We start from the raw sequence: 72,089 nt of genomic DNA on the forward strand, positions 1-72,089 counted from the left end.
AAGTAGGTGTGCTCTAGGAAAAATAGAAACAGATGGAAGCATAGGAGGCTATTTCCATTTTCTTCCCTCAATGCAAGACGAAACATTCATTAAAGGAATTTCCATTAAATTATGTGGATAATTGTGTGATATGTGAACGAATTCATTCCACTAGTAATTTATCATCTCTTCCTCGATCATACGTAGTCTTTTAGGGGAAAATGAAGAAGGAGATCAACTTTATTTTATGGGATCAAGGAAACCATGGAAACCATGATCGTCGACCATGAATCAATGTATGCCTCAAGGTATCAGTATTTTAATAATATGAATTTTGGTTAGCAGTATGTACCTTTTTCACCTTCTTAGCTACAGTCTTACCAATATCTAATGCCCTAGCATCCTTGGTACCCTTAATCTTGTCCAAATTCTTTATGGTTCGAGAATTTGCATGGACCTCCTCCTCCTCCTTCAAGACAATTTTTCCAACCTATACCACAATAGCAGCTACAGCTACCTGCTAATTCACCCACTCGTATTCCTCATCTTCATCCTCAATTGCGTGTACAACCCAATCCAAATCCAAATAATAGAGGGGCTCAAGAGGATGAGACACTCAACCTCCATGCATATAATATTGGCACCATGGAATGGAATGAATTAAATCTTTGATCTTGCCTGGTGGTCAATACTCAGACTTCACCAGTAAATGTTGAACATAACGATGACGAAGTCTCATAACTAGAACATAGAACAATAGGGGATGAGCCAGCATAGATACCAAGAGAGAAGCAAATATCTTCATCAACTATTCTTACTAGAGGATGTTAGACTATTCCACCCTATCTAGAAATATTATCTTTCAGCCAACAAAGTCCTGATCCTAAATTCGAGTTTTTGGGGGAACTGCAGAATTTATTTTTCAAATTCTGTTACTTCAGGCTATGAAGTACATACTGATTTACACCAAGATAATTAAAGAATATTGTTCTAAGAAATATAGTTGAAAACTAAAGGACCCACTTACTATTCATTTCATGGGTAAACTATTAGATATCATGCTAGGGAAATCTATACCTATCAAATACAGTGATCCTAGGAATCTGATTCTGACATTATAGATTAATCAAGTGGATATCCCAAATTTGCTGGTAGATTTGGGGGAAGTGATTAATTTTATAACCTTTGCAACCATGATTACCTTGGGTCTGTGGAACCTTAAACCGACTCCCATTGTCCAAGAGTTGGTAGATCATTCTACTATAAAGCCAGTAGGGGAGCTAGAAGACATTACTATTTCAGTAGACTCATGGCACTGCCCGTTGACCTTCACACTCAATCCAAATTTAGTTGAAATCCTTTGATTTTAGGGAGACCTTGACTTGCAACCACAAATGCCTACATTGGGTGTTAGTCTGGAAACATGGTAATATCCAATGGGGAAATTATAAAGAATCTTATCATTTACCCCCTTACAGAACCAAGTTCATCAAATAAACTCATATTTACCTTAATACAAAAGTCTCTATCTACCTAAGAGAGTGAATTTGAGAATGAAATAGTTAGACCCATCCTTACCATCAGGGAGGCTCATGGTTTTCTGGATGAAATGAAGGATGATGCAATTAGCACTTTCCTCACCAGTCTCGACTCCGTTTCTAATTCAACCTGTCTGTTGTTAGAAATTGTCATGAGTTTCAATGTTCAAGAAGATATTGAACCAGAAATAGTAGTATAAACCCGAAATTGTACCTCTTAATAGTGTTCCTTTAGAAATTGAACGAGGGAAAACATTGAATATTAATCCTCACCTTTCACACTCCTAATTTGAACAGTTATTTAAATTCCTTCAGGAACATAAAGAAGCCTTTCCTTGGGAGTATACATACATGAAAGGAACATGTGTTGATTTATTGGCCTTCTACTTTTCATGATGCTAGAGGGTGTGATAGTTTCCAGCAGATGGGTTAGCCGAGTCAGGCAGATGAAATTTTGTTACATCGTTAACTAGCTCTTGATCCCTTTGAAAAATGGGATACCGATTTCTTTGGCCCATTTAATCCACCCTCACATTAGAAAGTTCATATTCTAGTTTGCAATGGAACATGTTGTCTTAGAATTTTTATTTGAAGAAAATCTTCCATGGTATGAAGCTCCTACAGAGATAGTTTCAGATGGAGGGCCACAATTTACATCACCTATGATAGCAGGACTTCTGAAAAAATATGGAACCAATCATAGCACCTTCCTCCATCTCAAACTTTCACCAGATTTCTTTGTGCAATATTATATATAAGATCATATCTAAAGTCATGATGGATAACATCAAGGGAACACTCTCACTCCACATTGCAAGGGAGAATTTTGGATTTCCCCTAATATTTGTCGGGGTTATGGTTGGTATCACTCAAAATATTAATTTGGATAGGATCATGGGGATGTTTAGGGGGTCTAAAATTACAGAGGAGGTTAGCGTTACTCAACTTTTTTTTGTAGATGATATTCTGACATTTCTAATGACACCCTAAGGCTTTACACCACATCTTTCACCATTTCAGTGAGTCTTTTGGACTTATTATAAATGGAAAAAAGTCTATTCTTATTTTCTCACATGAGAACCCTTCATATATAAGTCACATTGCTAAGACATTTAGGGTCTCCACCAAGCCCCTTCATGAAGGCTTTACCTATTTGGGATGTAGGTTGAAGCCTAACAAGTACAGTTTGGGGGACTATACATGGCTACTCTCTCAATTTTGGAAGAATATCGAATGTTGGATTCACCCTTTGGCTCTCGCTTGGTGAGAGGTTCAATTTGATTCAATCTATCCTTGAACAATTGGCAATATATTGGATGCATCTATTTTCCCTTTCTACACGCATTATTTATAAGATCCACTTAGTTTTAGTGAGCTTCCTATGCTCCCGCACACATTGGAATCACAAATTTCATACTACCCTTTCCATGACTAGACATGGATACTCTCTAAATATCGGAAGAAGCTCAAATTTTTGACTCACCATTGGGCAAGAGGTTCACATTGATTTAATCCAACCTTCAACAGTTCATAATATATTGGATGCATATATTGTCCCTTCTCACACACATTATTTCTCATATCCCCTTAGCTTTAGTGAGCTTCCTATGGTTCGAGACTCATGGGAATCTAAAATATTATCTCATTGAGTGGAGCTCTATTTCCATCCCAAGAGTACTAGGTGGATGGGGTATTCTAAATACAAAGTTATTTGGTTAGTCCTTATTAATGAAGTCCCTTAGGTTGGAAGTATTTGGTGAAGCCATTTGGAAGGAGGTTATATGAGCAAAATAAAGAAAGGGATCTTTGAAATGGCTCAGTTTTCAAATTATAAAACTTTGGTTCTTGAAGTTGATTAAATGGGAATTTGGGAAGGGAAATATGATTATCATCACATAGGACAGGACTGTGGGATTGCTAGTTAACACTTGGTTCACTTAAGACAATATTATATATAAGCTCATATCAAAAGTCATTATGGAGAGCATCAAGGGAACACTCTCGCTCCACATTGCAAGGGAGAAGTTTTGATTTCCCCTAATATTTTTGGTGGTTATGGATGGTATTGCTCGAAATATTAATTTCGCTATGGCCATTGATATTTTTTGGGGATTTAAAATGATAGAGGAGCTTAGTATCACTCACCTTTTTTAAGATGATATTATGACATTTCTAATGACATTGGGAAGCTTTAAGCCACATCTTTCACTGTTTAAGTGAGGCTTCTCGACTTATTGTAAATGGAAAAATGTGTATTCTTATTTTCTCACATGGGAACCATTTAGATCTAAATCACATTGCTGAGACATTTAGGGTCTCCACTAAGCCCCTTCGTGAAGGATTCACCTATTTTAGATGTAGGTTGAAGCATAACAAGTACAGTTTGGGGGATTAGACATGGCTACTCTCTAAATTTTGGAAGAATCTCAAATGTTGGACTCACCCTTTGGCTCTCACTAGGTGGGAGGTTCACTTTGATTCAATATGTCCTTCAGAAATTGAAAATATATTCAATGCATCTATTTTCCTAGCCCACACACATTACTTCTAAGATCTTGTTAGTTTTAGACAGCTTCCTATGTTGCGAGACAGATGGGAATCACAAATTTCATACTATCATTTAGGTGACTAGAGATTGTTACTCTCTAAATTTTGGAAAGAGCTAAAATGTTGGACTCACCATCGGGGAGGTGGTTCACTTTGATTCAATATGTCCTACAACAGTTTAATATATATTGGATTCATCTATTTTCCCTTCTCGTACACATTGTTTCTTAGATCCCCTTAGTTTTAGCGAGCTTCCGATGGTCTGGGACTCATGGGAATCTAAAATTTTATCTCGTTGAGTGGAGCTCTATTTGCATACCAATAGTACTAGTTGGATGGGGTATTCTAAATACAAAGGTATTTGGTTAGTCATTATTAATGAAGTCACTTAGGTTGGAACTATTTGGTGAAGCCATTTGGAAGGAGATTATATGAGCAAAATACCTTAAGAGAAGACCTATCACAAACTGGATTACGGTAGTGGAGATCACGATAAGAAAGGGATATTTCATATGGCTGAGTTTTCAAAAGATAAAACTTTGGTTCTTAAAGCTATTAAATGGGCATTTGGGAAGGGCAATATGATTAACATCACACACAGCAAGATTGTGGGATGTTCGCTTAACACTTGGCTCACATAAGGCACCATTATATATAACATCTTATCGAAAGTTATTTTGGAGAGCATCAAGGGCACACTCTCTCTCCACGTTGCAAGGGAGAGTTTGGGATCTCGCCTAATATTTATTAGCGTTATGGATGGTATCACTCAAAATATTAATTTGGCTAGGGGCGTGGGGATGTTTGGGGGATATAAAATGACCAAGGAGATTAGTATCATGCATACTCCTTTTGTATATGATATTCTAACATTTCCAATGACACTCGAAGGATTTACACCACATCTTTCACCATTTCGATGAGGCTTATGTACTTATTGTAAATGGACAAAATTCTATTCTCATTTTCTCACATAGGAACCCTTCATATATAAAATCACATTGTTGAGACATTTGGGGTCTCCATTAAGCCCTTCATGAACGCTTTACCTATTTTGGATGTAGGTTGATGCCTAACAAGTACAGTTTGAGGGACTAAACATGGCTACTCTCTCAATTTTGGAAGAATCTCAAATGTTGGACTCACCCTTTGGTTCTCACTTGGTGAGAGGTTCACTTTGATTCAATCTATCCTTCAATAATTTACAATATAACAGATGTGCTTATTTTCCCTCCCCACACATTATTTCTAAGATCCGCTTAGTTTTAGTGAGATTCCTATGCTGTCACATAGATGGGAATCAAAAATTTCATTCTACCCTTTCAGTGACTAGACATGGCTACTCTCTAAATGTCAAAAGAAGCTCAAATTTTGGACTCACCATTGGAAAGAGGTTCACGTTGATTCAATCTTTCCTTCAACAATTGAAAATATATTGGATGCATCTATTGTCCCTTCTCACACACATTATTTCTCAGATCCGCTCACTTTTAGCGAGCTTCCTATGGTCCTAGACTCATGTCAATCTAAAATTTTATCTAGTTAAGTGAACCTATATTTCTAGCCCAAGAGTACTAAGTGGGTGGGGTATTCTAAATACAAAGGTATTTTGTTATTCATTATTAGTGAAGTCCCTTAGGTTGGAAGTATTTGGTCAAGCCATTACAAAGGAGATTATATCATAAAGATACCTTAAGATAAGACCTATCACAATCATGATTAGGGTAGGTGAGATGGGAATAAAAAACTGATATTTCATATGGCTGAGTTTTCAAAAGATAAAACTTTGGTTCTTGAAGGTGATTAAAATGGAATTTGGGAAGGGAAATATGATTGTCATCACACACAACTGGATTGTGGGATTGTCAATTAATAGTTGGATGACATACGACATTATCATATATAAGATCATATAGAAATTCATTATGGAGAGGATCAAGGGAACACTCTAGCTCCATATTGCAAGGGATAAGTTTGAATTTCCCTAATATATATTGTGTTTATGGATGGTATGACTCAAAATATTAATTTGGCTAGGACCATGGGGACTTTTAATGCATTTAAAATGATAAAGGAAGTTAGTATAACTCAAAAAAATTTGTAGTTCATAATATGCCTTTTAGAATGACATGGGACGGCTTATACCACATCTTTCATTGTTTCACTGAGGACTGTGGAATTATTGTAAACGGACATAAATCTATTCTTATTTTATCACATGGGAACCATTAAGATATAAATCACATTGTCGATACATTTGGGGTCTCCACCAATCCCCTTCATGAAGGATTTACCTATTTGGGATGTAGGTTGAAGGCTAACAACTATAGTTTGGGGAAATAGATAAGGTTGCTCTCTAAATTTTGGAAAAACCTCAAATGTTGGAGTTACCCTTTGGCTCTCACTCGGTTGGAGGTTCGCTTTGATTCAACTTATCCTTCAACAATTGAAAATATATTGGATGCATCTATTTTCCCTTCCCATGGTCATTATTTCTAATATCCTCTCCGGTTAAGACAATTACCTATGCTTCCACAAAGATGGGAGTCACAAATTTCATACTACCCTTTAGGTGACTAGACATGGCTACTATCTAAATTTTGGAAGAAGCTCAAATGTTGGACTTACCATTGGGAAGGAGGTTCAATTTGATTCAATATGTCCTTCGACAGTTAACAATATATTTCTAGACCAAGAGTACTAGGTGGATGGGGTATTCTAAATACAAAGGCATTTGGTTAGTCATTATCAATGAAGCCCCTTAGGTTGGAAGTATTTGGTGAAGACGTTTGGAAGGAGATTCTATCATAAAAATACCTTAAAAGAAGACCTATGACAAACATGATTAGGGTAGGGGAGATGGGCATAAGAAAGGGATCTTTCATATGGTTGAGTTTTCAAAAGATAAAATTTTGGATCTTGAAGCTAATTAAAATGGCATTTGGGAAGGGCAATATGATTGTTATCACACACGATTGGATTGTGGGATTGTCAATTAACACATGGATGACATAAGGCACTATTATATATAAGCTCTTATAGAAAGTTATTTTGGAGAGGATCAAGGGAACACTCTTGCTCCACATTGCAAGGGAGAAGTCTGCATTTCCCCTAATATTTATATTGGTTATGGATGCTATTACTCAAAATATTAATTTGGCTAGGGCCATGGGGATGTTCAGAGGATTTAAAATGATAGAGGAAGTTAGTATCACTAAACTTTTTTTTGTAGATGATATTCTGACATTTGGAATGACATGGGAGGGTTTACACCACATATTTCATTGTTTCAATGAGGCTTGTGGACTTATTGTAAATGGAAAAAAGTAAATTCTTACTTTCTCCCATGTGAACCCTTCAGATATAAATCACATTGCCGAGGCATTCGAGGTCTCCACGAATCCCCTTCATGAAGGCTTTATGTATTTGGGATGTTGGTTGAAGTCTAACAACTATAGTTTGGGGAACTAGACAAGGCTACTCTCTAAATTTTGAAAAAATATCAAATGTTGGACTCACCCTTTGGCTCTCACTTGGTGGGAGGTTCGCTTTGATTCAGTTTATCCTTCAACAATTGAAAATATATTGGATCCATCTATTTTCCCTTCCCACACTAATTATTTCTAAGATCCACTTAGTTTTAGCGAGCTACCTATCCTACGAGAATGATGGGAGTCACAAATTTCATACCACCCTTTAGGTGACTAGACATGGCTACTCTCTAAATTTATGAAGAAGCTCAAATGTTGGGCTCGCCATTGGGAAGGAGGTTAAAATTGATTCAGTTTGTCCTTCAACAGTTAACAATATATTGGATGCATCTATTTTTCCTTCACTCATACATTATTTTTCAGATCCCCTGAGTTTTAGCAAGCTTCTTATGGTAGTAAATGCATGGCAATCTAAAAAAAATTCTTGTTAAGTGGAGCTCTATTTCTAGCCCAAGAGTACTAGGTGGATGGGGTATTCTAAATACAAAGGTATTTTGTTAGTCATTATTAATGAAGTCTCTTAGGTCGGAACTATTTGGTGAAGCCATTTGGAAGGAGATTTTATGCGCAAACTACCTTAAGACAAGACATATCACAAATTGGATTAGGGTCTGGGAGATAGGCATAAGAGAGGGATCTCTAATATGGCCGATTTTTCAAAATAGAAAACTTTGGTTCTTGAAGCTGATTAAGTGGGAATTTGGGAAGGGCAAGATAATTATCATCACACAAGACGTGATTTTTGGATTGTGAGTTAACACTTGGCTCACATAAGGCACTATTATATACAAACTAATATCAAAATTCATTATGGAGACCATCAAGGGAACACTCTCACTCCACATTACAAGGGAGAAGTTTGGATTTCCCCTAAGATTTATGGTGGTTATGGATGGTATCACTGAAATTATTAATTTGGCTAGGGCCATGGGGATGTTTAGGGGATTTAAAATGGTAGAGGAGGTTACTATCACTCACCTCTTTTTTGTAGATGATATTTTGACATTTCTAATGACACTAGGAGGCTTTACACCACATATTTCACTGTTTCAGTGAGGCTTCTAGACTTATTATAAATGGACAAAAGTGTATTCTTATTTCGACATCGGAACCCTTGAGATATAAATCACATTGCTAAGACATTTTGGGTCTCCATGTTATAGACATTTTTGTGCCTTACAGCTATAAGCATGAAATGTCCATAATCTAAGGGATCCAAAGTCCCTAAACATGTTGTTCGTACCCCTAGAGGAACAAGGCTAACAAAACACAGCAATTCACAGAAGTTCTCCACTAGAAACTGCTCAAAAACAAGTCAATTCAGGATCAATTCAGTGGCTCCACTAGCTGTCTGCGCTGAAATGCAAAGTCAACACTGGCTACCTGCACTGCAACGCAGGTAGAAGCACTACCAGGGTGCGTTGAGCGAGAGTTGACAAATGGCAAGTTCATTCCAAGAGGTGTCAAGACCCAGGAAGCTTCCAGAATCTTCCTCAATGACACTTGCCTCAGTGAATTCGACTAGTGATGAGTAAGAGGTTCCCAATCTCCAAGTGGAAGCAAGAACCTCCAAGTGGAATCAAGAACTGACAGAGGGAGAGGACACTAGTCAGATCTCAAGCTGACTCATCCTATCTCCAAACATCTATATATGGATCTCTCCTCCATGAGATCTAGAGGCTGGAATTTTGTTATTGCAAAGAATTGCTGTTGGTTTGAGATTGGAATCATTGGGTGCTTAATGCTTTGAAGGAAGGGGAAGATAGGAATTTCATTTGCTTGGAAGGAGATGCTGGATTGGAGCCCTCTGGGTTGTATCTCTTCCTGAACCTTGTTATTCATAAATAAAGCTATCTTGGTTTCTCCTATATACTGGTGTATCTTTGATGTATGATTGCATTAGTATGTTTAGTTTATTTCTAATCCTGAACTAGTTATGAATATGAATCTATGTCTTTGTGTAGTGTTCTCTTCTTGTGATCTTTCAGAAGCCTCTTGAAGTTGGGCGAGCGAGAAGGCAAGTATCTGGGAACTCCCAAAGAGAAGAGAAACCGGATCGAGGGACAAACGGAAGACACCGGTTAGTCCATCCATCTCTCTTCATTCTTAATTCATAAAGAAAGAATACTAGAATAGTTGTTTCTGTTTGTTGCTAAGGCACTGTCACACCTTAGGTGGATAGGATCGTCCTGCATAGGCATTTTTCCCCACAACAAATTGGCGACTCCACTGGGGAGATCTGTTTATTCATTTTATTTGTGTCTCTATCATTGTTTGTTTCATAGACTCAAGAGCAGCAATCGAACTGCATCTGCTATTCTCAGATGCAAAGTAGACAACTGCTGCTTTGATCCAATCACTGGATTTGTCTATGATCTGAAAATGGACTCAAAAATGATTTGATGATCCTCTGTGATAGATCTTAGCCCTTCCTCAAAGCATCCCTTTGATTGTACCTTGCTTGTTGCTTTGATTTGGTCTGAAACCGTAGATTAATCAGCAAACTGTGACCCAAAACCCAGTGAGGAACTCTCGTTTCTCCTTCAGCGCAGACCCTATGAAGAGGTTCTGCATTTCAACGCAGGTCCCGTGAAGGCTACCTGCGCTGAATGTCAAAACCTCTGTGTTGAGGGTGCGTTGATCCAACTTAGGCCTTGTGCAGCTGGGGTTCTCTGCTCTGTTTTGCCTTGTTTTGATCTCTGATTTCTACAGCCTGTAACCAGCATAGGTACCTGTCTGATAACTCCTTTTCTCTGCTTAAATTCCACCTCCTTTTGTACAAAAAAACTGTGAGTGTTTTTATGTGTTTGTGGTGTCATTTACAGTTTTCCTTTGCAAGAGTGAAATAGTCATCCTGTAGCCCTTGATTCAGATCTGTTTATTGTGATCTTAGGAGAGAGTTCATTGGTTGTTTACAGTTGATTATACATTTACTTTTGCTTTTGGTTTGAGTTTGTCTCTTTTAAGTGTCGAAACAAGTGTTCATTTCGAAAGTCGTAAAGTGTTGTATTCTCTTCTACCCTTTTTGATTTCGAAAAAGTAAACTTGTTTGTATTTATCATTTAAAAGCAAATTCAAAGTTGTACAAAAAGCTTTCTTTTTAGGCATCAATATTAAGAGAGCGGAAAACAAACACCTGCATTGTGCATTTGCATCTTGATAGTTTGCATGTTTGATTTAGGAAAAGTGCATTTAGAGTGTGCTGATTGCTCTTTGAGAAAAGATGGTGTCTTTCTTTTCCCTTTGTAGCTAGGATTTTCATTGTTGAAAAGATATAAAAGCTTGCTTATCATCTTTAGACTGCATTTAGGAATTGTATCATACATCTCGTGGTGATCCAAAAAGGCAAACTTCTAATAAAGATCAACCTAAAATAAATTGAATGAACTTAACAACACTTTGTAACTTAACGCACAACATAGAGGTCTAGGCTAGAGACGTGTTCCGGCGTCGTAAAGCCTGGTGACTGTCGATCTCGCTGATGGTGGGTGATTCCTCCTGAGGGACGATAGCGCCAGTACATATTGTGCTCCCATGTACCGTCGAGTATATATTGGGAGACCCCTATAGGCATAAAACCTTTATCCTTAGGAAGCCGTGTCGGCCGCCCTACTGATCGCAATGCACTGAACACAGCATTCAGGAAGATTGACCGCCCAAACCTTAAAAAGTATTCTGCGGTTTTGCGAAAAGTTTGGCACACCCTCTACCTAGAACTCCAGAGCAGTTCCTTTTGGCCTTTTTCAGACTCTATAACGGAAAACGTCCATTCGAGCATTTGTCACTTCGGGCTCGTTAAAACATCGAAGGAGACTAGAGTCATCTTTAGCTTTTTCTCGACTCTTTAAAATTGAAAAAGCAAGTTGTGTCCAAGCGTCGTTAAAATTTATTTTAAACGGAATAATCATCACCATTCCCTCGTTGATCTTCGAAGTTAGTCTCTTTTCATCGTAAGTTCTTGTAGAATCGCTAGAAAATCTTTTGGATAGACTAAATATGTCTGAAAAACCGTCGACATCCAGGACTGTGTCATCCGACGCAGCAGCGGCAGAGCCTCCTGCTGCTACTCCAACGATGTTCGCTGGTATACCATCTGTCCCGGCAAATTGTCAACAACAAGTTGGAGTCCAACCAGAGACTGTTTCGACGACATGGTTAGTTCCTATTTCTTCATCTGGATTATCATCTGGTATTTCTTATGTTGAAACTCAACAAATTGATCCAATGTGTCTTCAAAGGCCAATCTACCCTCTAAGTACTGGATTGCCACCATATGGAAGGCAGTATGCCTTTTCATTGTTCCCTCCCGGAGAACAACCATATGGGAGTTTACAACAAAGTTCAGGTCAAACTGGAATGACATCCAGCGGTTGGGTACCAATACTGCCTCAGCAACCAAGGGTTGTATATTCAATGCAACCAGTCCACCCTGTGTCGAATATTCCCACTATACTTGCTATGGTGACTGCGTCGCAAGTACAAGCGCTACCTGTTGTATGTCAACCCCAACAGCCTCAGGTTGCGATACAACAGCCTCTTGTCTCAACGACTCAATCACAACCTCAGGTTAGTGCCTCCTTATCTGGAGCGACTCAGGATCAAACAAGTATTGTGACTCCTCATCTTGGTCAATCATCCAGTATTGGTCAACAGCAAATGGTTCAACAACCAGAGCTGGTTCAAACTCAACAACCCCCATTCCAGCAATCATATCAAGGACCTGAGCAACAAGTCTTTGTAAGTAATGGGCAATCGCATTTCCAAAGTGGTTATCAACAACCATATTATAATGGTTATGCCCATCAACCTTGTCAAAGTTGCCAGCATCAAATACATTATGTTGGTATGCAAAGACCCATTGCTCAGGCGATTCAATCTTATCCTGGGTATGCTTCGCCTAACCTGAATCAACAGTTGCCCTTTGTAGCAACTCTAGAATTACCAGATCTAAACCGGCTGACGAATGATCCAATTGCTTATGCCCCTTGGTGGCCAGCGATTCCGCATAAACTTCCATCAGATATTCCTAAATTTAATGGAAATCCAGGTGAAGATCCGTTGAATCATGTGATGACATTTCATCTGTGGTGTTCATCAAACACCCTAAACGATGATTCGATTAGGCTTCGCCTTTTTCAGAGGACGTTAACTGGTCCAGCGGCAAAATGGTATATTGAATTGCTTAGAGCTTCGTTCGGCAATTTCAGTACCTGAGCCACGACTTTTTTAACCCATTTCAATTGCCGATAAGGTATGAAACGGGAACGGAAATCTTAACCAACTTCAAACAGACAACGGCCACTCACATATTGATCATATACATGAGTGGCGACGTTGTCGTAGGATGGTAAAAACGTACGTTCCCGATCAGCTATTAGCTGAATGGTTTATCAAGTCGTTACTTCCTGCTATAACGGAAGATGTGGAAAAGGGGGAAGTCGTAACGAAAGAGCAATTTATCGCTCATGCGCAATATCTGGACTTGGTCTATACTCAGTCTGGCACGCTCTACGACAAAATACCTGACACCCCTAGACCAGAATTCTCAATTCCTCCTCCTCCTAAATCGAACAATGACTCTCATGCTGGCAATGGCGTGATTGGCAAAACAGACACGAAATCGACAAAGGCTACATCTAAAAAGGCCCGTAAGATTTCTACTCAAAATGCAAATGAGGAACTTCTTGCCTCGGAAGTAAATGCCGTGTCGACCGACAAGGGCAAACAACTGAAGCAACCAGGGGGCAAGAAGAAAAAGAAAGGGAGAAAAAGGAAACCCCCTGTGGGGTGTCATATATGCGATGAGGATCATTGGACGAGAGATTGTCCACATATAGCTGAAGTTAAGAAACTCTTTAAGAGTTCAAAAACCCCAGCAGTATTGATTGATCCGTTTCCAAGCCCGGGAACCAAACTGGTTGCTAATCAAAATGCTTCCCGATCCCAAGTGCTTATGTTGTCTATCTCAAAGCATCAAAATGATGCTTTGACAAGGAATAAAGATTACGGAATCCACAGGTGTCGAATAACAAGGCTAATGAATGACCTAGTAGTTCGACAACAACTTTGACCAAAGTTGTGCCACCCATCATTCCTGAACAAATGATAAAGTCGCCAAAGGGAGTAGTACACAAGTTGACATTTAATCCTCGTGCAAAAATAGCACATAATTATAATATAATAGAGGATCTGGCCCAATCGTCGTCCGCTATGTCGACGCTTGAGGTACCACAAAATTGCCTCTCCCAAGAGCAAGCTTTATTATCAGCAATAGGTGGGATTGACCCAATGGATTCCAATGTTGTGGCCTTTGGTCATAAAGGATATGACCCTCAGTTACCAGCTCAACTAGCTTTCCTTATTCAAGTGAAAGCCCTCAACAAAACTGTTCATCGAACAATTATTGATGAGGGGGCATCTACATGCATTATGTCGATGAGTTGCTGGAAAACTTTAGGATCTCCAACCTTGTCGCAATCTTCGACGACATTAAAAGCATTTGATGGACGGACATATACCCCATATGGTATTCTAAATAGCTTGAAAGTTGAACTAGGAGGGAAAACAGTAGAAATAGATGTTGAAGTCATAGATGGGAATCTTCATTACAACATCCTACTAGGACGACCATGGATATATGCCATGGCAGCTGTTGTGTCGACCTATTTTAGAAAGATTGCATTTCCCTTTCAAGGAGGGATTACAATCGTCGATCAACAAAACTTCCTCCTCAATGGTTCTCAATTTACTAGAAGCATTCCCATGATCCATGGAAGTAATCATTCGCTCCAAAATATCAGAGTAGGTCTCCTAAAAGACCCTGCCTTAATGGGTACTTTTGCCCTACCGCCTCCGAGTAATCTGGCGGAAGTGGCCACAGTGGAATATGAAACCTTCTATATCTGATGGATTCGGACTCCGAGGACGGTTCTTATCTCGTGTCAACCTCGTTAAAAAATGAAACAAGGAGTCTTGAGGATGTTCTTTTACCGTGTCAACCTCATTAAAAAATGAAACAATCCCCTTTCCAAATCTCAAAGGTAAACCTTCATTCCAACCACCGAGTTGAATGCAATGAAGCTTGGGGGGCATGCACCTCGATTTGCATTGTTATGCTGGGGGCATGCAAACTTATCACGAGCAGTGTTACTGCAGGGTTCAAGCTCGTTAAAAAATAAACCTGCATCGAGCAGTTTTAGCACATAGTTCATGCTCATTAAAAAATAAAACATAAGATCACGCAGTTTTTTTCCGTGTTTAAGCTCGTTAAAAAATGAACTATGCTCCGGTAAATAACCACCGTGAATGTAACATTATCAGCCATTAAAGCCTTGGTCCTGTTTGCACCGTCACCTCCACTTTTCCATTGGCCGATCGTTCACCTCCATATGATTGTTTACCCATTTTGAGGAACAGCTGCGAAGAGTGATTTCACTAGCCATCCTTATGACACTGCCGTGATTGGAAAATTCCAACCCGTACCTGGAATCAACTGCTAACCCTTTTATCACTCGTTCCTCAAAAGACGAGTCTTCTTTAAGCTCTTTTCATCTGACTCGTAAAATATGAAAAGATTGCCGGGTTTTGGCCTTCCAGCTCGATAAAGCGACCGGAAGAGCTATCCCTCCTCTAGATTTTAATCTTTTTGGACCTGAGGGATTATTGCACAAAAATATCGAGCGCTTGTTTTGTTCGGCTCGTTAAAACTATCGAAAACTCATCCCTTCTGTATTGTTTTATACCTTTTCGGAGTTAAGGGATTAGATGATGAAAAAGGACTTTCGGAGTTGACTTTACGTACCTTTTCAGACTCTCTAAAAATGAAAAGGACCGAGTTATCTTTGTCGTTAGACTCGTTAAAAGCATTAAATAGCGACAAACTTGTCTTTAGATGAGAACGAGTTTCACTATCGCTAGGCTCGTTAAAGCATAGCGATGGGCTTGCCCGAAGGGCAAGTTATAGAACAAGCATATGTTATCCTCCTCAAGCTTGACAAAAATAAAGAGGTACTGGTCAGCAATGACTGGGGAAAAATTGGGAGAAATTCAAGAAAACTTTGATGGTAGCAAGTCGCTCTTGAGCATGACACTTCCACTCCGTGCCTGAGTCGGTTGGGTTGTTTCATTCACCGGTCACATCACCATGGTCTCGCCATACCATCCATATTTGGGGTAATGCTACCGATCCATCGCATCAGTGTCGCCATATGTTCAAGAGAAGTCGTTCAGAAAAGTCAACCGTGTCCCATCCAATGTCGTACATTATCCTTCATCCTTTCATGACTGCCACCCTGAATCATATGTCACAGATCGTTTTCACCTCCATCAAAATCATTAGCTCCGTTCCATGTCATTGATGTGGGATTCATTAAGGCCCTCCTTTGACAGATCGCTTCTTGTCGACATCAGCTCATTATCCAAGAAGTTGATCTAGGAACAACCCCTTCAGTACTTTGAAGCTTGCATGCCTCAATGGCAAGTTTCTCACTTCTGGCGACAGGTATACATCAATGACCTTCGACCGAAAGATTTTGCGTGGTGTTCGACGCCAAGTCCTTTATTCACACCACGTGAATTGTACTGCAGTACCTTGAGGGTCATTATCATTATCGGTGATTCCTCTCGCGCTTGTTAATGGTTTACCTCATTAACCGGTAATCAAGCGATGTCTTTCCATGTTTGACTTCAGAACATTTCTCACATGGATCGACTTGTACTTAGAGTGAAGATCGAACGAGTTTGAATACCCCGGATCTAGTTTCATCCATCCGGGCTGCGATATATATTCAGGAAAGATAAAGACATTGACATGTACATCATTGCAGCAGATAATAATCCTACCCAAAGGATGATAATTTCATCAAAATTATCAGTCTACCATCAGACGATTGTCTGTTCTATGTACAGAAAAATGAATTTATAAAGCTGAGCATGGGAATGCCCGCCTCAGCTAGATCATGAAAGCAGTATGAAAAATAATGTATTGTATTGTATTGTATTACAGGTCTCCTCCTAGCAATGAATGAACTTCGGATCCTCCTGATAAATCATTTCACCCGATAAATGGCCTCATACTTTAGGGGGCAACTGTTATAGACATTTTTGTGCCTTACAGCTATAAGCATGAAATATCCATAATCTAAGGGATCCAAAGTCCCTAAACATGTTGTTCCTACCCCTAGAGGAACAAGGCTAACAAACCACAGCAATTCACAGAAGTTCTCCACCAGAAACTGCTCAAAAAACAAGTCAATTCAGGATCAATTCAGTGGCTCCACTAGCTGTCTGCGCTGAAATGCAAAGTCAACACTGGCTACCTGCACTGCAACGTAGGTAGAAGCACTACCAGGGTGCACTGAGCGAGAGTTGACAAATGGCAAGTTCATTCCAAGAGGTGTCAAGACCCAAGAAGCTTCCAGAATCTTCCTCAATGACACTTGCCTCAGTGAATTCGACTAGTGATGAGTAAGAGGTTCCCAATCTCCAAGTGGAAGCAAGAATCTCCAAGTGGAATCAAGAACTGACAGAGGGAGAGGACACTAGTCAGATCTCAAGCTGACTCATCCTCTCTCCAAACATCTATATATGGATCTCTCCTCCATGAGATCTAGAGGCTGGAATTTTGTTATTGCAAAGAATTGCTGTTGGTTTGAGATTGGAATCATTGGGTGCTTAATGCTTTGAAGGAAGGGGAATATAGGAATTTCATTTGCTGGGAAGGAGATGCTGGATTGGAGCCCTCTGGGTTGTATCTCTTCCTGAACCTTGTTATTCATCAATAAAGCTATCTTGGTTTCTCCTATATACTGGTGTATCTTTGATGTATGATTGCATTAGTATGTTTAGTTTATTTCTAATCCTGAACTAGTTATGAATATGAATCTATGTCTTTGTGTAGTGTTCTCTTCTTGTGATCTTGCAGAAACCTCTTGAAGCTGGGCGAGCGAGAAGGCAAGTAGCTGGGAGCTCGCAAAGAGACAGAGAAACGGATCGAGGGACAAACAGAAGACATGGTTAGTCCATTCATCCTCTCTTCATTCTAATTAATGAAGTCCTCAGTTAGGTGGATGGTGTATTCTAAATTTTTGGTCATTATTAATGAAGTCCCTCATTTGGAAGGAAGATTATATTAGCAAAATACCTTAAGAGAAGACCTATCACAAACTTGATTAGGGTAGTGGAGATTAGTTAAGAAAGGGATCTTTCATATGGCTGAGTTTTCAAAAGATAAAACTTTGGTTCTTGAAGTTGATTAAATGGGCATTTGGAAAGGGCAATATGATTATCATCACACACCAAGGGATTGTGAGATTGTCACTTACTTTCATACTACCCTTTAGGTGACTAGACATGGCTACTCTCTAAATTTCGGAAGAAGCTCAAATGTTGGACTCTCCATTGGGAAGGAGGTTCACTTTAATTCAATCTCTCCTTCAAAAATTGATAATATATTGGATGCATCTATTTCACCTTCTCTCACACATTATTTCTCAAATCCCGTGATTTTTAGTGAGCTTCCTATGGTAGCAGACTCATGGCAATCTAAAATTGTATCATGTTAAGTGGGGCTCTATTTCTAGCCCAAGAGTATTATGTGGATGGAGTATTCTAAATACAAAGGTATTTCATTAGTCATTATTAATGAAGTCCCTTAGGTCAGAACTATTTGGTGAAGCCATTTGGCAAGACATTATATGAGGAAAATACCTTAAGAGAAGACCTATCACAAATAGGATTAGCATATGGAAGATAAGCATGAGAAAGTGATCTTTCATATGCTTGATTTTTCAAAAGATAAATATTTGGTTCTTGAAGCTGATTAAATGGGAATTTTGGAAGGGAAATATGCTTATCATGACACACGACTGATTGTGGGATTGTGAGTTAACACTTGGCTCACAAAGGCACTATTATATATAAGTTCATATCGAAATTCATTATGGATAGCATAGGGAACACTCTTGCTCCACATTACAAGGGAGAAATTTGGATTTCCCCTCATATTTATGGTGGTTATGGATGGTATCACTCAAATTATTAATTTGGCTAAGGCCATGGGGATGTTTAGGGGATTTAAAATGATAGAGGAGGTTAGTATCACTCACCTTTTGTTTGAAGATGATATTTTGACATTTCTAATGACATTGGGAGGCTTTACACCACATATTTCACAGTTTCATTGAGGCTTCTAGACTTATTGTAAATGGAAAAAAGTCTATTCTTATTTCTGACATGGGAACCCTTGAGATATAAATCACATTTTTAAGACATTTGGGGTCTCCACCAAGCCACTTCATGAAGTATTTACCTATTTTGGATGTATATGAAAGCCTAACAACTACAATCTGGGGGACTAGACATGGCTACTCTCTAAATTTTGGAAAAATCTCAAACTTTAGATTCACACTTTGGCTCCCACTAGGTGGGGGGTTCACTCTGATTAAATATATCCTTCAACAATTGACAATATATTAGATGCATCTATTTTCCCTTCCCTCTAATTATTTCTACGATTCTCTTTGTTTTAGCAAGTTTCCTATGGTGCTAGACACATGGGAATCACAAATTTCATACAACCCTTTCTGTGACTAGACATGGCTACTCTCTAAATTTTGGAAGAAGCACAAATGTTGGACTCACCATTAGGTAGGAGGTTCACTTTGATTCAATTTCTCCTTCAACAATTGACAATATATTGGATGCATCTATTTTCCCTTCTCGCGCACATTATTTCTTAGATCCCCTCTAGCGAGCTTCTTATGCTCCTAGACTCATGACAATCTAAAATTTTATCTTGTTAAGTGGAGCTCTATTTCCAGCCCAAGAGTACTGAATGGGTGAAGCCATTTGGAAGGAGATTATATCAGCAAAATACCTTAAGAGAAGACCTATCAAAAACTTGATTAGGGTAGTGGAGATCGATATAAGAAAGGGATCTTTTATATGGTTCGGTTTTCAAAAGATAAAACTTTGGTTCTTGAGGCTAATTAAATGGGCATTTGGGAAGGGAAATATGATTCTCATCACACACGAAGGGATTGTGGGATTCTCACATAACACTTTGCTCATAAGGCACTATTATATATAAGCTAATATAGAAATTCATTATGGAGAGCATCAAGAGAACACTCTAGATCCACATTTCAAGGGAGAATTTTGGATATCCCCTAATATCTATCTCAATTTTATGGATGTTATCAATCAAAATATTAATTTGGCTAGGGAAATGGGGGTGTTTAGGGGATTTAAAATGATAAAGGAGGTTAGTATCACTCACATCTTTTTTCTAGATGATATTTTGACATTTCAGATGACACTCGGAGGCTTTACACCACATCTTTCATTGTTTCATTGAGGTTTGTGGATTTATTGTAAATGGACAAAAGTCTATTCTTATCTTCTCACATGGGAACCCTTAAGATATAAATCACATTGCTCAAACATTTTGGGTCTCTGCAATGCCCTTTCATGAAGGCTTTACCTATTTGGGATGTAGGTTGAAGCCTAACAACTAGAGTTTTTGGGACTAGACATGGTTACTCTCTAAATTTTGGAAAAATCTCAAATTTTGGAGTCACCCTTTGGCTCTAACTCGGTGGGAGGTTCACTTTGATTCAATCTGTCCTTCAAAAATTGACAATATATTGGATGCACCTATTTTCTCTTCCCACACTCATTATTTCTAATATCATCTTAGTTTTAGCCAACTTCCTATGTTTCCAGACAAATGGGAATCACAAATTTCATACTACCCTTCCCCTGACTGGACATGGCTTCTCTCTAAATTTCAGAAGAAGCTCCAATGTTCGACTCACCTTTGGGTAGGAGGTTCAATTTGATTCAATTTGTCCTTCAATAGTTAACAATATATTGGATGCATCTATTTTCCCTTCTAGCACACACTATTTCTAGATCCCCTCGGGTTTAGCGAGTTTCCTATCATCCAAACTCATCAGAATCTAAAATTTTATCTAGTTAAGTGGAGCTCTATTTCTAGCCCAAGAGTAATGGGTGGATGGGGTATTCTAAATACAAAGGTACATGGTTAGTCATTATTAATGGAGTCCCTTAGGTTGGAACTATTTGGTGAAGCCATTTGGAAGAAGATTATATCAGCAAAATACCTTAAGGGAGGAACTGTCACAAACTCGATTAGGGTAGCTGAGATTGGTATAAGAAAGGGATCTTTCATATTGCTGAGTTTTCAAAAGATAAAACTTTGGTTCTTCAAGTTGATTAAATGGACGTTTGGGAAGGGAAATATGATTATCATCACAGAGGAAGGAGTTATGGGATTGTCACTTAACACATGGCTCACATAAGGTACTATGGAGAGCATCAAGGGAACACTCTAGCTCTACATTTCAAGGGAGAAGTTTGGATATCCCCTAATATTTATCTCATGCTTATGGATGCTATCACTCAAAATATTAATTTGGCTAGGGTAATGGGGATGTTTAGGGAATTTAAAATGACAGAGGAGGACTCACATTTTTCTTGTAAATGATATACATTTCAAATGACACTTAGAGGCTTCACACCACATATTTCAGTGTTTGAGTGAGGTTTGTGGATTTATTGTAAATGAACAAACGTCTATTCTTATTTTCTCACCTATGAACCCTTAAGATATAAATCACATTGCTCAGGCATTTGGGGTCTCCAACATCCCCCTTCATGAAGGCTTTATGTATTTGGGATGTAGGTTGAATCCTAACAACTAGAGTTTTGGGGACTAGACATGGTTACTCTCTAAATTTTGGAAGAATGTCAAATGTTGGACTCACCCTTTGGTTGTCACTGGGTGGGAGGTTCACTTTGATTCAATCTATCCTTCTAAGAGCCCCTTAGTTTTAGCCAGCTTCGTATGCTGCCAGAAAAATGGGAATCACAAATTTCATACTACCGTTTCAGTGACTAGACATGGCTACTCTCTAAATTTAGGAAGAAGCTCAAATGTTGGACTCACCATTGGACAGGAGGTTCACTTTGATTCAATATTTCCTTCAACAGTTGACAATATATTGGATGCATTTATTTTCCCTTCAAGCACACATTATTTCTAAGATCCCCTCAGTTTTAGCAAGTTTCCTATGGTCCCATACTGAAGGGAATCTAAAATTTTATTTGCTCAAGTGAAGCTCTGTAGCCCAAGAGTACTAGGTGATGGGGTATTCTAAATAATAAAAACTATTATCTATATAAAAAAACTGAATAAAAATATAGTTGGTTTTTATTCTTTTTTATTAAAACACTAGTGAAAAAATTAAAAAAAAAAAAACTAGTGAAACATTAAAAAAACTCATAAATTTTTATTGAAACTAGTAAAGATTAGAAAAATTCCATCTACCTAAAAATACCTAACACTTGGATATTTCATACCAGATGTTGGGAAGAAAAGTGTGCCTTGGGATTCATGTTAAAAAGAAAAGTTCCAAGGACTAACTAGTATGATAGGTTGAAGGTATAGAAAAAGAAATACAAATATTATTTTCAATAAAATATTAAGACTCATGTTAAAAAAAAGTTTCAGAGAATTAACTCTATCCTAGTATGATAGGTGGAAAGTATTAAAAAAATAGATATATTATTTTCCATTTTGTTAGATTTTTATATTGGATTATAAGTTTTATGTAGTTAACTAAAATAAAATTAATTATTAATTTTGCAAATACCTTTTAAAATTATGAAATAACTTTATTCCATACCATTGAATACGAGAATCTGTAACCTTACCATTAAATAAGAAATCTGTACTCAGCTTACGGTTACGGCAATCAATTTCCTTACACGGTACAAAAAATTAAAACAATTCATTGACTCAGTTTCCCAGGTTGGACTAAGTATTTCAACGGTGCCATAAAGTTTCATTAATGGTAAAAAAGTTTGAAACAACGTCTGGTAACAAACCTGCTCTGAGACAATGACCCAGAAAAACACATATTGTTTGACACTACAGAGGTACGAATCGAAAAACAGTAAAGACAAATCTAAAAAAGACACTATTTTAAATCTTATATGCCCTAAACCACGTGGCCCTTTCTGTGCTCGGGCGGAAGGTTAGACCGGTTGTTTCCCAAAAGTGAGTGGATCTCCGACATCATATCCGGCTGGAAAAATCCACGTGGCTGAACCTGTGCAGGCTGGACGTTCGGCAGCTCCTCGTGGATATCGGCGGTTGCGCCCGCCATGACAAAGACGCGTCCGAACGCTAGCAGGCTCCCCATCACGCTCCCTGCCAATATGTCACCAGATTGCACGTCTATCAGACTGACCGTGATTCCTGTAGCTTCCTGGTTCTCGCTGGCGCGAGGAAAAGCTCCGGTGATGGATACAATATGAAACGGTCCTCGATACGTCACCACTCTCGTTGGAACCGCCGGATTGCGCAGGGTGACATTCCTTACCATTCCGTTGCCGCTGAGAATGAAGAGTCCCAGCTGCCGTCTGCGTGCGAATGTCTCCAAAGTCGTCCTCATGTCTTCCCCACTTGGGATCTCGAATGCGAGACACTTCAGCGTGTTTGGCGACTCACGGGTTCCAGGCAGAAGAGCCTTTGGCTTATTCTTGGAGCCCTTAGGCCTGCCGCGGCGGCTTGGCGTCGTCACTTCCCCTCCCTTTCCCGCGCGTTCGGCATTGCCGTTATTGTCCTCGGCCAACTTTCGCCTCTCGGATCCGCTGCTCTGGCCATTTATTTGGGACCCAATATTCAGCTTTTCAGATTGAAGAACATGGCCAGAACTAATGCCTGGGAATTGCCCTGGATGAACTCCGGACATCATTATTTCACGGTCCCGGCTCATATTCCTGACCTGCTATGTAATACAGAAAGGCCCTCCAAGCTTCACTCACTAGGTCTAAATATCACTTCTAGTTACAGTTACTGCATTGGGAAACTGTGGCTTGCTCAAATTCTCCCGCATGTCTAGCATGATTAGTTTTTTGTAGTATTCTCTCGATGCTTGGGATCTAATAAACTAGGTATTCTAGATCATAGGCAAATCTATTCCATTGACAATCCAGTATATATATTTTCTGATGGGGTTATCGAGGCATGGTGTCCCTCTTTCACTATCAGGATCTACCCGTGGAGGTAAATCTGTGAGAGATTATATTCGTCAGTTTTGTAGAGATGGATCTCAGCCAAATAGAAATGGAAATATCAATATCCAGGATGTCACTGATCGTCCCTTGAGGACCATTTTATTTTCCTTTGCTAGGTTGGCTGGTAGCATGGCTCTTCATTTGGAAAATACATCTTACATGCAGTACACCTGGAATGCCTGGAACCAAAGGTGTTCAACTAGTGTGAGGTGGTACTTCCTGTCATAAAATAACAACTCTCCAAGGTAAAGAATGGAAGATCCAAGAATTTTGGCTACCGTTCCATATTGACTACTTTTGACTTAGAGAGGATTCCACTGATGCAGCCTTAGAACATTTCACTTGGATTACCATTACCGAGGGACCCACAGATGCAGAGATGGGTTGATCTCATGGCAAGACATACTCGTCAATCATATATTTCCTTATCCAATGCCTTTTTTTAGTGGTTTGACCGTCAGGAGATGGTCTGTGTGGAGTTTCAATACGTCGGGATGGATTTCTGAGGCGACCCGGATTTGGCGTTACCAACTGGTGAGCATTGGAGTGCTCTAGGTAAAATGATTTGACCATATTTTTGTTTATCAGCTTTTTAATGTTTTTTGTGTTTTTAAATGTTATCAAGACTAATCAAACTCATGCGTGTGTACAGATATTGGGCCAGTGCGACCAGCGGCATGCCCATGGGCGGTAGCTGGTGCTCTAGTAAGAGAGGTTGTAGGGAGGGTTGTCCTTCGTGATCTCGACATAGCGGATACCTTGGCAATGCTGCAGGATTAGATAAAGGGTCTCACTCTCAGTATTCAAGATGTTAGGACCGATGAGTTACCTCTGAGGTTACAGTGCCACACTACTGCCGTGCCGAGTCGATGGACTGGGCTCTTGTGCATTATTGCACAAGCGGTGACATGTTATCACCAACATCATTAGTCTAGGATGCTTTTCTACATTCATTTTTGAGCTTCTGTGTCATATGACCAATTTTGTCTTGGACACAAAACATTTTGTAAAACTATAAACAATTATATATTTTTGATCTTCGGAGTTTTTATTTCGGTTGAGTTATGCAATCCTCATGCAAATGTTAATGTGAAATGCTTTCTTTACAAATGCTGCAAATGTCTATCCAACACAGTTTGCTAATGAATCAATTAATGTGCTTAAGTTTCTAGAAATGTGCTGATATTGAATGGAATCAAACTGTCTTTCCAAAATCCTGACTCTTAGGAACATACGATAAATCACTGGGTTCCGAACAGAATAAATGCTAGTAAGCTGTAGGATGATGAGTTGCGAGTCTAGCCTGATAATGAGTCGGCATATGCCATGCAAAATAGTATCAGACAGAAGTTCAATCAACCTCCTAAAACTCACTAACTCACCGCTTCGAGCAAAAATGGCCCAGGCCACAAAAGATAGGTTCCCCGTACTACGACTAGCTTTGTCACTATACTCAACAAATGGTTCCAAAATGTCTACCATCTACATCAAAAGAGAAGCGAATTACCTAACCAAAATGACAACTCTAAAGGAAAAAAAAAATGTAACAAAATAAAGAGATTACTATACTTAATCAAGCATAGTAACGTTTAAGATACAACCTGTTTAAGGGTTGCGACAGTGAAATCCCATCATAATTGACCATCTCGTAGGCTCATTTTGTCAAAACTCATTTGAAAATGTAGGGGCCCATCCATAATGGTTTGAACTTACCTGATCCCAATTTACCAAAGTCCTGATTGTAAAGCAAGACTAGGTCACCTTCTGAGAAGACATAAAGCTTGACATTTTTGTCAAATTGTGCCTTGACACATTTCTTATGAGCTTCGTTAGTGAATGCAACGTCATGATGGGTTTCATCCAAATGGATTAGTTCCAAGAAATGAGTCTCTTCCTTTGAAGTTTCGGGAAGCAGATCAATGGTGAGCTTGAGAGACGAAATTTCGCATTGGATTGGTAAGACAGCTTCCAGACCATACGCCAACTAGAAAGGCATAAATCCAGTCTAATTTCTCACTGAAGTCCTATATGTCCACAGAGCTGAGTACATGATTAAATGCCAATTCCATTTGTGGACTCCAATTATTCTCTGCAGCATGCGCTTAAGGACTTCGTTGATTGCTTCAACCTGTCTGTTAGCCTAGAGATAATATGGAGTATAACTATCGTGGGATAGTCCTAATTTGGCTGTCAATTCAACCATCATGTAATTGCGAAAATGCAATTCATGATCTGTGACTATAGCCTGTGGAACACCAAATCTAGAGACTACATGATTAAAAAAGAAAAGAGCAGTTGTTTTGCTACTATTATTTAATATAGGCATCACCTTGACCCATTTTGTAAAATAGTTGACAAAAACTATAATATACCCATGCCCCTCGGCCGAGGTGGGGTTACATATCATGGAATCTATGCCCCATTTAGCGAATGGCCAAACAACAACTACTAGATGCAATGATGCAGGTGGTGATCTGGTTTTACGATTAAAAATCTAACAAGCATGGCAACTTCTGACTGCAATTATGCAAACTTTGAATATAGTGGGCCATAAGTAACCAACTCGTAAGATATTTTGTGTAGTAGCGTAACTAGATAGATGCCCACCACATGCACTTGAATGGTAGTCATTCAGGGCATTTTCGGCCTCCTCATGTGTGAGGCAGCTTCGTAGAACTGTATCAACACCACAGATCACTTGACAATATTAGAAATAGCGTCTCATCCACGATTGATGCTTTAGATGTTAAATCGTTGGACGACAATGGGAGGTCACAAAGTAACTTTGCAAAGACAAGTGATTTATTTGATTTGGATTTGGTGAATTCCATATCAAACTCTTGCAAAATGGCTATCCATTTGGAATATTTGCCACCTAGTAATTGACGAGACAGAATGTAGGTCATAGGGTTGCAATCTAACATAATGGTAGTTTTCCAAAAGAGAATATAGTGTCGAAATCTCTGTACTACTTGAACATCTGCTAAAGCCATCTTTTCGACATAGGAGCACCTGCGTTTTGTATCATTTAGGTTGCGGCTTAAATAATGTACAGGATGTTCTATTCCATTTCCTTCTTGCACTAAAACCATGTCAATGGTTGTATCTATAGCAGCGAGATACAAGTTAAAATCTTTTTGATAGTCAGGAGCGTACATTAATGATGGTTTTACTAGGGAACCTTTTAAAGCATCAAAGGAAGCTTGCGCAACCTGATCCTAGTGGAAGGGTACTCCCTTTTTCAAAAAGCCGCATATAACCTTTAGCGAGTTAGGCATAATATGGAATGAACCTCCTTAGAAAGTTAGCTTTCCCTTGGAGTTTCTGAATCTGAAGCAAATTTGAAGGTGGAGGCATGTCAAGGATTGCTTGAACCTTAAATGCGTCGAGTCGAATTCTATCCTTAAAAACTACAAAACCATTTAATCAACCACAACCAACACAAAACATACACTTGTACGGATTGAGTCGTATCTTGTAGTGTCGGAAACGTATAAATATGGCTCTCAAGTGTTGCGGATGATTAGTCCACTTTCACAAATGAGACGGTAGGTCATCGAGATATGGTTCAACGATGTGCTTGATGTCATGGAAGGCGTAGTTCATTACCCGCTAAAAAGTTACCCCTGCGTTGTTTAAACTGAAAGGTAGTTTACGGTACAAAAATGTGCCCACAGACATATAAATGCAGTCTTCGACTGGTCTTGTGGGTGGATATTGATTTGATTGTATCCAAAAAATCCATCCATGAATGAAAGGATTTCGCATCCGGCACATTCATCAATTATCTAGTCGATGAAGGGCATAGGGTAGTTGTCTTTTATACACGCTTGATTTACATCCCTATAATCGATGCACACTCTAATTTTTCCTTTCTTTTTCATCACAGGAACAATGTTCGATACCCAATGAGTTAGAGGAACATGGTAGATGAAACCAACATGCAGAAGTTTTTCAACTTCTACCTTAATGACAGTGGATTTCTTTGGGTGAACAGGTCGAACCCATTGTCATACTGGTTTTACATCTGGATACATATTGATTTCATGTTCAACGATTCTCGAGTCAATGCGTGGCATTTATTCATATGACCATGCAAATACATCTTTGAATTCATGAAAGAGAGCGCAGTATATTTCTAGTTCTGAAGGAGAACAAGATTTGCCAACATGAATATTCTCTACAACGTTAGGTTTGGTTGAGATATTAATGGCGATAGTTTCTTCAATATTGGATCAATTTCACTTGGAATCCACTGTATTTACAGTATTTGATAAAAAATCAAAAAATGAAGGATGACTAAGGTCACTTGGATAATCTTCATTGTTATATTGAAGGTGGGAACGATGGTGGTAATCTTCCCACGACGTCTCTCCTATCATCATCGACTGAATGATTTGTTCATCTGTAGAATGTATATGAGACCAAGGATTGGAAGAGGTACCATACTCTAGAGACCTATCTATCCAAACACTCGCTGAGTGTTGATTTGGGTTCACCGTCCAGGCCCAGAAAATTGATTGCTACAAAGGTTCTATGGGGCTTGGGGCTAACACTTCGTGATGATCCACACTGTCAAAATGGTCAGAAATCTTCTTTATATTAGACGATGTAGAAGAGATCATATGACAGGTTTCCACTATGGCCACTTCCGCTAGATTACTTGGAGGCAGGACGGCAAAAGTACCCATTAAGGAAGGTTCTTTTAGGAGACCTACTCTGACATTTTGAAGCGATTGAGAACTTCCATTGATCAATGGAATGCTTCCAGTAGGCTATGAACTATTGGGGAAAAATGTTAGTTGGTCAACGATTGTAATTCCACCTTGGAAGGGAAATGTAATCTTTCTAAAATATGTTGACACCACAACAGTGATAGCACAAATTGAGGGCCTTCCCAACAAGAAATTGTAGTCGAGGTTTCCATCAATGACTTCAAGCTCAATTTCTACCATATTTCCCCCTAATTCAACTTGCAAGTTACTTAATATCCCATACGGTGTGTATGTTCTTCCATCGAATGCTTTTAATTTCGTTGATGATTGCCACAAGGGTGGTGAACCTAAAGTTTTCCAACAACTCATTGAAATAATGTAGGTAGATGCCCCCTCATCAATGATTATTCAATGAACAATTTTATTGAGGTCTTTTATTGAGGTTTTATTGAGGAATGATTTTCCTCATTCCTAGGACTTATAGTGTTTGTAGCTCTCTAGTAGGTTGATAGTCCAGTTTCTCTTTGCTTTAGATCTTCTTTATCATGTTCGCTTCCTGATTTTCAATAGTCCTTTTTCATGCTTTCCTTTCTTACAACATTTCTCATCATTTCCTTCTATACATCATAGTTTAGGCCATTTTAATGCAAAACTATGTTTTTCCTAAGATGCACTCATTTCATTGGTTGCTTGATTTTCTTGGTTGACTGTTAGTTTCTATGTAGCAGATCTCTTCCAGTAGTAGGTTATCTCACCAGCAATCACACCCTCCATCTGATCCATGCCCTATAGGTCTCCCAAACCTCACCTCAATTCTGCCCTAGTTTCCTTCATTTTTCATATAACTTCTTCCTCTCTCCTTGAGCAAACCCAATCATATTTCTCTCTCCAGGTGATTCATGGTAGACCTTAGGCACCCTAAAACCTCATTCCAACCTTCATCCACCTTCTCTGCCCAATCTCACACCCTCAAAACAACTAAAATTTCTCTCGGCATCCTCTTGCAGGCCTCTTATAGCTTCCCAATTTTCCTCCTATAGTTTTCTTGTGTCCTCCCGTATTTTTTCTTGTAGGCTTTCTCTTGAAGGTCGAGTGTGGGAAAAGCCTCTAGAAGGCCACCTAAGACCTCCTAGGACCCATCCACACCATCCTACATCCTCCCAAGCTCCAAAACCGCCCTCTAATGCCACCTGTTTGTTGCCACACACACACAATAAATTAGATGCATGTTAAATTGACATAAAAACACATAAAAATACAAAAATATGTTTTTTTCTTATTTAGTTCTAAATAGCATGGCTAGATGTTGTTTACTTCCTTGAGTAGGTAATGGCATTTCTTTCCTGGTTTTCATAGTGTTTTTGTCAAAAGTAGAATTTGCTTGTTAATTAGGGTTTACTAGTTTTTCTTTACATTCGAGTCTTTCTCCTTTCTGTAGTTAGAATAGCATCTATGGAGTAAAGCTTTCTTTCCTTTCATCACACATAGATCTTATTCTAGAATCTATATAATTTTGCTTGAGCTCCTAGTGATCTTGCGTCGGCTGACCAAGTGACAACCTACAATGAGAACTAGTACTTGTGCATATAGCACCGATGCTTCCAAGTTTGTTACGAACTACTGGGTTGATAAAGTAAATTTGGTAGCCCAAGAGTTGTAACATTCTTGCTGCAATACTAGCGCTCACCATTAGGCATCTCTCTTTCCATAGAAAATGCACTCATCCCTGAATTAAGGGTTGACTGGTGGAATAATGTTTGTTGATTGGCCTCTAATAGCAATAGGCTCCTAAACATAAAATCTATATTGTTGTTAGATAATGTAAGAGTCTTCACTAAAGCAACTTTTTATTGAAGAATTTTCTTAGTTACATAATTTTTATGATTACAAAAGGATATATAAGTGATGGTGTTTAAAGATATAGTTGTTTGGAATCTAACTAGTCACTAAACAAATTTATTTGGACTTTTGGTCCCAATCATTCATCAACCATCTCATTTTTTTGTGATCTTTGATACGAGTTATTAGGGCCCATAAAACACTAAAAGAAGTGGTGGTGTCTAGAGACACCCATGATGGGAATCCAAATAGAGGATATATTTATCTGTAGTTTTTCTACCTTTAAATAGTTATCTTCAACATGAATATTGTTGGTGGTTAGATTTGCAAACTTTACTCACTTTGTTACCTTGTCCTCTTTATACATTTTACACCAATAGTGGTTAATAGATATCCGAAAATGCATACATATACCTCTTATCATGTCTTTAAAGGTTATTGGTCAATTAAGCATAGTTTTAGGGGATTATTACCTATGTGGCTTGATAATTCAGTTATTTATACATATTTGAAGGGAGAGTGACCATGACCATGATTCAGTCAATGATATCGTCAAAGATGGCAGCCTTATCCTTGGATATGCACTGCAATGGTGAATCAATCTTTCGATTGACACATAGCTATCTTTTACATTCTATTTCGTTCTAAAAAAACACCATGTAATTAAAGGGAGTGTTGGACACCTAATCCTAAAGGGTTAGTGTGGAATTCGAATGGACAAAAGCAGTCCAAGAGACCTTGGGATCTGAATCCCAAGAGTCACCTATTGTACTATAAATGTGTATCTTATGTTAATAAAAAATATGCACTCACTGATTTATCTTTCATATTGTTTGTTGTCCATGTGTGTTTAACATGGTATCATAGCGCCATGATGTGTGGCCTGTTTTCCCTGAGCAACTGGTCTGAGTTGCCTTGAATAGTGCTGACTAGAGCTAGCCTAGTCTTCTGTAACGCTCCATTAATTCTGCCATCCCTGCGCTGTACCTGCGCCCTGCTCTTCTGAAGCTGCATACCAAATGATGTCAGAGCTGAAACGGTAACGCTGCCTGAAACACTGCTGAGTGAAACGCACGCTGCCTGAAGACTCTTTTTCTGAAGACTACCAGTATAATCGTTGGCTCAGTTGGAGGAGTTGCACTGATAGCAGTAGCGCCAGTGCTGAATTGAAACGCCTGGTAACGTAACTGATAGCAGTAGCGCCAGTGCTGAATTGAAACGCCTGTTTTATATATGATTACGTAGTTGCTCAATACATACACTCTCTTGGTGACATAGTTCTCATGGCTCCGTGACTATTGTGGACTACCACTTCTCGCTCCCTTCATGTCCAATTTGACACCGCTCCTCTATTTTCTATATGACATATAGAACACAGCTAATACCACACAGTTAATACGAGTGGTATCCTGCCATGCCGATTATACCACACAATCATACATTGAAGTGGAAGCGTGGTGGCCTATGCGCAGTGGAAGTGTGTGACAATTTCCCTTCGTGGCTCTCTATACATTTTGAAAGGCCATGAATGCATGAATAGAATTGGTTGTTTCGTTCTATATTCTTGTGTTGGTAGTTTAATTCATAGAGGATGCAACTGGAGTCTCCACGACCAGGGAAGAGTGAGTGTCCCAGCATTTCTACGAAGTCTGGAAGGTTGTTTGCGGTTTCTTTCGAGAGATTTCAAGGGAGCATGTCTCTATACGATAGTCAAAGTAATTCAAAATGCCGCCAGTCAAAGGAACTCAAAACATTTTGAATCTCCATGTCCGCAATCTCCATGGGTAATTTCTACAGCGTTGGTATTTTGTGTATTTCTGTAAGGTGGAGACAGAGTTGAATTTTGGCGCCTTCGTAAGCTTGTATTGACATATAAGACGGGTCGATTGAGACCATAAATGGTGACATTTGTAGCATCATAACCGCGGTTACTTCTTTCGTTGGGTGAGAGGATTTATTTATAAGAAAGTTGAAGTGCGGATTGATTGAAACCAGCCTTTGCAACAACATCAAGAATGTGTCTTCCAGGAGCGTTTTCAAATCAATGGCGAGATTCGACCAAGAAATTTTGATATAATTTTGGCCAGATGCTGTATAATGGACCTGGATATTGTTTTGTTGGTGATGTTAGGGGCGAAAACATTGCAGCAGACGGAGGATGTTGTCTTTCGTTCTTAAGGTTTCAGAAACAGTCTTGTGAATTTTGGTGGAAATCGACTCTCGAACTTTAAAAGCAATCGTTCAGTACAAAACTTAATGGACTTTTTATTCCTTTTGTGTTCCTAAGCTTCCAGAAGGGATATAGAGGCAAGTTCTGTAAAGTTTAAAGGAAATCGGCTACGAAAATTTAGAGGGCAGAATTTTAGTGAATTCACTGCAGCCTACAGAGTTTCTGAAAGTCTGGTATCAGAGTCCCTCTACAGGGTCTGACATCCGGAGATAATTATTCCTCTGAGCAGGGAAGCATTATCGTTGTCATTTCTCTGAATTTGAGTTTTTTGGATGAAATTCTATCGTAGAATTCAATTTGGCTATCTACATGCATGTCTGTTTAATTTGATACTGTGCACAAGCTTTCGCTTATAGACAAATGGATGTGCCTCGTTGCAGTTGTATTGTTGAATGGTGAATGCAGTATAACTGGAGTTAACGCTGATAGATGATTTGTAAGTCAGATTTTTTATGACTTGGCACATGCTCAAGCAGATTTTAAGAGCAGTATTGAAGCTACCTCGAAGCAGATTTGGTGTTGTCTGTGGAACAATTTGAAACAACCTCTGAGTGAAGTGATTCGTGGAGAAGTGATCAGCATTGTGAAGTGAATTTGAAGCATTTTTGAAGACATTTTTGGAAGTCATTTTTTTGCAGTTTCTTGTAGAGATTTTGGAGCAGTTTCTTGTAGAGATTTTGCATGATTTCCATAGCAGCTAGATGCTCTGAAGTTTGAAGTTGAGGACAGCGCTTATCTTCACATTTATATATTTTTTTGCATTGGTGATGTTATGCTCCAGTTCATTCTTGAAACGAACTGTGGAGTGTTGATTTACCATGTGCCCAATTGTACCAATGTTTATTGTAGCTTGACGAGAAATGTTTATTGTAGTTTAACTTGGTAACATCCAGCTTACTCAGGTCCTGCTCCATCAACCATTTTCGCGACATTGTTGCCACTTGATAAGCCCTTACAATATCTTGTAGTAAGAGTACAATATTATTTTTCTGTTGCTGTTGCCTCAGTTGTGTTTTTTAAGTGACATTGAAGAAAAATGGCCAGACTTGAAGATGCATTAAAGTTATTGAATATCCTAATTCATTCCACTGTTGATGAGATGGTCAAAGTTAACAAAGAAACTCTCTTTGACATCCAAACCTCTCTGCAAACTGCACGTGAGAATATTGAGTTTTTGCAGCTTGAAACAAAGCTACAGCAGGAAGAATTACACCAGTGGAGTCATCATTCTGAACCTGTTTCTGTTCAGAACAATGAAGCAGACTCCCATAAACAACAAGTTAATAATGTTACAGTTCATTCAGATAAAGCAGCAAAGTTACATGCAGATGCAGAGGTTCAGTCTGCACTTCCCAAGCCCATCATCAGACCTTGGGAACAGCTTGTGCACAACAAGCATAGAACTGGTCTTGGATATGACAAGGACTTGTCCTTTCATATTCCAGACTATGCCAAGCCCATTCAGTTTCAAAGTGCTGGATTCATTCATGACAGTTCACCTGCTCTTAATGATAGTTCAACTTCAGTTGTTCCAGATTCTACTCCTCTTCCACCGCAGCAACAACAACAACAGATTGTAAAATGCCAACACTGTGACCGAGTTGGCCATTTGAAAGATCACTGTTTTGATCTTCATCCATGTAAGCACTGTCATAAAACCAGTCATTCTTCACACAGATGCTTCAAAAACAAACGTCCTGCAAGAACAAAGATTCATCTTGGATGGATCGCTTCTTGGCAATGGGCATCAACAGCCAAGAAGATATTCCAAACACATGTCAGAACTTGTTCCAGAATATTGAACAGTCTTGCAGTTGAGTTTTCTCCATCTTCTCACCTTGTATCTGACAGGGGGGGAAATGATGGTCATCTACAAGCTTCAAAGCCACATCAAGCGAGCCTGAGCCACAACCTGCCACACCAGTTTCAGAGTTGTAGCCAGAGACAAGATGCCTGAACATGCCTTCAGTTGGAAATCTGGGACTTCCTCTAGCAGAAGACTTCAGTTTCTTGCCAGTTTCGGAAGCATTCCAGGAACATATTGAGAACACTTCCTCTAGCAGAAGACACCAGCTTCTTGCCAGTTTTGGAAGAGTTCTAGGAATTGCATTAAGCATTCCAGAGTTGTTGGTCATCCTTAAACCATCACAGATTGAGAACACTTCCTCTAGCAGAAGACACCAGTTTCTTGCCAGTTTTGGAAGAGTTCGGGAACTGCACTAAGCGTTCCAGTGTTGGTGGTCATCCTTAAACCACCGCCCTTTTATACCAACATTTCATAGAGCACATTCAGCCTAGTGCTGCCATGCATTTTTTGCAGATTTTGTATTACAGCTCTCTTCTTGGACTCATACATAACCCTTCGGATTAAGGGGGGGAATGTTGGACACCTAATCCTAAAGGGTTAGTGTGGAATTCGAATGGACAAAAGCAGTCCAAGAGACCTTGGGATCTGAATCCCAAGAGTCACCTATTGTACTATAAATGTGTATCTTATGTTAATAAAAAATATGCACTCACTGATTTATCTTTCATATTGTTTGCTGTCCATGTGTGTTTAACAGGGAGACATGGTTGTGATTCTAGAAGTTGTATTATTGTTAAATTGTATAAATTAGAGTCTTGAGCTATGAAAGCTATCATTGTTAGTAGTCGTTAAGTCTATAGGAGAAATACTCTAACTCAAAATATATAATAGAATACTTATCATATTTATTTGATTAGTTAAAATTTGATGTTCTCAGCATATTGTGATTTGTTGATCTAGCCACATCCCTCATCAAGGTGTTGGGCCCACTCTCCTCACCAGGTGTTGCTAGATTAGATGTGTGTTTAGGTTTATTTCTATGAGATTTATTATTTCCTGTGAATGCTTATGGGTGTGTTGTTATGAGTCCTAAATGTTGTTATTCTTAGTTTCTCTTACAGCTTTTACTTTTGTTACTCTTACTTGTAGTTACAATATTGCTGGTTGTTACACATTGATGAATTTATAGCTATTGTTCAATGTTGGGTAGGAAACTGTGGCCTACAAATATAGTGCATGATAGCCTTCAAATATCTGTTAGAATCCCGGGTTGGCAATTACAAGTGTATTGGGTGAATTTCATGATTCATACTTCGACACCATCATTTTCATGTCGTTGTCGACGAGGCTATGAAAGGCACGGAAGTACGACCAGTACTGACCATATGACTGATCTCTCGTCCTAGGGAAGGAATCTTAAACCTTACTCAAGGTCCTGATTACATCGTTTGGTTGTTTGGTTTCTTTCTTTCTTGTTTTATTTGTGTTTTTAGTATTGTTCTCTCAACCTAGGGAAGGAAATTTTTACCACCTTACTCTAGGTTTGAAGATTTAGATTGCTCTTTTCTTCTTTCCTAAGTATTGGTCTCTCGTCCTTGGAAGGGAATTTTTGTTTTTCACCCTGTTTTAGGCCCAAATCTTGATTTTTGTGATTTGTTTATTTTCATTCTTTTGTTTTATTTCTGGTCCACTCTCTCATCCTGGGGAGGGAAGTTCTTATCCTACTCCAGGTATTGATATTTTAATTTGCTTGAACGTTTCCCTTTTATTTCTTGATTGTATGAATAGAGACACCAATAAAAGGGGAAGTGGGACAACCCTGAAAATAAAAGGGGTTGATTTGGGTAGGAAAACTTACATCCAAGAGATCATCTCAAGGGCTAAGTCTGGAGCATCGTAACGAGTTACTGTTAGGGTAAGATCTCATACGAGATCTAGAGGACAATTAATTTCACAACTGGAACCTCACCCAATAGTAGAAGAGAAATTAAGGGAAGAACAAGTAGCAAGCAGAGGATATGAGGAGCTTCATATTTCAAGTTCAAAGGAAGAATATTTGAGGGCATTCTTGGCACCATTTGATCAAGGGAGTGTTGTTAAACAACTTCAATCACCTATTATACACTAGCTAGAGCTAGAAACTGTTGAAATTTGAAATGGGTATTGGTAGATATTCATCGATCCCACAACTTCTTTGATTGAATTTCCAATCAAAGATATTAGAGGTGATGCACCTTTGAAGCCTATTCCTTTGAAAGCAGTACCTAATTTCCATGGTTTTTCTTATGAGGATCCAGGCACATTCCTTTTTGAAAGCGACGTTGTCTGTTGGGGGGCACAAATTTGAGATGCTTTTATGGAATGTTTTCAATATAGTTTGTAGATATCACACCACTTGGATAAGGATATATTGAAGGTTATCTTTCTCAAAGCACTAAGGGAGGAATCTCTGCAGCTAATGAATGTAGTAGGAAAAGGAAATATATCAAAGGAGGAATTTGATACCATCTATGAATTATGTATTAAGTGCTCACGAGGGGATGTGAGATAGAGGCAGGGAATCTGAGCTCCCAAAACATCCCAGAGTGGAGTTACAATGGCTGGAATTCGAAATCTGCTGGAAAACCTCAGAACCGATATCTTGAACATATTATCATCACAGCTAGGTGTGCTCTAGGAAAAATAGAAACAGATGGAAGCATAGGAGGCTATGTCCATTTTCTTCCCTCAATGCAAGACAAAACATCCATTGAAGGAATTTCCATTAAATTATGTGGAGACTTGTGTGATATGTGAATGAAGTCATTCCACTAGTACTTTATCATCTCTTCCTCGATCGTACATAGTCTTTTAGGGGAAAATGAAGAAGGAGATCAACTTTATTTTATGGGATCAAGGAAACCATGGAAACCATGATCGCCGACCATGAATCAATGTATGCCTCAAGGTATCAGTATTTTAATAATTTGAATTTTGGTTAGTAGTATGTACCTTTTTCACCTTCTTAGCTACCCTTAATCTTGTCCAAATTTTTTATGGTCCAAGAATTTGCATGGACCTCCTCCTCCTCTTTCAAGACAATTTTCCCAATCTATACCACAATAGCAGCTACATCTACCTGCTAATTCACCCACTCGTATTCCTCATCTTCATCCTCAATTTCATGTCCAACCCAATCCAAATCCAAAATAATAGAGGGGCTCAAGAGGATGAGACACTCAATCTCCATGCATATAATATTGGCACCATGGAATCGAATGATTTAAATCTTTGATCTCGCCTGGTGGTCAATACTCAGACTTCACCAGTAAATGTTGAACATACCAATGATGAAGTCTCATAACTAGAACATAGAACAATAGGGGATGAGCTAGCATAGATACCGAGAGAGAAGAAAATCCCTTCACAAACTATTGTTACTAGAGGATTTTAGACTATTCCACCCTATCTAGAAATATTATCTTTTAGCCAACAAAGTCCTAATCCTGAATTCGAGTTTTTGGGGGAACTGCAGAATTTATTTTCCAAATTCTGTTACTTCAGGCTATGAAGGACATATTGATTTACACCAAGATAATTAAAGAATATTGTTCTAAGAAATATAGTTGAAAACCAAAGGACCCACTTATTATTCATTTCATGGGTAAACTATTAGATATCATGCTAGGGAAACCTATACTTATCAAATACAGGGACCCTAGGAATTTGATTCTGACATTATAGATTAATCAAGTGGATATCCCAAATTTGCTGGTAGATTTCGGGGAAGTGATTAATGTTATAACCTTTGCAACCGTGATTACCTTGGGTCTATGGAACCTTAAACCAACTCTCGTTGTCCAAGAGTTGGTAGATCATTCTACTATAAGGCCAGTAGGGGAGCTAGAAGACATTATTATTTCGGTAGACTCATGGCAGTGCCCGTTGACCTTTTGGTCTTGCACACTCAATCCAAATTTAGTTGAAATCCTTTGATTTTAGGAAGACCTTGACTTGCAACCACAAATGCCTACATTGGGTGTTAGTCTGGAAACATGGTAATATCCAATGGGGAAATTATAAAGAATCTTATCATTTACCCCCTTACAGAACCAAGTTCATCAAATAAACTCATATTTACATTAATACAAAAGTCTCTATCTACCTAAGAGACTGAATCTGAGAATGAAATAGTTAGACCCATCCTTACCATCAGCGAGGCTCTTGGTTTTATGGATGAAATGAAGGATGCTGCAATTAGCACTTTCCTCACCAATCCCGACTGTGTTTCTAATTCAACCCGTCTGTTGTTAGAAATTGTCATGACTTTCAATGTTCAAGAACATATTGAACTAGAAATAGCAGTAGAAAACATTCCCAAAATTGTACCTCTTAATAGTGTTCCTTTAGAAATTGAACGAGAGAAAACATTGAATATTAATCCTCACCTTTCACACTCCTAATCTGAACAGTTGTTTAAAGTCCTTCAGGAACATAAAGAATCCTTTCCTTGGGAGTATACATATATGAAAGGAATACTTGTTGTTTTATGTATTCATCATATATACATTAAAGAGGAATGTTAACCTATTAGGTAGCCACAAAGAATAATGAATGATTCTTTCAAAAACATTGTCAAAGATGAATTACAGAAGCTATTAGATGTGGGTGTTATTTATTTGATATGAGACAGTCAATGGGTTTCCCCATTGGTCAGTGTTCCTAAAAAGAATACCAAGTGGCAGATTTGTGTCAATTACCGGGAACTAAACAAAGAAACTCAGAAAGATATTTTTTTCTTACACTTTATTGACAATGTTCTTGATACAAAGCGAGGAAGGAGTTTTTCTCCTTTCTTTTAGGTCTTAGTGGATACAATTATATACAAATAGTTCCTAAGGATCAGGATAAAACTACCTTCACATTCCCTTGGGAAACCTTTGCCTACCAAGTCCTTCCATTTGGCCTCTGTAATGCACTTGCTACCTTTCAAAGGAAAAGATTAGGAATTTTCTTGAATCTAGTTAATGATAATGTTGAGATTTACATGGATGACTTTACGCCATATGGGGATTCCTCTATAGAATCTTTGAGAAACTCAGAGAAGGTACTTGAAACATGCAAACAAACACATCTTTCTCTTAGTACATTCAAATTTCATAGATGATGACAAAAGGGATAGTGTCGACACACTTGCTTTCAATTGCAGGAATTTGGGTTGATCCTAACAAAGGTAGAGGTAATCTTAAAATTTCCTACACCTAAGAAACAGACATAAGTACACAACTTTATTTGTTATGTTGTATATTATAGGTGTTCCATAGAATTTTCTTTCTAAAATAGCTTTCCCACTTTTTCAATTACTTCCTGAGGATGGAGAATTTTTGTGGACAATTGAATGTGACGTCGATTTTGTAGACAACAAAGAACTAGTTTTCAAGGCTCCGATATTACGCGGTTCTTACTAGAATCTCTTGTTTCACATCTCTATTTATTCTTCTCAAACAATAGTAGGGGAATTTTTGGGGCAACAATGGGACAAGAAACCGTACGCAATTTACTATGTCAGCACAAATTTGACCCGTGCAAAATTAAACTATACGGTAACTGAAAAGGAGTTATTGCCTATCATTTATGTTATTAGTAATTCGCCACTATATCACGGGGTATCACACTTTTGTGCACAATTATCATACAATGATCACGTAACTGATGAATAAACCAATAACCATTGGTCATGTTATAATATGGTTGTTGTTAATTCAAGAATCTGATATTACCATTGTAGACAAACCAGAGAAAGATAACGTAGTTGCATATTTCCGATCTAGGTTGGATACTGGTGATGAAGGTACACATGTAGAGGATAGTTGTCCAAATGAACATATTTTTCCAATTTCTACTCACACTCTGTGGTATGTAGATATTGCTAATTTTCTTTCTATAGGAAAGGTGCCGCATCACTTGTCTTAAAAATAACAAAGAAGGATTATCCATCATAGTGTTTGGTATTCATGGATAGAGGGATATCTCTTTTACACAGGATCTGACCAACAATTTTGGTACTACATAAGTGGTGATGACACCTACAATGTCCTGAAAGATTCTCATGATGGCTTATGTGGGGGACATTGTGAAAGTAAGCAGACAAGTCATAAGGTGTTAAAAATTGGATATTATTGGCCTTCTATTTTTCATGATGCTAGAGGGTGTGATAGTTTCCAGCAGATGGGTTAGCCGATTTAGGCAGATGAAATTTTGTTACATCGTTAAATAGCTCTTGAGCCCTTTGAAAAATGGGATGCCGATTTCGTTGGGACATTTAATCCACCCTCACAGTAGAAAGTTCATATTCTAGTTTGCAATGGAACAGGTTGTCTTAGACTTTTTATTTGAAGAAATTCTTCCATGGTATAAAGCTCCTAGAGAAATAGTTTCAGATGGAGGGCCATAATTTACATCACCTATGATAGGAGGACTTCTGAAAAAATATGGAACCAATCATAGCACCTTCCTCCATCTCAAACTTTCAGCAGATTTCTTTGTGCAATATTATATATAATATCATATCTAAAGTCATGATGGATAACATCAAGGGAACACTCTCGCTCCACATTGCAAGGGAGAAGTTTGGATTTCCCCTAATATTTATCAGGGTTATGGTTGGTATCACTCAAAATATTAATTTGGAAAGGATCATGGGGATGTTTAGGGGATCTAAAATGATAGAGGAGGTTAGCGTTACTCAACTTTTTTTTGTAGATGATATTTTGACATTTCTAATGACACCCTAAGACTTTACACCACATCTTTCACCATTTTAGTGAGTCTTTTGGACTTATTGTAAATGGAAAAAAGTCTATTCTTATTTTCTCACATGAGAAACCTTCATATATAAGTCACATTGCTGAGACATTTAGGGTCTCCAACAAGCCCCTTCATGAAGGCTTTACCTATTTGGGATGTAGATTGAAGCCTAACAAGTACAGTTTGGGGGACTATACATGGATACTCTCTCAATTTTGGAAGAATATCAAATGTTGGATTCACCCTTTGGCTCTCACTTGGTGAGAGGTTCGCTTTGATTCAATCTATCCTTGAACAATTGACAAGATATTGGATGCATCTATTTTCCCTTCCCACACGCATTATTTCTAAGATCCACTTAGTTTTAGTGAGCTTCCTATGCTCCCACACACATGGGAATCACAAATTTCATACTACCCTTTCCATGACTAGACATGGCTACTCTCTAAATATCGGAAGAAGCTCAAATTTTGGACTCACCATTGGGCAAGAGGTTCACATTGATTCAATCCAACCTTCAATAGTTCAGAATATATTGGATGCATATATTGTCCCTTCTCGCACACATTATTTCTCATATCCCCTCAGTTTTAGTGAGATTCCTATGGTTCGAGACTCATGGGAATCTAAAATATTATCTCATTGAGTGGAGCTCTATTTCCATCCCAAGAGTACTAGGTGGATGGGGTATTCTAAATACAAATTTATTTGGTTAGTCCTTATTAATGAAGTCCCTTAGGTTGGAAATATTTTGTGAAGCCATTTAGAAGGAGGTTATATGAGCAAAATAAAGAAAAGGATCTTTGAAATGGCTCAGTTTTCAAATGATAAAACTTCGGTTCTTGAAGTTGATTAAATGGGAATTTTGGAAGGGCAATATAATTATCATCACATAGGACAGGACTGTGAGATTGTCAGTTAACACTTGGTTGACTCAAGACAATATATATAAGCTCATATCAAAAGTCATTATGGAGAGCATCAAGGGAACACTCTCACTCCACAATGCAAGGGAGAAGTTTTGTTTTCCCCTAATATTTATGATGGTTATGGATGGTATCACTCAAAATATTAATTTAGCTATGGCAATCGAGATTTTTAGGGGATTTAAAATGATAGAGGAGGTTAGTATCACTCACCTTTCTTTAGATGATATTATGACATTTCTAATGACATTGGGAGGCTTTAAGCCACATCTTTCACTGTTTAAGTGAGGCTTCTAGACTTATTGTAAATGGAAAAATGTGTATTCTTATTTTCTCACATGGGAACCATTTAGATCTAAATCACATTGCTAAGACATTTAGGGTCTCCACTAAGCCCCTTCGTGAAGGATTCACCTATTTTAGATGTAGGTTGAAGCATAACAAGTACAATTTGGGGGATTAGACATGGCTACTCTCTAAATTTTGGAAGAATCTCAAATGTTGGACTCACCCTTTGGCTCTCACTAGGTGGGAAGTTCACTTTGATTCAATATGTCCTTCAGCAATTGACAATATATTCAATGCATCTATTTTCCCGGCCCACACACATTACTTCTAAGATCTTGTTAGTTTTAGACAACTTCCTATGCTGCGAGACAGATGGGAATCACAAATTTCATACTATCATTTAGGTGACTAGAGATGGCTACTCTCTAAATTTTGGAAAGATCTAAAATGTTGGACTAACCATTGGGGAGGAGGTTCACTTTGATTCAATATGTCCTGTAATAGTTTAATATATATTGGATTCATCTATTTTCCCTTCTCGCACACATTGTTTCATAGATCCCCTTAGTTTTAGCAAGCTTCCGATGGTCTGAGACTCATGGGAATCTAAAATTTTATCTCGTTGAGTGGAGCTCTATTTGCATACCAATAGTACTAGTTGGATGGGGTATTCTAAATACAAAGGTATTTGGTTAGTCATTATTATTGAAGTCACTTAGGTTGGAACTATTTGGTGAAGCCATTTGGAAGGAGATTATATAAGCAAAATACCTTAAGAGAAGACCTATCACAAACTGGCTTAGGGTAGTGGAGATCACTATAAGAAAGGGATATTTCACATGGCTGAGTTTTCAAGAGATAAAACTTTGGTTCTTAAACCTAATAAATGGGCATTTGGGAAGGGCAATATGATTAACATCACACACAACAAGATTATGGGATGTTCGATTAACACTTGGCTCACATAAGGCACCATTATACATAACATCATATCGAAAGTTATTCTGGAGAGCATCAAGGGAACACTCTCGCTCCACATTGCAAGGGAGAGTTTTGGATTTTGCCTAATATTTATTAGCGTTATGGATGGTATCACTCAAAATATTAATTTGGCTAGGGGCGTGGGGTTGTTTGGGGGATATAAAATGACCAAGGAGATTAGCATCAGCTTCCTTATCATGTTCGCTTCCTGATTTTCAATAGTCCTTTTTCATGCTTTCCTTTCTTACAACATTTATCATCATTTCCTTCTATACATCATAATTTAGGCCATTTTAATGCAAAACTATGTTTTTCCTAAGATGCACTCATTTCATTGGTTGCTTGATTTTCTTGGTTGACTGTTAGTTTCTATGTAGAAGATCTCTTCCAGTAGTAGGCTATCTCACCAGCAATCACACCCTCCATCTGATCCATGCCCTATAGGTCTCCCAAACCTCACCTCAATTCTGCCCTAGTTTCCTTCATTTTTCATATAACTTCTTCCTCTCTCCTTGAGCAAACCCAATCATATTTCTCTCTCCAGGTGATTCATTGTAGACCTTAGGCACCCTAAAACCTCATTCCAAAATTCATCCACCTTCTCTGCCCAATCTCACACCCTCAAAACAACTAAAATTTCTCTCGGCATCCTCTTGCAGGCCTCTTATAGCTTCCCTATTTTCCTCCTATAGTTTTCTTGTGTCCTCCCGTATTTTTTCTTGTAGGCTTTCTCTTGAAGGTCGAGTTTGGGAAAAGCCTCTAGAAGGCCACCTAAGACCTCCTAGGACCCATCCACACCATCCTACATCCTCCCAAGCTCCAAAACCGCCCTCTAATGCCACCTGTTTGTTGCCACACACACACAATAAATTAGATGCATGTTAAATTGACATAAAAACACATAAAAATCCAAAAATATGTTTTTTTCTTATTTAGTTCTAAATAGCATGGCTAGATGTTGTTTACTTCCTTGTGTAGGTAATGGCATTTCTTTCCTGGTTTTCATAGTGTTTTTGTCAAAAGTAGAATTTGCTTGTTAATTAGGGTTTACTAGTTTTTCTTTACATTCGAGTCTTTCTCCTTTCTGTAGTTAGAATAGCATCTATGGAGTAAGCTTTCTTTCCTTTCATCACACATAGATCTTATTCTAGAATCTATATAATTTTGCTTGAGCTCCTATTGATCTTGCGTCGGCTGACCAAGTGACAACCTACAATGAGAACTAGTACTTGTGCATATAGCACCGATGCTTCCAAGTTTGTTACGAACTACTGGGTTGATAAAGTAAATTTGGTAGCCCAAGAGTTGTAACATTCTTGCTGCAATACTAGCGCTCACCATTAGGCATCTCTCTTTCCATAGAAAATGCACTCATCCCTGAATTAAGGGTTGACTGGTGGAATAATGTTTGTTGATTGGCCTCTAATAGCAATAGGCTCCTAAACATAAAATCTATATTGTTGTTAGATAATGTAAGAGTCTTCACTAAAGAAACTTTTTATTCAAGAATTTTCTTGGCTACATAATTTTTATGATTACAAAAGGATATATAAGTGATGGTGTTTAAAGATATAGTTGTTTGGAATCTAACTAGTCACTAAACAAATTTATTTGGACTTTTGGTCCCAATCATTCATCAACCATCTCATTTTTTTTTTATCTTTGATACGAGTTATTAGGGCCCATAAAACACTAAGAGAAGTGGTGGTGTCTAGAGACACCCATGATGGGAATCCAAATAGAGGATATATTTATCTGTAGTTTTTCTACCTTTAAGTAGTTATCTTCAACAAGAATATTGTTGGTGGTTAGATTTGCAAACTTTACTCACTTTGTTACCTTGTCCTCTTTATACATTTTACACCAATAGTGGTTAATAGATATCTGAAAATGCATACATATACCTCTTATCATGTCTTTAAAGGTTATTGGTCAATTAAGCATAGTTTTAGGGGATTATTACCTATGTGGCTTGATAATTCAGTTATTTATACATATTTGAAGGGAGAGTGACCATGACCATGATTCAGTCAATGATATCGTCAAAGATGGCAGCCTTATCCTTGGATATGCACTGCAATGGTGAATCAATCTTTCGATTGACACATAGCTATCTTTTACATTCTATTTCGTTCTAAAAAAACACCATGTAATTAAAGGGAGACATGGTTGTGATTCTAGAAGTTGTATTATTGTTAAATTGTATAAATTAGAGTCTTGAGCTATGAAAGCTATCATTGTTAGTAGTCGTTAAGTCTATAGGAGAAATACTCTAACTCAAAATATATAATAGAATACTTATCATATTTATTTGATTAGTTAAAATTTGATGTTCTCAGCATATTGTGATTTGTTGATCTAGCCACATCCCTCATCAAGGTGTTGGACCCACTCTCCTCACCAGGTGTTGCTAGATTAGATGTGTGTTTAGGTTTATTTCTATGAGATTTATTATTTCCTGTGAATGCTTATGGGTGTGTTGTTATGAGTCCTAATTGTTGTTATTCTTAGTTTCTCTTACAGTTTTTACTTTTGTTACTCTTACTTGTAGTTACAATATTGCTGGTTGTTACACATTGATGAATTTATAGCTATTGTTCAATGTTGGGTAGGAAACTGTGGCCTACACATATAGTGCATGATAGCCTTCAAATATCTGTTAGAATCCCGGGTTGACAATTACAAGTGTATTGGGTGAATTTCATGATTCATACTTCGACACCATCATTTTCACGTCGTTGTCGGCGAGGCTATGAAAGGCACGGAAGTACGACCAGTACTGACCATATGACTGATCTCTCGTCCTAGGGAAGGAATCTTAAACCTTACTCAAGGTCCTGATTACATCGTTTGGTTGTTTGGTTTCTTTTTTTCTTGTTTTATTTGTGTTTTTAGTATTGTTCTCTCAACCTAGGGAAGGAAATTTTTACCACCTTACTCTAGGTTTGAAGATTTAGATTGCTCTTTTCTTCTTTCCTAAGTATTGGTCTCTCGTCCTTGGAAGGGAAGTTTTGTTTTTCACCCTGTTTTAGGCCCAAATCTTGATTTTTGTGATTTGTTTATTTTCATTCTTTTATTTTATTTCTGGTCCACTCTCTCATCCTGGGGAGGGAAGTTCTTATCCTACTCCAGGTATTGATATTTTAATTTGCTTGAACGTTTCCCTTTTATTTCTTGATTGTATGAATAGAGACACCAATAAAAGGGGAAGTGGGACACCCCTGAAAATAAAAGGGGTTGATTTGGGTAGGAAAACTTACATCCAAGAGATCATCTCAAGGGCTAATTATGGAGCATCGTAACGAGTTACTGTTAGGGTAAGATCTCATACGAGATCTAGAGGACAATTAATTTCACAACTGGAACCTCACCCAATAGTAGAAGAGAAATTAAGGGAAGAACAAGTAGCAAGCAGAGGATATGAGGAGCTTCATATTTCAAGTACAAAGGAAGAATATTTGAGGGCATTCTTGGCACCATTTGATCAAGGGAGTGTTGTTAAACAACTTCAATCACCTATTATACACTAGCTAGAGCTAGAAACTGTTGAAATTTGAAATGGGTATTGGTAGATATCCCACAACTTCTTTGATTGAATTTCCAATCAAAGGTATTAGAGGTGATGCACCTTTGAAGCCTATTCCTTTGAAAGCAGTACCTAATTTCCATGGTTTTTCTTATGAGGATCCACGCACATTCCTTTTTGAAAGCGACGTTGTCTGTTGGGGGGCACAAATTTGAGATGCTTTTATGGAATGTTTTCAATATAGTTTGTAGATATCACACCACTTGGATAAGGATATATTGAAGGTTATCTTTCTCAAAGCACTAAGGGAGGAATCTCTGCAGCTAATGAACGTAGTAGGAAAAGGAAATATATCAAAGGAGGAATTTGATACCATCTATGAATTATGTATTAAGTGCTCACGAGGGGATGTGAGATAGAGGCAGGGAATCTGAGCTCCCAAAACATCCCAGAGTGGAGTTACAATGGCTGGAATTCGAAATCTGCTAGAAAACCTTAGAACCGATATCTTGAACATATTATCATCACAGCTAGGTGTGCGCTAGGAAAAATAGAAACAGATGGAAGCATAGGAGGCTATGTCCATTTTCTTCCCTCAATGCAAGACAAAACATCCATTGAAGGAATTTCCATTAAATTATGTGGAGACTTGTGTGATATGTGAACAAAGTCATTCCACTAGTACTTTATCATCTCTTCCTCGATCGTACATAGTCTTTTAGGGGAAAATGAAGAAGGAGATCAACTTTATTTTATGGGATCAAGGAAACCATGGAAACCATGATCGCCGACCATGAATCAATGTATGCCTCAAGGTATCAGTATTTTAATAATATGAATTTTGGTTAGTAGTATGTACCTTTTTCACCTTCTTAGCTACCCTTAATCTTGTCCAAATTTTTTATGGTCCAAGAATTTGCATGGACCTCCTCCTCCTCCTTCAAGACAATTTTCCCAATCTATACCACAATAGCAGCTACATCTACCTGCTAATTCACCCACTCGTATTCCTCATCTTCATCCTCAATTGCATGTCCAACCCAATCCAAATCCAAAATAATAGAGGGGCTCAAGAGGATGAGACACTCAACCTCCATGCATATAATATTGGCACCATGGAATGGAATGATTTAAATCTTTGATCTCGCCTGGTGGTCAATACTCAGACTTCACCAGTAAATGTTGAACATACCAATGATGAAGTCTCATAACTAGAACATAGAACAATAGGGGATGAGCTAGCATAGATACCGAGAGAGAAGAAAATCCCTTCACAAACTATTGTTACTAGAGGATTTTAGACTATTCCACCCTATCTAGAAATATTATCTTTTAGCCAACAAAGTCCTAATCCTGAATTCGAGTTTTTGGGGGAACTGCAGAATTTATTTTCCAAATTCTGTTACTTCAGGCTATGAAGGACATATTGATTTACACCAAGATAATTAAAGAATATTGTTCTAAGAAATATAGTTGAAAACCAAAGGACCCACTTATTATTCATTTCATGGGTAAACTATTAGATATCATGCTAGGGAAACCTATACTTATCAAATACAGGGATCCTAGGAATTTGATTCTGACATTATAGATTAATCAAGTGGATATCCCAAATTTGCTGGTAGATTTCGGGGAAGTGATTAATGTTATAACCTTTGCAACCGTGATTACCTTGGGTCTATGGAACCTTAAACCAACTCTCATTGTCCAAGAGTTGGTAGATCATTCTACTATAAGGCCAGTAGGGGAGCTAGAAGACATTATTATTTCGGTAGACTCATGGCAGTGCCCGTTGACCTTTTGGTCTTGCACACTCAATCCAAATTTAGTTGAAATCCTTTGATTTTAGGAAGACCTTGACTTGCAACAACAAATGCCTACATTGGGTGTTAGTCTGGAGATTGTTATCATTTACCCCCTTACAGAACCAAGTTCATCAAATAAACTCATATTTACATTAATACAAAAGTATCTATCTACCTATGAGACTGAATCTGAGAATGAAATAGTTAGACCCATCCTTACCATCAGCGAGGCTCTTGGTTTTATGGATGAAATGAAGGATGCTGCAATTAGCACTTTCCTCACCAATCCCGACTGTGTTTCTAATTCAACCCGTCTGTTGTTAGAAATTGTCATGACTTTCAATGTTCAAGAACATATTGAACTAGAAATAGCAGTAGAAAACATTCCCAAAATTGTACCTCTTAATAGTGTTCCTTTAGAAATTGAACGAGAGAAAACATTGAATATTAATCCTCACCTTTCACACTCCTAATCTGAACAGTTGTTTAAAGTCCTTCAGGAACATAAAGAAGCCTTTCCTTGGGAGTATACATATATGAAAGGAATACTTGTTGTTTTATGTATTCATCATATATACATTAAAGAGGAATGTTAACCTATTAGGTAGCCACAAAGAATAATGAATGATTCTTTCAAAAACATTGTCAAAGATGAATTACATTGACAATGTTCTTGATACAAAGCGAGGAAGGAGTTTTTCTCCTTTCTTTTAGGTCTTAGTGGATACAATTATATACAAATAGTTCCTAAGGATCAGGATAAAACTACCTTCACATTCCCTTGGGAAACCTTTGCCTACCAAGTCCTTCCATTTGGCCTCTGTAATGCACTTGCTACCTTTCAAAGGAAAAGATTAGGAATTTTCTTGAATCTAGTTAATGATAATGTTGAGATTTACATGGATGACTTTACGCCATATGGGGATTCCTCTATAGAATCTTTGAGAAACTCAGAGAAGGTACTTGAAACATGCAAACAAACACATCTTTCTCTTAGTACATTCAAATTTCATAGATGATGACAAAAGGGATAGTGTCGACACACTTGCTTTCAATTGCAGGAATTTGGGTTGATCCTAACAAAGGTAGAGGTAATCTTAAAATTTCCTACACCTAAGAAACAGACATAAGTACACAACTTTATTTGTTATGTTGTATATTATAGGTGTTCCATAGAATTTTCTTTCTAAAATAGCTTTCCCACTTTTTCAATTACTTCCTGAGGATGGAGAATTTTTGTGGACAATTGAATGTGACGTCGATTTTGTAGACAACAAAGAACTAGTTTTCAAGGCTCCGATATTACGCGGTTCTTACTAGAATCTCTTGTTTCACATCTCTATTTATTCTTCTCAAACAATAGTAGGGGAATTTTTGGGGCAACAATGGGACAAGAAACCGTACGCAATTTACTATGTCAGCACAAATTTGACCCGTGCAAAATTAAACTATACGGTAACTGAAAAGGAGTTATTGCCTATCATTTATGTTATTAGTAATTCGCCACTATATCACGGGGTATCACACTTTTGTGCACAATTATCATACAATGATCACGTAACTGATGAATAAACCAATAACCATTGGTCATGTTATAATATGGTTGTTGTTAATTCAAGAATCTGATATTACCATTGTAGACAAACCAGAGAAAGATAACGTAGTTGCATATTTCCGATCTAGGTTGGATACTGGTGATGAAGGTACACATGTAGAGGATAGTTGTCCAAATGAACATATTTTTCCAATTTCTACTCACACTCTGTGGTATGTAGATATTGCTAATTTTCTTTCTATAGGAAAGGTGCCGCATCACTTGTCTTAAAAATAACAAAGAAGGATTATCCATCATAGTGTTTGGTATTCATGGATAGAGGGATATCTCTTTTACACAGGATCTGACCAACAATTTTGGTACTACATAAGTGGTGATGACACCTACAATGTCCTGAAAGATTCTCATGATGGCTTGTGTGGGGGACATTGTGAAAGTAAGCAGACAAGTCATAAGGTGTTAAAAATTGGATATTATTGGCCTTCTATTTTTCATGATGCTAGAGGGTGTGATAGTTTCCAGCAGATGGGTTAGCCGATTTAGGCAGATGAAATTTTGTTACATCGTTAAATAGCTCTTGAGCCCTTTGAAAAATGGGATGCCGATTTCGTTGGGACATTTAATCCACCCTCACAGTAGAAAGTTCATATTCTAGTTTGCAATGGAACAGGTTGTCTTAGACTTTTTATTTGAAGAAATTCTTCCATGGTATAAAGCTCCTAGAGAAATAGTTTCAGATGGAGGGCCATAATTTACATCACCTATGATAGGAGGACTTCTGAAAAAATATGGAACCAATCATAGCACCTTCCTCCATCTCAAACTTTCGGCAGATTTCTTTGTGCAATATTATATATAATATCATATCTAAAGTCATGATGGATAACATCAAGGGAACACTCTCGCTCCACATTGCAAGGGAGAAGTTTGGATTTCCCCTAATATTTATCAGGGTTATGGTTGGTATCACTCAAAATATTAATTTGGAAAGGATCATGGGGATGTTTAGGGGATCTAAAATGATAGAGGAGGTTAGCGTTACTCAACTTTTTTTTGTAGATGATATTTTGACATTTCTAATGACACCCTAAGACTTTACACCACATCTTTCACCATTTTAGTGAGTCTTTTGGACTTATTGTAAATGGAAAAAAGTCTATTCTTATTTTCTCACATGAGAAACCTTCATATATAAGTCACATTGCTGAGACATTTAGGGTCTCCAACAAGCCCCTTCATGAAGGCTTTACCTATTTGGGATGTAGATTGAAGCCTAACAAGTACAGTTTGGGGGACTATACATGGATACTCTCTCAATTTTGGAAGAATATCAAATGTTGGATTCACCCTTTGGCTCTCACTTGGTGAGAGGTTCGCTTTGATTCAATCTATCCTTGAACAATTGACAAGATATTGGATGCATCTATTTTCCCTTCCCACACGCATTATTTCTAAGATCCACTTAGTTTTAGTGAGCTTCCTATGCTCCCACACACATGGGAATCACAAATTTCATACTACCCTTTCCATGACTAGACATGGCTACTCTCTAAATATCGGAAGAAGCTCAAATTTTGGACTCACCATTGGGCAAGAGGTTCACATTGATTCAATCCAACCTTCAATAGTTCAGAATATATTGGATGCATATATTGTCCCTTCTCGCACACATTATTTCTCATATCCCCTCAGTTTTAGTGAGATTCCTATGGTTCGAGACTCATGGGAATCTAAAATATTATCTCATTGAGTGGAGCTCTATTTCCATCCCAAGAGTACTAGGTGGATGGGGTATTCTAAATACAAATTTATTTGGTTAGTCCTTATTAATGAAGTCCCTTAGGTTGGAAATATTTTGTGAAGCCATTTAGAAGGAGGTTATATGAGCAAAATAAAGAAAAGGATCTTTGAAATGGCTCAGTTTTCAAATGATAAAACTTCGGTTCTTGAAGTTGATTAAATGGGAATTTTGGAAGGGCAATATGATTATCATCACATAGGACAGGACTGTGAGATTGTCAGTTAACACTTGGTTGACTCAAGACAATATATATAAGCTCATATCAAAAGTCATTATGGAGAGCATCAAGGGAACACTCTCACTCCACAATGCAAGGGAGAAGTTTTGTTTTCCCCTAATATTTATGATGGTTATGGATGGTATCACTCAAAATATTAATTTAGCTATGGCAATCGAGATTTTTAGGGGATTTAAAATGATAGAGGAGGTTAGTATCACTCACCTTTCTTTAGATGATATTATGACATTTCTAATGACATTGGGAGGCTTTAAGCCACATCTTTCACTGTTTAAGTGAGGCTTCTAGACTTATTGTAAATGGAAAAATGTGTATTCTTATTTTCTCACATGGGAACCATTTAGATCTAAATCACATTGCTAAGACATTTAGGGTCTCCACTAAGCCCCTTCGTGAAGGATTCACCTATTTTAGATGTAGGTTGAAGCATAACAAGTACAATTTGGGGGATTAGACATGGCTACTCTCTAAATTTTGGAAGAATCTCAAATGTTGGACTCACCCTTTGGCTCTCACTAGGTGGGAAGTTCACTTTGATTTAATATGTCCTTCAGCAATTGACAATATATTCAATGCATCTATTTTCCCGGCCCACACACATTACTTCTAAGATCTTGTTAGTTTTAGACAGCTTCCTATGCTGCGAGACAGATGGGAATCACAAATTTCATACTATCATTTAGGTGACTAGAGATGGCTACTCTCTAAATTTTGGAAAGATCTAAAATGTTGGACTAACCATTGGGGAGGAGGTTCACTTTGATTCAATATGTCCTGTAATAGTTTAATATATATTGGATTCATCTATTTTCCCTTCTCGCACACATTGTTTCTTAGATCCCCTTAGTTTTAGCAAGCTTCCGATGGTCTGAGACTCATGGGAATCTAAAATTTTATCTCGTTGAGTGGAGCTCTATTTGCATACCAATAGTACTAGTTGGATGGGGTATTCTAAATACAAAGGTATTTGGTTAGTCATTATTATTGAAGTCACTTAGGTTGGAACTATTTGGTGAAGCCATTTGGAAGGAGATTATATAAGCAAAATACCTTAAGAGAAGACCTATCACAAACTGGATTAGGGTAGTGGAGATCACTATAAGAAAGGGATATTTCACATGGCTGAGTTTTCAAGAGATAAAACTTTGGTTCTTAAACCTAATAAATGGGCATTTGGGAAGGGCAATATGATTAACATCACACACAACAAGATTATGGGATGTTCGATTAACACTTGGCTCACATAAGGCACCATTATACATAACATCATATCGAAAGTTATTCTGGAGAGCATCAAGGGAACACTCTCGCTCCACATTGCAAGGGAGAGTTTTGGATTTTGCCTAATATTTATTAGCGTTATGGATGGTATCACTCAAAATATTAATTTGGCTAGGGGCGTGGGGTTGTTTGGGGGATATAAAATGACCAAGGAGATTAGCATCACTCATACTTTTTTTGTAGATGATATTCTAACATTTCCAATGACACTCAGAGGATTTATACCACATATTTCACCATTTCGATGAGGCTTGTGTACTTATTGTAAATGGACAAAATTTTATTCTTATTTTCTCACATGGGAACCCTTCATATATAAAATCACATTGTTGAGACATTTGGGGTCTCCATTAAGCCCTTCATGAAGGCTTTACCTATTTTGGATGTAGTTTGACGCCTAACAAGTACAGTTTGAGGGACTAGACATGGCTACTCTCTAAATTTTGGAAGAATCTAAAATGTTGGACTCACCCTTTGGTTGTCATTGGGTGGGAGGTTCGCTTTGATTCAATCTATCCTTCAATAATTTACAATATAATAGATGTGCTTATTTTCCCTTCCCACACATTATTTCTAAGATCCGCTTAGTTTTAGTGAGATTCCTATGCTGCCACATAGATGGGAATCAAAATTTTCATTCAACCCTTTCAATGACTAGACATGGCTACTCTCTAAATGTCAAAAGAAGCTCAAATTTTGACTTGCCATTAAGCAAGAGGTTCACATTGATTCAATATTTCCTTCAACAATTGACAATATATTGGATGCATCTATTGTCCCTTCTCACACACATTATTTCTCAGGTCCCCTCACTTTTAGCGAGCTTCCTATGGTCCTAGACTCATGTCAATCTAAAATTTTATTTGGTTAAGTGAACCTATATTTCTAGCCCAAGAGTACTAAGTGGGTGGGGTATTCTAAATACAAAGGTATTTTGTTATTCATTATTAATGAAGTCCCTTAGGTTGGATGTATTTGTTCAAGCCATTATGAAGGAGATTATATCATAAAAATAACTTAAGAGAAGACCTATCACAATCTTGATTAGGGTAGGGGTGATGGGCAAAAAAAACTGATATTTCATATGACTGAGTTTTCAAAAGATAAACCTTTGGTTCTTGAAGGTTATTAAAATGGAATTTGGGAAGGGCAATACGGTTGTCGTCACACACAACTGGATTATGGGATTGTCAATTAATAGTTGGATGACATACGACACTATCATATATAAGATCATATAGAAAGTCATTATGGAGAGGATCAAGGGAACACTCTCACTCCATATTGCAAGGGATAAGTTTGAATTCCCCTAATATATATTTTGTTTATGGATGGTATGACTCAAAATATTAATTTGGCTAGGGCCATGGGGATGTTTAATGCATTTAAAATGATAGAGGAAGTTAGTATCACTCAAAAAAAAAATTGTAGTTGATAATATGCCATTTAGAATGACATGGGAGGGCTTATACCACATCTTTCACTCTTTCACTGAGGATTGTGGAATTATTGTAAATGGACAAAAATCTATTCTTATTTTATCACATGGGAACCCTTAAGATATAAATCACATTGTTGAGACATTTGGGCTCTCCACCAATCCCCTTCATGAAGGATTTACCTATTTGGGATGTAGGTTGAAGGCTAAAAACTATAGTTTGGGGAAATAGATAAGGCTGCTCTCTAAATTTTGGAAAAACCTAAAATGTTGGACTCACCCTTTGGCTCTCACTCGGTTGGAGGTTCGCTTTGATTCAGCCTATCCTTCAACAATTGAAAATATATTGGATGCATCTATTTTCCCTTCCCATGGTCATTATTTCTAATATCCTCTTCGGTTAAGACAATTACCTATGCTTCCACAAAGATGGGAGTCACAAATTTCATACTACCCTTTAGGTGACTAGACATGGCTACTATCTAAATTTTGGAAGAAGCTCAAATGTTGGACTTACCATTGGGAAGGAGGTTCAATTTGATTCAATATGTCCTTCGACAGTTAACAATATATTTCTAGACCAAGAGTACTAGGTGGATGGGGTATTCTAAATACAAAGTTATTTGGTTAGTCATTATCAATGAAACCCCTTAGGTTAGAAGTATTTGGTGAAGCCGTTTGGAAGGAGACTATATCATAAAAATACCTTAAAAGAAGACCTATCACAAACATGATTAGGGTAGGGGAGATGGGCATAGGAAAGGGATCTTTCATATGGTTGAGTTTTCAAAAGATAAAATTTTGGATCTTGAAGCTAATTAAAATGGCATTTGGGAAGGGCAATATGATTGTTATCACACACGATTGGATTGTGGGATTGTCAATTAACACATGGATGACATAAGGCACTATTATATATAAGCTCTTATAGAAAGTTATTTTGGAGAGGATCAAGGGAACACTCTTTCTCCACATTGCAAGGGAGAAGTCTGCATTTCCCCTAATATATATCATGGTTATGGATGGTATTACTAAAAATATTAATTTGGCTAGGGCCATGGGGATGTTTAGAGGATTTAAAATGATAGAGGAAGTTAGTATCACTAAACTTTTTTTTGTAGATGATATTCTGACATTTGGAATGACATGGGAGGGTTTACACCACATATTTCATTGTTTCAATGAGGCTTGTGGACTTATTGTAAATGGAAAAAAGGTATATTATTATTTTCTCCCATGCAAACCCTTCAGATATAAATCACATTGCTGAGACATTCGGGGTCTCCACCAATCCCCTTCATGAAGGCTTTATGTATTTGTGATGTTGGTTGAAGTCTAACAACTATAGTTTGGAAAACTAGACAGGGCTACTCTCCAAATTTTGGAAAAATCTCAAATGTTGGACTCACCCTTTCGCTCTCACTTGGTGGGAGGTTCGCTTTGATTCAGTCTATCCTTCAACAATTGAAAATATATTGGATCTATCTATTTTCCCTTCCCACACTAATTATTTCTAAGATCCACTTAGTTTTAGCCAACTACCTATGCTGCGAGAATGATGGGAGTCACAAATTTCATACCCCCCTTTAGGTGACTAGACATGGCTACTCTCTAAATTTTGGAAGAAGCTCAAATATTGGACTCGCCATTGGGAAGGAGGTTAACATTGATTCAATTTGTCCTTCATCAATTAACAATATGTTGGATGCATCTATTTTTCCTTCTCTCATACATTATTTTTCAGATGCCCTGAGTTTTATCGAGCTTCTTATGGCAGTACACTCATGGCAATCTAAAATTTTGTCTTGTTAAGTGGAGCTCTATTTCTAGCCCAAGAGTACTAGGTGGATGGGGTATTCTAAATACAAAGGTATTTTGTTAGTCATTATTAATGAAGTCTCTTAGGTCGGAACTATTGGTGAAGCCATTTGGAAAGAGATTATATGAGCAAACTACCTTAAGACAAGACATATCACAAACTGGATTAGGGTCTGGGAGATAGGCATAAGAGAGGGATCTCTAATATGGCCGATTTTTCAAAAGATAAAACTTTGGTTCTTGAAGCTGATTAAATGGGAATTTGGGAAGGGCAAGATGATTATCATCACACAAGACGTGATTTTTGGATTGTGAGTTAACACTTGGCTCACATAAGGCACTATTATATACAAACTAATATCGAAATTCATTATGGAGACCATCAAGGGAACACTCTCACTCCACATTACAAGGGAGAAGTTTGGATTTCCCCTAAAATTTATGGTGGTTATGGATGGTATCACTGAAATTATTAATTTTGCTAGGGCCATGGGGATGTTTAGGGGATTTAAAATGATAGAGGAGGTTACTATCACTCACCTTTTTTTTGTAGATGATATTTTGACATTTCTAATGACACTAGGAGGCTTTACACCACATATTTCACAGTTTTAGTGAGGCTTCTAGACTTATTGTAAATGGACAAAAGTGTATTCTTATTTCTCACATCAGAACCCTTGAGATATAAATCACATTGCTAAGACATTTGGGGTCTCCACCAATACCCTTCATGAAGGATTTACCTATTTGGGATGTATATTGAAGCTTAACATTTACAATCTGGGGGACTAGACATGGCTACTCTCTAAATTTTGGAAAAATATTAAACTTCGAACTCGCCCTTTGGCTCTCACTTGGTGGGGGGTTCACTTTGATTCAATATGTCCTTCAACAATTGACAATATATTGGATGCATCTGTTTTCCCTTCCCACACTCATTATTTCTAAGATTCTCATTGTTTTAGCCAACTTCCTATGCTGCTAGACACATGGGAATCACAAATTTCATTTATCTCTTTAAGTGGAGCTCTATTTCCAGCCCAAGAGTACTAGGTGGGTGGGGTATTCTAAATACAAAGGTATTTGTTTAGTCATTATTAATGAAGTCCCTTAGGTTGGAACTTTTTGGTGAAGCCATTTGGAAGGAGATTATATCAACAAAATACCTTAAGAGAAGACCTATCACAAACTAGATTAGGGTAGTGGAGATTAGTTAAGAAAGGGATCTTTCATATGGTTGTGTTTTCAAAAGATAAAACTTTGGTTCTTGAAGTTGATTAAATGGGCATTTGGGAAGGGCAATATGATTATCATCACACACTAAGGGATTGTGGGATTGTCACTTACTTTCATACTACCCTTTAGGTGACTAGACGTCGCTGCTCTCTAAATTTTCGAAGAAGCTCAAATGTTCGACTCACCATTGTGAAGGAGGTTCACTTTAATTCAATCTCTCCTTCAACCGTTGATAATATATTGGATGCATCTATTTCACCTTCTCTCACACATTATTTCTCAAATCCTGTGACTTTTAGTGAGCTTCCTATGGTAGCAGACTCATGGCAATCTAAAATTGTATCTTGTTAAGTGGGGCTATATTTCTAGCCCAAGAGTATTATGTGGATGGAGTATTTTAAATACAAAGGTATTTCATTAGTCATTATTAATGAATTCCCTTAGGTCGGAACTATTTGGTGAAGCGATTTGGCAAGACATTATATGAGAAAAATACCTTAAGAGAATACCTATCACAAATAGGATTAGCGTATGGGAGATAAGCAAGAGAAAGTGATCTTTCATATGCTTGATTTTTCAAAAGATAAATTTTTGGTTCTTGAAGTTGATTAAATGGGAATTTTGGAAAGGAAATATGATGATCATGACACACGACTAATTGTGGGATTGTGAGTTAACACTTGGTTCACAAAGGAACTATTATATATAAGTTCATATCGAAATTCATTATGGATAGCATAGGGAACACTCTCGCTCCACATTATAAGGGAGAAATTTGGATTTCCCCTCATATTTATGGTGGTTATGGATGGTATCACTCAAATTATTAATTTGGCTAAGGCCATGGGATGTTTAGGGGATTTAAAATGATAGAAGAGGTTAGTATCACTCACCTTTTGTTTGAAGATGAAATTTTGACTTTTCTAATGACATTGGGAGGCTTTACACCACATATGTCACAGTTTCAATGAGGCTTCTAGACTTATTGTAAATGGACAAAAGTCTATTCTTATTTCTGACATGGGAACCCTTGAGATATAAATCACATTTTTAAGACATTTGGGGTCTCCACCAAGCCACTTCATGAAGTATTTACCTATTTTGGATGTATATTAAAGCCTAACAACTACAATTTGGGGGACTAGATATGGCTACTCTCTAAATTTTGGAAAAATCTCAAACTTTAGACTCACACTTTGGCTCCCACTAGGTGGGGGGTTCACTCTGATTAAATCTGTCCTTCAACAATTGACAATATAATAGATGCATCTATTTTCCCTTCCCACTCTCATTATTTCTACGATTCTCTTTGTTTTAGCGAGTTTCCTATGGTGCTAGACACATGGGAATCACAAATTTCATGCTACCCTTTCTGTGACTAGACATGGCTACTCTCTAAATTTTGGAAGAAGCACAAATGTTGGACTCACCATTAGGTAGGAGGTTCACTTTGATTCAATTTCTCCTTCAACAGTTGAAAATATATTGGATGCATCTATTTTCCCTTCTCGCGCACATTATTTCTTAGATCCCCTCAGTTTCAGCGAGCTCCTTATGCTCCTAGACTCCCGAGAATCTAAAATTTTATCTTGTTAAGTGGAGCTCTATTTCCATACTGAGTGGGTGAAGCCATTTGGAAGGAGATTATATCAACAAAATAACTTAAGAGAAGACCTATCACAAACTTCATTAGGGTAGTGGAGATCGGTATAAGAAAGGGATCTTTTATATGGTTTAGTTTTCAAAAGATAAAACTTTGGTTCTTGAGGCTAATTAAATGGGCATTTGGGAAGGGCAATATGATTATCATCACACTCGAAGGGATTGTGGGATTCTCACATAACACTTGGCTCATAAGGCACTATTATATATAAGCTAATATAAAAATTCATTATGGAGAGCATCAAGGGAACACTCTAGATCCACATTTCAAGGGAGAAGTTTGGATATCCCCTAATATCTATCTCAATTTTATGGATGGTATCAATCAAAATATTAATTTGGCTAGGGAAATGTGTGTGTTTAGGGGATTTAAAATGATAGAGGAGGCTAGTATCACTCACATTTTTTTCTAGATGATATTATGACATTTCAATGACACTCGGAGGCTTTACACCACATCTTTCATTGTTTCATTGAGGTTACTGGATTTATTGTAAATGGACAAAAGTCCATTCTTATTTTCTCACATGGGAACCCTTAAGATATAAATCACATTGACATTTTGGGTCTCTGCAATGCCCTTTCATGAAGGCTTTACCTATTTGGGATGTAGGTTGAAGCCTAACAACTAGAGTTTTTGGGACTAGAAATGGTTACTCTCTAAGTTTTGGAAGAATCTCAAATTTTGGACTCACCCTTTGGCTCTCACTCGGTGGGAGGTTCACTTTGATTCAATCTGTCCTTCAACAATTGACAATATATTGGATGCACCTATTTTCCCTTCCCACACTCATTATTTCTAATATCATCTTAGTTTTAGCCAACTTCCTATGTTTCCAGACAAATGGGAATCACAAATTTCATACTACCCTTCCCCTGACTAGACATGGCTTCTCTCTAAATTTCAGAAGAAGCTCCAATGTTGGACTCACCTTTGGGTAGGAGGTTCACTTTGATTCAATTTGTCCTTCAATAGTTAACAATATATTGGATGCATCTATTTTCCCTTCTAACACACATTGTTTCTAGATCCCCTAGTGTTTAGCCAGTTTCCTATCATCCCAAACTCATGAGAATCTAAAATTTTATCTGGTTAAGTGGAGCTCTATTTCCAGCCCAAGAGTAATGGGTGGATGGGGTATTCTAAATACAAAGGTACATGGTTAGTCATTATTAATGGAGTCCCTTAGGTTGGAACTATTTGGTGAAGCCATTTGGAAGAAGATTATATCAGCAAAATACCTTAAGGGAGGAACTGTCAAAAACTGGATTAGGGTAGCTGAGATTGGTATAAGAAAGGGATCTTTGAGATTGGTATAAGAAAGGGAATTTTCATATTGTTGAGTTTTCAAAAGATAAAACTTTGGTTCTTGAAGTTGATTAAATGGGTGTTTAGGAAGGGAAATATGATTATCATCACAGAGGAAGGAATTATGGGATTGTCACTTAACACATGGCTCACATAAGGCACTATGGAACACTCTAGCTCCACATTTCAAGGGAGAAGTTTGGATATCCCCTAATATTTATCTCATGCTTATGGATGCTATCACTCAAAATATTAATTTGGTTAGGGTAATGGGGATGTTTAGGGGATTTAAAATGACAGAGGAGGACTCACATTTTTCTTGTAGATGATATACATTTCAGATGACACTCAGAGGCTTCACACCACATATTTCAGTGTTTGAGTGAGGTTTGTGGATTTATTGTAAATGGACAAACGTCTATTCTTATTTTCTCACCTATGAACCCTTAAGATATAAATCACATTGCTCAGGCATTTGGGGTCTCCAACATCCCCCTTCATGAAGGCTTTATGTATTTGGGATCTAGGTTGAATCCTAACAACTAGAGTTTTGGGGACTAGACATGGTTACTCTCTAAATTTTGGAAGAATGTCAAATGTTGGACTCACCCTTTGGTTGTCACTGGGTGGGAGGTTCACTTTGATTCAATTTATCCTTCTAAGATCCCCTTAGTTTTAGCCAGCTTCGTATGTTGCCAGAAAAATGGTAATCACAAATTTCATACTACCGTTTCAGTGACTAGACATGGCTACTCTCTAAATTTAGGAAGAAGCTCAAATGTTGGACTCACCATTGGGCAGGAGGTTCACTTTGATTCAATATTTCCTTCAACAGTTGACAATATATTGGATGCATTTATTTTCCCTTCAAGCACACATTATTTCTAAGATCCCCTCAGTTTTAGCAAGTTTCCTATGGTCCCATGCTGAAGGGAATCTAAAATTTTATTTGCTCAAGTGAAGCTCTATTTCCAGCCCAAGAGTACTAGGTGATGGAGTATTCTAAATGATAAAAACTATTATCTATATAAAAAGAACTGAATAAAAATATAGTTGGTTTTTATTCTTTTTAATCAGATTAAAAAATTAGTGAAAAATAAAAAAAAATAGTGAAACAATTAAATAAACTCATAATTTTTTTATTGAAACTCTTAAAGATTAGAAAAATTTCATCTACCTAAAAATACCTAACGCTTGGATATTTCATACAAGATGTTGGGAAGAAAAGTGTCTAATCCTCTGCCTTGGGATTCATGTTAAAAAGAAAAGTTCCAAAAACTAACTAGTATAATAGGTGGAAGGTATAGAAAAAAAAAATACAAATATTATTTTCAATAAAATATTAAAACTCATGTTAGAAAAAAAGTTTCAGAGAATTAACTCTGCCCTAGTATGATAGGTTGAAACTATTAAAAAAAATAGATATATTATTTTCCATTTTGTTAAATTTTTATAATAGATTATAAGTTTTATGCAATTAACTAAAACAAAATTAATTATTAACTTTGCAAATACCTTTTGAAATTATGAAATAACTTTATTCCATACCATTGAATACGAGAATCTGTAACCTTACCATTAAATAAGAAATCTGTACTCAGCTTACGGTTACGGCAATCAACGGTGCCATAAAGTTTCGCAGGTTGGACTAAGTATTTCAACGGTGCCATAAAGTTTCATTAATGGTAAAAAAGTTTGAAACAACGTCTGGTAACAAACCTGCTCTGAGACAATGACCCAGAAAAACACATATTGTTTGACACTACAGAGGTACGAATCGAAAAACAGTAAAGACAAATCTAAAAAAGACACTATTTTAAATCTTATATGCCCTAAACCACGTGGCCCTTTCTGTGCTCGGGCGGAAGGTTAGACCGGTTGTTTCCCAAAAGTGAGTGGATCTCCGACATCATATCCGGCTGGAAAAATCCACGTGGCTGAACCTGTGCAGGCTGGACGTTCGGCAGCTCCTCGTGGATATCGGCGGTTGTGCCCGCCATGACAAAGACGCGTCCGAACGCTAGCAGGCTCCCCATCACGCTCCCTGCCAATATGTCACCAGATTGCACGTCTATCAGACTGACCGTGATTCCTGTAGCTTCCTGGTTCTCGCTGGCGCGGGGAAAAGCTCCGGTGATGGATACAATATGAAACGGTCCTCGACACGTCACCACTCCCGTTGGAACCGCCGGATTGCGCAGGGTGACATTCCTTACCATTCCGTTGCCGCTGAGAATGAAGAGTCCCAGCTGCCGTCTGCGTGCGAATGTCTCCAAAGTCGTCCACATGTCTTCCCCACTTGGGATCTCGAATGCGAGACACTTCAGCGTGTTTGGCGACTCACGGGTTCCAGGCAGAAGAGCCTTTGGCTTATTCTTGGAGCCCTTAGGCCTGCCGCGGCGGCTTGGCGTCGTCACTTCCCCTCCCTTTCCCGCGCGTTCGGCATTGCCGTTATTGTCCTCGGCCAACTTTCGCCTCTCGGATCCGCTGCTCTGGCCATTTATTTGGGACCCAATATTCAGCTTTTCAGATTGAAGAACATGGCCAGAACTAAGGCCTGAGAATTGCCCTGGATCAACTCCGGACATCATTATTTCACGGGCCCGCAACCTGTTTGTCCTGAGCTGCTATGTAATACAGAAAGGCCCTCCAAGCTTCACTCACTAGGTCTAAATATCACTTCTTTCGTTTCAATACGTGTATATATAATGTTTACCCAGTCTATTGGTACTTACCCGAGGTTCTGATTTCTCGTCCTCCACTTACGTGGTCTCAAGTTGTGGCCGTCCATGCAGTAATCTACGGTGGATAAGAGGTTCTGATTTCTCGTCCTCCACTTACGTGGTCTCAAGTTGTGGCCGTCCATGCAGTAATCTACGGTGGATAAGAGGTTCTGATTTCTCGTCCTCCACTTACGTGGTCTCAAGTTGTGGCCGTCCATGCAGTAATCTACGGTGGATAAATTTGTAACGGCTTGATGCAAGAATTTCCATGCAGTAATCTACGGTGGATAAATTTGTAACGGCTTCATGCAAGAATTAATTGCATGTTTACTCGAGGATTCATTGGTTGTTAGCTCGCCCACTTCCCATAAGCCACAGTTGTTAGTCCTCCGCAAAAACCGTTTCCTTCATGTGACGATCAATCTGAATGTTTCGTTGTCGCGATCGGTTTGGATAGAAAGGGAGCGTTCACAATACTCACGGTCTTGACTATCACTCTCTAGTCGTTTATATTAATTTAGTGATTTATATTAATTTTGTTGTTCATTTGTTTAAAAATTATTATTTTTAATTAATAAAAATTATCCCCAATTATAATACAAAAAATTCTAAATTTAAAACTTTTAATCTTAATAATTCTTTAATACAAAGTCAGGTCAAACTTGATGAAGTTACAGTCCAGTTAATATCACGAAACAGGAGCTAACTATTAGTTCCACTAAATTAGTGATCATGGAATTATTGAATAGTTCCGTTAATACAAAATCTTGTAAAAAAAAAAGCCAAATTTATTTCCTAACATGCACTTACTTACCATGGGATTATTAAATACAACGTTCCGTCAAACTTTTATGACAAATTATTAGTTGTAGATTTCCGTCAAACTTGTACGACAAATTACTAAAAGTGTAGCTTGCATTTCAACCTATAACCATAGGAAATGGCATGAAAAAGAACTAAACGATTATTAAATCTAGAGTTCCGTCCAACAAAATAACGTCGGAGTAGGAAAACTCGGGGGTTCCCGTCAAACTTGTGAACTAGAATAACCTGGTTCCAAAGTTACTTTTATTTCCCAGAAATAGATATGAAACAAAGTCAAAATTAACACAATAAGTTGTTAATATCGATAAAAACACTTAGAGGTCTTCTTATCATCTGTGTTTCTTGGGGGCTGAGAGTTTCTTTCCTTTTTTGGGTTTTATTTGTCTATTGTCGGATTCTCGCATATTTTACATTCCAATTTCCATGTCACTCATCTCAGTCTAAGTCTTCGTTGGCATTTTTCTTCTCGAGTTTATTATGGATGATGAACTACTTTATTATGGCAAGGATAACCCTTAAAGTGGGCATGCATACCCATCCCATGAAGATTTATTTTTATAAAGAATCGCCCATTCGTTTCACCTCCCATTCACATGATAGTGGAAGTGTCTCACTTTCCTCAAGTCTTATTTAATTTGTCATCAAATCATCTAGATAATGCACAACATTTGGAGGTTCCAGGCTGATTCCTTCTGCTAAACGTGCTCCGTCTCTGGATACAGCAAGCCCTAATCATAATAAGCATCATGTGACAGCCTATAAAGCAACAAAATTCAAATATTTAAATGGTAATAGAGGATGATATTCCCCTTTGATACATTCTACAACTTATGTATAGGGATCTAATTGGTCAGTTTGCTAGGAAGGTGGTTAAACCTTCTTCTCTACCACATTGGATCGATTCCAATTGGGTTCTTATTATTTGTCTTTTCTGCAATTCCACATATTTCCTAAAGCTTTATATTAGGAAACCTTTGAACATGTAGATTGAGGCCTTAGGAATGAGGGAGAAGGATCCTTTGGATTCCAAACTCGAAGACATTGACGACGATAACCCTCCCTCCTTAGGTAAGTGGTTTCAGACCCCCTCATTTTTTCCCATAAAAAATAATGATAAAATTCTTCATAATGGTAATATGCTTGGGAAATTTTCCAAAGTTATGTACCTGATAAAAACATCTCCAGTGCCTTCTATTCAAGGTCTCTCCCTCTATAAGATGTTGCCACATGTCAAGGAGAATGATGTCTTTCCAAATCTGATTTTTCCTTATGGTTCCAACTCTTCATCTAACTCTTGTGGGAAACCTCCTTTTGCAGATTATAAGGTCATTCCTTCCTCAAACGAGCTCTATGTTTCTATTCACCTCCATGTTAAGTGAAATGCTCTCTATTCATCTTCCTTGACGTGTGAATATGCTTCAGCATCTGGTGGTCTAGCCATGGATGCTCCTTTTGTCAGTCATGCCAGTCATAAAGCTTTGCTTTCTAAGGCTCAATCTAAGGTTAGGGAAGACATTCTAAGTGGAAAAAAATACCACAATATCCAAGTTTCTTAGATAAAAGGCCCCTCCCATGAAGGAAAATGAAGGTCTTGTCTTTGAATACCCCAAAAAATTGACTCTAAAGTGGCTCATTCGAGCCCACATCCTAGATGTTATAATGATTCAAGAAACTATGTCGTCGAGTGCCTATGTGGTTTCAATTTTAGAAATATGGTCTAGGAATTAGACTTTCTTCTCATTAGATTCAGAAGGTTTTTTGGGTGGCTTTCTTATGGCTTTGCAGCCTGATTCATCGTTTTAATTTTATCAATCTCTTCCAAATGTATAGCAATTGATTTTGTTTCAAACAAACTGGAAGAGGTGAGTCATCACATTATTCCAATTACAAATTCTTATGATGCAATAAAGAAGTCAAAATATTTATTTGACTCACTCTCATAATTGGAAGTAGTTCATAAACTAGACCTCTGATGCATGATGTGGAAGCCATTAACCAATTCATTTGTCATGGTATACTTGGATGACATCCTGATCTTCAGCTAGTGTTGGGAAGAGCACCTCCACCACATCCGAAAGGTTCTCCAAACACTGCGGCAACACAAGCTATGTGCTAATTTGGAGAAATGCACTTTTGGGATGACCCGAGTTAAGTCTCTGGGATACATTATTGATGAACGGGGGGTGCATGTGGATCCAGCTAAGATCCAAGTCATTTGGGATTGGACAGCTCCAACCACTCTGACAGAGCTTTGTAGCTTTTTGGGTCTTGCTAATTTCTACCACAGGTTCGTGATGGGATTCTCTCATATCACTTGGCCATTGAGTCAATTCACCAAGGGAAGAGCGAAAGAAAAATTATTTTCGTCTGAATCTCAACAGAATGCGTTCACAGAGCTGAAAGATCGCCTCTTCTTTGCACAAGTGCTCACATTACTAGACTTACAACAACCGTTTGAGATCGAGACAAATGCTTCTGACTATGCTATTCGGGTAGTCCTTAGTCAACAGGGGCATCCAGTTGCATATCATAGTGAGACACTTTCAGACACAATCCGGAAGTATCCCACTTATCACAAAGAGATGTATTCCATTGTGCAGGACTGCTGACAATGGAAGCATTAGATTTTGGGGAAGGAAACGATCATCCACAGTGAGCATTGACTCCTGCAGTTCATACAGATGCAAGGGAAGTTGCAAAATGATCACCATTAGAAGTGGTCCACATACTTGCAACAGTTCCATTTGAATATCCTTTCAAATTCTAGCCTTACATCTTAAATTCAATGGGGCACTTGGCTTGGTGTTGGGTCCCTATAATACTAGTGATTACCCCATTACTATTGTAGTTATACCCCTTATTTATATTGTTGTGCCCCTACTACCCCCATGTTTTTATTTCTGTGCCCCATAGAATCCCTCTATTGTTATTTTTGTGGCTTTATATTATTATTGTTAGGTTGGCTGGATTCTATTGTGACTCCTTAGACTCCTATATATAGAGAGGAGGTTTTGTCATTTGTATCATCCAAGAATTGTTCATTTATGTAATGTAAAGTAGGTTGCCACCGTGAAGAGGTTGAATTCTAAGGCGTTGATCTATCTTTTCTATCTTCTCTTGAGCTGGTTTCATAACATTTGGTATCAGAGCTTTGATTCTAGGGTTTCGCTTTTCCAAACAGGTCATCGTGGAATTTTCGCTATAACTTTTTTTCTGTGACGTTTCAAAAGTCGCAAAAAAACCCATTTGAGAAGAAATCACGTTGAAACTTGGGTCTAAATTTCAGAGCTTTACGTGCGATATTTTAGGAGATATAATCTGAGGAAGTTGGTCTTTTTGCAGACTCCTGAATTACATTCAAAACAGGTGACCTGGGGAAAATCGTCTGAATTTCTCTCTGGGGATCAGATTGAAATTCCGTAAGAAGGTACAGAAAGAGGACGGATTGTAGTTTCTTGTATGTGTGTTTCAGATACAAATGTTGAAACAGTGACTCATGGCACGTCGTACAAGTTTGCTCTACTAAATTAGTCTAAAAGAAAGTCACTGTGGGAGATTTCACATAACTCTTCCTTGGAGAATCCAATTTGGGTCAGACTTGTGGCATTGGAAAGAGGACACAGAAGGCTACTAAAAATCGCAATTTCAGAATTGGATGATCTAAAATTAGAGAGTTACATCAGATTCAATATCAGGCTTCTATAAAGGGAAAAAAGGTGTGTAGTTTTTTTTTTAAATTTTTGTGTAAGCTTGGTTTAACGGAATTCAAAGGGCATAGTAAAGCATTATTATCGGTAACTGATGCCCCAAGGAAAGAAAATGAAAACACCTAGTAAGGAACCTGAAAGCTCTTGCATGACTCATGAAGAAGAGGAAGAAATGCTACATGATATATCAAAATTACAAGAACAAGTGCAACAAATGTCACGCTCACAAAAGCTAACAGAAGCTAAGATATGTGGCATGGAATCTAAGATAAATGGCGTGGAATCGAAGAGAAATGGCATGGAATCTAAGACAAATGGTGTGGAATCTAATATAAAGGGCATGGAAGCTAAGATGGATGATTTGAATACGGATTTGAAGACAGACATGGCAGATTTGAAGACAGATTTGACAAATTTCCTACAAGAAACACTTACTAATGGTGAAAAGGTTGTAAAGGAAACTTATGATGTGAACAAAAGTAATGTTAATCATGATTCAATAGACGCTAATGTTGGATCGAAGACCCACCATATTCCAAAAATCGATATGAGGAAGTTTGATGACAAGGATCCCGCCACATGGATATTACAGATGGAGCAGTTCTTCGATCTCAATAATGTGCAAAACACACAAAAGGTACGTATGGCAACTGTATATTTGGAACCAAATCAGTTTGTATGGTATCAATGGCTTTGCTCTCGTAAAAAATTTATCACTTGGGCAATTTTTACGGAAGAATTGATAGCACATTATGAAGATACAAAAAGCAACACTTTTTTTAGCCAATTGATAAGTCTCAAACAAAAGGGTTCAGTAATGGAGCACATTGAGGAGTTCCAAAAATTGAACATAAGGGTAAAAGATATTCCAGAGGAGCATAGGATTGATGTGTTCATAGGGTCTCTAAAGGATAATATCCAACATGATGTTCGCCTTTGGGAACCTGATTCATTAGAGAAGGCATTCAGGTTAGCAAGAAAAATGGAAAGCAAAATTATGGCAACCAGGAAGCATACCACTCACAACTATAAAGATGGAAGTGTTGTTGCCCGTAGTCTTCCACAACCTATAAGGTTGACACCACAACAATTGGAAGAAAAAAGAGTAAAAGGGCTTTGTTACAGTTGTGATAGCAAATACACTAAAGGTCATAAGTGTGCTGAGAAGAAATTATTCTACATAGATTGTGAAGAGGAAGAAGAAAAGGAGCAAGAAAGGTCAAAAGAAGAAGATAAACTCTAGGAACAAATCCTAGATGAAGAACAAATAAATCCGTCCATATCTTGTAATGCATTGGCGGGAATTACCACTCCTCAAACCATCAAGATAGAAGGACAAATCAAGAAGAAAAAGGTAATAGTGTTGATTGATTCAGGAAGCACCCATAATTTTATTCATTGTAGGGTAGCAAAAGAATTGAATTGCTTCCTATATCCAGCACCAGAGTGTCAAGTGATGATTGCAAATGGAGGAACAATAAATTGCTCTGGAAGGTGCCATAATATCAAGCTATCCATGGGAGAATATGTATTGACTAGCCCAATGCTTTCCATTCCAATGGGAGGTGTTGATGTTGTACTAGGAGTCCAATGGCTACAATCCTTGGGTACAATAGCTTTTAATTTTCAAGAACTTTTCATCAAATTTTCTACCGAAGGAAAGGAAGTTGAATTAAGGGGTATTGTAGGGAAACCGGGAAAGATAATCAGCTCTAATGGTATGACAAAGCTTCTTAAAAAGGAGCAAAGAGGTGTAATTGCACAATTATGTTCGCTAGATGTTTCCACATCGGAATCATCTATTTCTCTAGATCTCCAAAAAGTCCTGGACAATCATTCCAAGGTATTTGAGACTCCCAAAGGTCTCCCACCTATGCGTGATCATGATCATGCTATTCAACTGATTCCAGGAAGTGTTCCTCCAAACATCAGGCCATACAGATATCCCTATGTCCAAAAAAGTGAAATTGAACGTATGGTTGCAGAAATTCTAGAGGCTGGTATAATTCAACCAAGTCAAAGTTCTTTCTCTGCTCCAGTAGTATTGGTGCACAAGAAGGATGGATCATGGCGCATGTGTCCAGATTATAGGGAGCTCAACAAGCTCACTATTAAAGATAAGTTCCCCATTCTTGTCATTGATGAATTACTGGATGAATTGCATGGATCAATTTACTTCACCAAGTTCGATCTTCGTTCGGGATATCATCAAATCAGAATGAAGATTGAAGACATTCAGAAAACGACATTTAGAACTCATGAGGGTCATTATGAATTTTTGGTCATGCCTTTTGGCCTTACTAATGCACCTTCAACATTTCAAGGTTTGATGAAGTCAATTTTCAAACCATTCCTTAGAAAATTTGTGTTAGTATTTTTCGATGATATACTAATCTACAACAAGTCTTGGAAGGATCATGTTGAACATGTTGACAGGGTGCTACAACTATTGGAGGAGAAACAATTATATGCAAAAAGATCCAAATGTTTCTTTGGAGTCCAGGAGGTGGAATATTTGGGTCATATTGTATCTCATGAAGGAGTTAAGGTAGACCCTAGCAAAATTAAAGCCATTAAGGAATGGAAAATCCCCACATCCATAAAGCATCTGCAAGGATTTCTTGGGTTGACAGGGTATTATCGCAAGTTTGTTAAGAATTATGGGAGAATAGCAGCACCTCTAACAACATTATTGAAGAAAGATGCATTTTCATGGACTCTGGAAGCAACAAAGGCCTTTGAACATCTTAAAGAGGCAACGTGCCAAGCACCGGTCTTAGCTACACCGGACTTCACAAAAACCTTTATTGTGGAATGTGATGCTTCAGGAAATGGAATTGGTGTTGTTCTAATGCAAGATGAAAGGCCCATTGCTTTTGAAAGTCGTCCAATCAAGGGAAAGTTTTTAAGCAAAGCTATTTATGAGAAGGAAATGTTGGCAATACTCCACGCACTTAAGAAATGGAGACCCTACCTAATGGGAAGACATTTCAAGGTAAAAATGGATCATGATAGCCTTAAATACTTTTTAGAACAAAGATTATCCTCTGAAGAGCAGCAAAAGTGGGTCACAAAGATGTTGGGTTATGACTTTGAAATCATCTACAGAAAAGGGAAGCAAAATGTGGTGGCAGATGCACTCTCAAGAAAGGATGAGGATGTGGAAGCATTTTTGTGCGCCATTTCTATTATCCAACCAGATTGGATAAACGAAGCAAGGGAGGAATGGAAGAATGATGAAGAAGTGTGGGAACTTATTCGAAAGCTACAACAAGATTCCAGTACGTCTGATACATTTAGCTGGCAAAATGATTCATTATGGTACAAAGATCGCTTATACCTTTGTAAGAATTCCCAACTAAAACAAAATATTCTTATGGAATTGCACACTTCTCCCTTAGGAGGGCACTCGGGATTTTTAAAAACTTACCACACGGTTAAGAAGGAATTTTTTTGGGATGGCCTTAAATCAGATATTCAAAAGTTTGTGGTAGAATGTTTGGTTTGCCAACAAAATAAAGTTGAAACAATTAAGACATCGGGTCTATTACAACCTTTATCCATTCCAAGCCAACTTTGGGAGGAGGTTTCAATGGATTTTATCACAGGTTTACCCAAGTCTGAGGGAAAGAGTGTCATCATGGTGGTAGTTGACAGACTTACCAAGTATGCACATTTTTGTGCATTATCACATCCATTTAAAGCCAGTACAGTTTCTATTGAATTTATGGAAACAATTCAAAAGCTACATGGAAACCCAAAGATTATTGTAAGTGACAGAGATCCCATTTTCACTGGAAATTTTTGGACAAAATTATTTTCTTGTCTTGGTACTCAGTTAGCTCATAGCTCATCTTATCATCCTCAATCTGATGGGCAAACTGAGATAGTAAACAAATGTTTGGAAGGATATCTTCGTTGCTTTGTATTTGAT

General features: G+C 37.9%; 2 protein-coding genes across 2 annotated transcripts; both read right to left on the minus strand.

Annotated features, from left to right (window-relative positions):
• Positions 1 to 22,578: 22,578 nt before the first annotated feature.
• LOC149149063 (AT-hook motif nuclear-localized protein 20-like) lies at positions 22,579 to 23,358 on the minus strand. Its single transcript, XM_089442375.1, has one exon. The coding sequence runs from the start codon at positions 23,356 to 23,358 to the stop codon at positions 22,579 to 22,581; it is 780 nt and encodes a 259-aa protein (XP_089298501.1).
• A 39,374-nt stretch (positions 23,359 to 62,732) lies between these two features.
• Positions 62,733 to 63,488, minus strand: LOC149149064 (AT-hook motif nuclear-localized protein 20-like). Its single transcript, XM_089442377.1, has one exon. The coding sequence runs from the start codon at positions 63,486 to 63,488 to the stop codon at positions 62,733 to 62,735; it is 756 nt and encodes a 251-aa protein (XP_089298503.1).
• Between the last annotated feature and the right edge of the window lie 8,601 nt (positions 63,489 to 72,089).

Source organism: Pinus tabuliformis, chromosome 9 (genome assembly GCF_031772625.1).
Source record: "Pinus tabuliformis cultivar Carrire ecotype Pingquan chromosome 9, CPIR1, whole genome shotgun sequence".
Classification (NCBI taxonomy): domain Eukaryota; kingdom Viridiplantae; phylum Streptophyta; class Pinopsida; order Pinales; family Pinaceae; genus Pinus; species Pinus tabuliformis.

Bases quoted from the DNA above. Each gene is read 5' to 3' on its own strand.
- LOC149149064 (XM_089442377.1), bottom strand. From the start codon at position 63,488: ATGTCCGGAGTTGATCCAGGGCAATTCTCAGGCCTTAGTTCTGGCCAT.
- LOC149149063 (XM_089442375.1), bottom strand. From the start codon at position 23,358: ATGAGCCGGGACCGTGAAATAATGATGTCCGGAGTTCATCCAGGGCAA.